Source organism: Urtica dioica, chromosome 2 (assembly GCF_054948205.1).
Source record: "Urtica dioica subsp. dioica isolate 48M chromosome 2, U.dioica_male_clone48M_v1_H2, whole genome shotgun sequence".
Lineage (NCBI taxonomy): Eukaryota > Viridiplantae > Streptophyta > Magnoliopsida > Rosales > Urticaceae > Urtica > Urtica dioica.
The window spans coordinates 47,623,777-47,694,020 of record NC_142757.1 but is presented as its reverse complement, the minus strand read 5'-3'; the positions used below and the strand labels follow the sequence as shown (position 1 = coordinate 47,694,020).

Genomic DNA, 70,244 nt, shown 5'->3' with positions numbered 1-70,244 from the left:
AGCAAGATTATTGTTTAAAGTTCATTAAGAATGGAATTCGTATTTCGTTTCCTGATAATTCTTTTGTCACTGATGCATGTATGAAGAATGCTCTTTTCTACATCTATCTCACTCAACCTTCTCTTTTAGACACCGAAATAGATAATGATCTAATTAGGGAGCCAAAGAGGATCAAACTTTCTGAATCCTCCGATCTAACAAAATCAACATACCTCTGGCACTTGAGACTTGGTCATATCAGTCTAGATAGGATTAAGAGACTTGTGAGGGACAGTCCACTCCAAGACTCGGCAATAGGTTCACTACCTACTTGTGAATCCTGCATAGAAGGAAAAATGACGAAGCGACCTTTCTCTGATAAGGGTCGAAGAGCCACTGAGTTGCTGGAACTAGTACATTCTGATGTATGTGGTCCGCTCAACCAACAGGCACGTGGAGGATACGAATACTTCGTTACCTTCACCGATGATTACTCGCGATATGGTTTTGTCTATTTTCTCAAACACAAATCCGAGACCTTTAACGTATTTAAGGTCTTTAGGGCTTTAGTGGAAAAGCAAACTGGCAAAGTGATCAAAACCCTTCGATCTGATCGAGGTGGTGAGTATATGTCTGGAGAGTTCGATGACTTTCTTAAAGAAGAAGGTATTGCTTCTCAGCTTACCGCACCTGGCACACCTCAACAAAACGGAGTGTCAGAGAGAAGAAACCGAACTCTTATGGAAATGGTTAGATCAATGATGAGTTACTCATCACTCCCTCTTTCCTTTTGGGGATATGCTCTCGAAACAGCCGCTTACATTCTGAACCAAGTTCCGTCTAAGACGGTTCTTGGTACTCCTTATGAAAGATGGACTGGCCGTAAAGTAAGTTTGGGCCACATCCGAATTTGGGGTTGCCCTGCACATGTGCTAAGGCAAAAGACTAGCAAGTTGGCTAGTAGGTCAGAATTGTGCCTGTTTGTGGGATATCCAAAGTAAACCAAGGGTTTCATCTTCTATAGTCCCGAGGACGATAAGACTTTCGTTAGCACGAATGCTCGTTTCCTTGAGGAGGACTTTATGAAGGATGCAAAACTTAGAAGCAAAATTGTGCTTGAAGAAAAGTTGGGTGAGGAAGCTTCTACCTCATCTATAAGAACTGTTCTTACCCCAACTGAAACACAACCTAACTCATCAAAATCTCGTCAAGTAGTACTTCGACGTAGTGGGAGGGCTACTCAAAAGCCTGACATGTACATGTCTTATGGGGACTCTCTTGTAGCCGTCTCTGACATGGATGATCCTGTTTCCTATAGCCAAGCGATGGCTTGTTCTGAATCAAACCTTTGGCTTGACGCCATGAAAGTTGAAATGCACTCGATGTATGTCAACAAAGTCTGGAAACTTGTAGACCTTCCTGAAGGGATTAAACCCGTAGGGTGTAAGTGGATATACAAGAAGAAAAAGGGTCCTGATGGGAACGTCGAGACGTTCAAAGCACGACTTGTGGCGAAGGGTCATACCCAACAAGAATGGATTGACTATGAAGAAACCTTTTCGCCAGTCGCGATGCTTAAATCCATCCGCGTACTCCTATCCATAGCTGCAGCTCTCGACTATGAGATCTGGCAAATGGATGTCAAGACAGCCTTTCTGAATGGCAATCTTGACGAGCGCATTTACATGGCTCAACCAGACGGTTTCATGGAAAAAGGTCATGAGACCAAGGTTTGTGAGTTGCTTAAGTCCATTTATGGATTAAAGCAAGCATCTAGGTCATGGAATATTAGATTCGATGAAACTGTAAAAAGCTTTGGCTTTGAACAGTCAATAGATGAGCCTTGTGTTTACAAGTTAATACACGAAGGCAAAGTTGTGTTTCTGGTACTATATGTCGATGATATACTACTCATTGGTAATGACGTGGGTAAGTTATCTGAGGTTAAGGTCTAGCTGGCAAAGCAATTCGATATGAAGGATCCAGGAGAAGCCGCGTATATTCTGGGGATCCAAATCTTTCGAGATAGGAAAAACCGGACCTTGTCGCTCTCTCAAGCATCTTATATTGATAAGGTGATGGATCGCTTCTCGATGCAAGACTCCAAGAAGGGTCAAACACCCTTTAGGCATGGAGTTTCACTCTCTAAGGACCAGTCTCCCAAGACTGCACACGAGATTGAAGACATGAGGAAAATTCCTTACGCCTCTGCCGTAGGAAGCCTCATGTATGCTATGCTTTGCCCTAGACCTGATATATGTTTCGCCGTTGGCGTAGTTAGCCGTTTCCAATCCAACCCTAGACCCGAGCACTGGATTGCTGTTAAGCATGTTCTTAAGTATCTTCGAAGAACTAGGAACTTGATGCTTACATACTCAGGTACTGACCTGACTATGACGGGATATACCGACTCCGATTTTCAAGCGGATAAGGATTCCAGGAAATCCACTTCGGGATCTGTGTTCATCCTTAATGGTGGAGCTGTTGTGTGGAGGAGTATTAAACAATCTTGCATTGCTGACTCCACAATGGAAGCAAAATATGTGGCTGCTTGTGAAGCATCCAAAGAGGCTGTATGGCCTAGAAAATTCCTTAAGTATTTGGAAGTTGTTCCAAACGTCGACGAGCCCATGACCCTTTATTGTGATAATAGTGGGGCTGTCGCTAACTCAAAGGAACCTAGAAGCCATAAGCGCTCTAAACATATTGAGAGGAAATACCATTTGATTCGAGAGATCGCGCAACGCGGAGACGTGGAGGTGAAGTAGATCTCTGGCAGATCCATTCACCAAGGCCCTAGCGAACATGGTCTTCGACCAACTTCGAGAGGGATTAGGCATGTAGGACTACTCACATCTTCTTTGAGTCAAGTAGGAGTTTGTTGTCAACGGTGCCCACAAGAAGATTAGTAGTGTCTATTTGTGTACATTTGATGTAATATAGTCTCATGAAGACTCTTGCTTGTAATTGCTTATTCATTAATAAAAAGTTGAAACGTTCATTCGATCTTCCTTGTCTGAAGCTTTATGATAAAACCTTAGTCTTTTAGTCCATAAACAAACTAAACAACTTACGAAGAGACAAATGTAGATTTGCATGAACAAACTCTTCGTAGTTTGCTTAAAACGATATATTCGCAATCTAAGGGTCAAAGGACTATTGACCTCAGTATGATTGTTAGAAGAATCTATGATGTCTGGTTATGAGGCATTGAGAGTTGGAGACTCTATAGTTCTTCTAGGTATCTTCCGAAGGTACTGAATTGACCAGTGCACTTCTAGAGACAAGATAAGAACAAACCATTTAACCTCTTATGTCTCGAAGTCACTATGTATGAATTGCATCATGCTTACCTTAATCCTGAAATGAGACATGCCATTTCACACCTTAGTATTCTCATTTGAGAAAGTCAAAGTTCGGACTCACTATGTGTCACGACCCGCGAGCGTCGTCACCTCGCCCGCAAGCCGCGACTCGACGGAACCAACATCACGTAGCGGGAGCATATCATATATGGATAATATAATGTAAACAAAACATTTAAAGTAAATACATAATTTACAAAACATATAATATACGAAATACGATATTATTAAAAGTGCGGAAACGTTTACAACAAAAGTGGTTATCGGAAATCTCGGGAAATTTTTCGTTTTTCTTTTAGAACTAGAAGTCGTATATCGACTCTTATACATACATATATATGTACATCGAAGCTCCCGACTTTACCTATATACACGGGATATTATTTAAGGAAGAGTCGATATTATTCAAAACATTATATATATAGAGGTCTACTTCCCGAGCCAGAACCCATAGCCCGTAGGTCAAGAGATACGCGTTCCGTCTCAGTTTCCTTCTCGGTCGTCTACATTGCCGCCTTGCCCTTATCTACATTACCAAGGGACATAAAACTATGAGTCGAATGACTCAGCAAGCGGGAGTCTAGCCTATGAAAGAAAAGTAGCTAATGCAAAGCATATGACGTGCGAACAAGCAAACAAGAATGCAGGATGCAGCTATCACCTAAAAGTGACTAATGAGCGCGCATCCTAGAATACTAGCCGTCCCGCAAGGTTATACACTCCTCACTGCTATAACCTCCGGTCCGACTAGAGACCAGTTTTCAACTTCGAGCAGCAGTCGTCAACTGATCTAAGTTTTAACACATGTCTGGGATCCACTAGTGGTACTTCCTTCATCATGACGTCAGCGCCACTGGTCTCTGGCATAGTGAGCTCGCGAACCGCGACCATCACCCACTACGCCCCGGTGTGCTCAAGGCAGCTTCCGGTGAGTCTTCCAGCAAGCAATGAGCTCGCGATGCGCGATCATCACCCATTGCTTCGAGTACTTGGCGCACGGACCGACATGGCCCGCCCAGCACAAGTCAGGGACTTGTGAGTACCACCGACACGAGTTTAAAGTTTGGGTACACTGCAGCTAGCAGCGTACACGTTAAACTTATATACGGAAGAGCGTGACGGGATAAACCCCGAAAGAAATTATTGTTTCCCTTTGAAGCTCGTTTAGTGTTTTAAGTTGAAAGCTCGAAATGTGACTTTCGAACTCTCTACTCTCGATTGAATTTGAGAGTCTATCGCTCTTCCGTCCTCTCGATTCTAACCTACTTCCTAGAGTTAGAAGAGAAGTCTAACCACACACAAAGCAAACAAGGCTGGTTCAAGTTAGCGTTTGAACCTAACGGGCGAACCCGAGCTAAGTTTTCAAGCAAGAGTGGCCAAAGCCTTAACTTTCGAGTTTATTCATTTTTAGGCTTTTACCTACTCTTGTTTACTAGTAAGCAAATGCACAATCAAGCAGGATTATACCCTTGGTAAGTAGTTGACTTATGTCTCCACACTTACCCGGAATTGTTCGACAGAAAGCTTGACGATTCCTGAAGATGTCTTGCTTCACACGTTCTTCGAGACACTTGGCACTTGTCGAACGTCGAGAGAACTAGCATCCGGAGTTGAACATCCGTTAGTTATTGGATTCGAGTTTACTTAAAGATAATAGGGTTCGTTGTCGGGATTAGAGTCGGTTCGGAATTCGAGAATTTAATTTATTATTCCCCGGTTTTTCGGAGGTTTATTCAAGACTCGCGTATCCTCATATCGAGAGTGATACGAGATAATGTTCAACGAGTAATCACGAGTCTTAAATAAATTAAATAATCCGAAATTAAAAAAAACCGAGAATTCCAAATGAATAATTAAATTAAATTCATAAACATTATTAAATAAATAATTCTAAATTATTTATTTAAATACTGAAAGTACATATATAAGAGTATTTAAACGCTGTAAGCGATTTAAAACTCACGAGTTAATCGAGCTTTATTTCGATAACTCTATCAACTTGAGATCTTCAGAGGCTAATCTCAACGCTCTCGACTCGTCTGGTTCCCGTCCGTCCGTCAATGTCTGTAAATCAAACCTGGAACCCAACGACGAGTTAACCTCTTAAAACCAAATTCCGATATCACATAACTCAAAACCCGAACCCATAACCCAATCAAGCGAACTCAACATAAATCCAACTGACCGGAAACGACCACAAAACTCAAACCGAGGCTCAGACTTTATCATCACAACTCAGTCAAAATAAATCACACAATCAAAATAGGTCACACGGCCATGAACAACCACACGGCCAAAGCAACAATGCAATCCAATTTTATCCTGATACTCATCATAGCCTCAACACAATCAGAACATCAACAATTCAAATCAGTCTTAAGAATTACACAGCCAAATTCCATTCTCACGGCCAAAAACTACTCACGGCCAAGCATCAAATCCAACCAAACAATCTCACGGTTAAGAAATCACTCAAACAAGTATTCAGAGTCTTAAATTCATCATCACAGCCTCAGATACTAACAACAAACAAATTCATATATCCAGAAATACCAATTAACTCGCAGAATCAAAAAGCCCCAATATCAAACCCTAGTTCATCATTTTCGGATAAATTAGGAAAAATCCGAATCAAAACTTCAAATTCAGGTTACAAACAACATCAATCGAGTTCAATGAACGATAAAAACCAATCAATTTAACCGAAATCAACTCGGATTCAGAAATCCCCAATTCAGAATTTCAAACCCTAATTTCTCAGAAAAATCAATTGGGTTTAGCTTGTTCTTACCGAAATTCTCACGAATTTGGTGTCCTCGTCGCTCGATTGTGTGTTCCCGGCGTCTACTTCCTCGGCGGCGGTCACGGCGAGCTCGCGGCGGCGGTGTGTCGCTCGGTCTTTGCGCGCGCGGTGGCTCAGCGGTCGGTGACGCGCGAAGGCGAGAGAGAGAGAGGAAGGCGAGTGAGAGGTGGCGGTGGCGACGTCGGGGCTCGGCGGTGCTGTGCTTCCTCGGGCCGGAGCGCGCGGTGGAGCTCGGTGCTGGGTGATGGCGCGCGAAGGAGAAGAAGAAGAAGAGAAGGAGAAGAACGAGGGTGATGGCGGTGATGATGGCTCGGTGACGAGCAGAGGAGCGGCCGAGAGTTTTTTTTTCCTTTCTTTTCTTTTTTCTCTGGTTCGCTCGTTTGGTGTGGGTTTCGGCCGATTGAAGCGTGAGGAAGAAGAAGAAGATAGAGAAGAGAGAGAGAATGGTGAGGTGGCAATGATTTGAGGAGGAAGTGGCCATGTGGCACCCTCACTCTTTGCCACGCGTGCATACGTGGACCAATCAGGACACACCACGTTTCTCTCAATTCAACCCTTGTTTCTCCTTTTCTTTCACTTTCGTCCTTCAGAATATTGCATATAAGTCCTTTCAAAATAAACTCTCACAATCCTGTCCTTAATTAATTAAAAATAATCTTGAAAAATAACCGAGAAAATTATTATTATTTCTCGTTATCTTGAATATATTTAAGGGATTCCGGAATTTATTTTTACTCTTGAGATTTTTAAATCTCCGAGTATGTTTCGAATAATAATATTGGATTACTCGAATATTCTCATTCCGAAATTTCATCGACCTTAAATATTATCATATTCCAAGATATTTAAAATTTAAGGACGTCTCATATGCAACAAGAATTTGAATTAAAACTCGTCCATTCATTCAAATTCACAAGTCGAGCGGTTACAAAAGTTTATACATTACACTATGTGATTCCGAACAGGGCCTATTGGTGAAGTACTAAGTTGTGAGTATGTCATGAGTAACTTTGTGAAGTTCTCATAGATATGGAATTCATGTACAAGATTGCTGAAATGCAATGTATGTCACCTCATGCTTTGTTCCTTGGAGTGTGAATAAATGAACTGGCCAGTGTCCAAATTGAGTCCTGACTCTTTTGGATGAAACAATGTGACTTGTTAGCTCCTCGTCAATACATTGTTTCTAACTTATTCACAAGCGACAAAGGAGTTGAGGAAAGAACAGCTAGAAGGGTAAAATGGTAATTTAGTAAATCCCGACTAGCTGATGACATTCATGAAGGGTAGCATAGATAATATTCAGTGGATCCGCTCATTATAATTAGGTGAATTCTTGAGTAGAAAATAAATTCATTTGAACCGAGAGATTTTCAGTGTCAACTCTTTAGTGGAGTCAGTTGGCATTAAGCTAAACTTGGAAAAGGTTTGTGAACTCTTGAGTCCAAGTGTTTAGCTCAAGCTTTGTTCATTTGGGTCCATGAGGTCACTGTCACGAATCACATCGAGTAGGAATAGTTAAACTGAAAGCTAAGTCAAAACAAGAACGATACAGTTTTACGAAAATTGTCAAAAGGGTATTTTTGTCTTTTTGGACATAGGACGAAAAGAATGTCAATAAATTTTTTTTGACATTGTCATATGATGACAAATGAAATAAATATTACTCAGCCATATTAGTGTAATTGGGCCTTGAGGATTAATTTCATTTCATAGAATTTTACTTGAAAATTCTTAGTGGGGTTTTCTTATGTTGTCATGAACAAATGAAGAAACATCTAGAAGGTCCTTCTAGAAGCCTTATTTTCGTCCAACCCAATGAAAAGAGAGGCTAAATTTCGTGCATGCCATGGTATGAAAGAGAGATTATTTTGTGCATTAATGTATGAAGATACTTGCCAAAAGAAAAAGAGGAAACAAATTTGCTTCTAGAAGCAAGTGTATTTTCGGCCAAGAGAGAGCAAATTAAATGAGGAAACAAGTCCAAGGCCTTAATTGGCTCATGTTGGACGTCCATATAGGTGAGAAAAGAGAAAAGGAAACTACCTTTTGAAGGTAATCCATCCCCTATAAATAGAGGCCTCATTCTCATTGTTTCATTCATCCCAAAGTTTTAGAGATTGAGAGCTTCTCTCTCTAGACTTGGCCGATCCTCTCTCTCTCTCTCTCTCTCTCTCTCTCTCTCTCTCTCTCTCTCTCTCTTCAATTTCGTTTTATTGTTTTGGCACCTAGGTCCTCATTTGACCTAGAGATTAGCTCTGCGACTTCAAGACTCGTTCTTAAGTCGTAGTGTTTAAAAGTGCCCACTCACTAATTCCTTTTCTCTCGAGTGATTTAGTGATAGAAACTTTCGTGGTTGCTCGAGGTGCCGAGGAAAGAAAGAGGGACGTGCTGCGAGGGGAGACGAGCGTTGCAACTTTCTAAGAGCTTCTCAAAGATCAAGCTTCAAGAAAGGTTAGTAAGCTTCTTAGCTTATAATAGTTTTTTAATTACGTGTACTTGCTCTTTTGTCTAGGTTAGTAAAAACTGGTTTTACTTGTAAAAGAAATTTTTTAAAATTCTGCCGCTTACCGAAGCGTTAATTATTTTCTCAAACCCTAGATCGATTCCAACACCCTTGGGGATCGACGTCTTCCGATCCGATATAACAACCAAGTTCTCGTGATCGCCGAACGCGTTCTTGATTTTTTCGAAGAACCAACGCCATGTAGCATCACTCTCCGTATCAACAAGTTCAAACGCTAATGGAAGGATATGGTTATCACCGTCCATCGCAGCCGCTAGCAATAACGTCCCTGCAAATTTCCCTTTCAAAAATGTTCCATCGACGGAGATCACGGGGCGAGTATGCTTCCAAGCTTCAATTGAAGCCCCGATCGCAATAAAAAAGTTCCTAAATTCATCGGAAGGTTCGATCTCAAAAGTATAATAAGTTCCTAATTCAAGAAAAATATGACACTGTCAGTCAGATTAACTTTAATCTAGCCTGGATTACAATTAATGACAGAAACCAAAAGAGGAAAAGAACACTACCTTGATTCTTTTCTGCTATCATCTCAGCAACAACCGGAAGAAGTGAGTACGAGGTTGCATGCGAGCCTAAAACTTCTTTCAACGCGAGATCCCGACCTTTCCACGCAGTAAAATAAGATATGTTGACTTTGTATTGCGTCCGCATATGATCCACAACATCGTTAGGAACCATATGGTCTGCACGACCATTGTAGAACTCTATCTTCACACACTCGCTAATAAGTGACGCCGATGCTTGTCGATGCTTTGCTGAAACTACTTCGACAATGCACGTGTGTTCTTTTTGGTACTTTCTAATCACTCATACACCCGTGTCTCCACACATGGACGCACTCAACTTCCAATCGCAAGGTTGTTTGTTGCAAACTATGAAATACCTGCTTTTGCTAGACCGGGAAACTTTGAACTCAAAGTTGTTATTGATTGATATCATCTTCAAAGAATTCACCAATAGAGTCTTTTCAAGAAAAACACTACCCTCCTTCACATCAAAATCAGACGGCATGTTGTTCAATTCCAGGTTGTCAACAAGATCAACCTCATCCAAATCTGAAACAGCTTGCAAATCATCATCAGAAAGGCCAACGTCGTCAACACATGCGAGAGCTTCGAACAAATCGACTACACAATGAAAAGGTATATTAACATTAAGAGAACCTTGATTAGTGTTAACGAAATCAAGGAATTCAGGATCATGAACAAAATTAACAAAATTAACGAACCACAATCAGAATGAAAGCATTACGAACACAAGATTAAAAATAGTGAAGGCAGGATTAAATTTAATCCGAACGAACTATAAAGACAACATGTAACCTTTATGAAGACGGGGTTAAATTTAATCGAGGCACGCTTAAATTTAATGAAAACCTGGAAATCCAGTTCATGAACACATAATACAAAACAAAAACAAAAAAAACTTGAAAAAATTCAATCTAAGAACGAAACTGACCTGTTTTAGCAAAATCTGGTAGAAAAATAGAACTCGTCACCAATGCCATTGAAAAACTCATGAATAACAGATTGAATACAACAAAAAAAATATAAAAATCCACAACAATATAGAAGATAAAAAAAATACAGAGAAAAGAAACGAACGCAAGGAAACTGACCTGCTGGATTAATGAAATCGCCGTCAAAATTCGTTGATGAATTCGCCGACGACTGAGAATCAACGCAAACTCGGAGACGGAACGCTGAAATCAGAGCAATTCGCCGAAGACGAAAAAAGATCGCCGAAACTGAAAGGACGATTTTGACGAAATGAAGAGAAGATTGAGTTCGAAATGATAAATTCGCGAATCGAAATGAAGATTTTGATTGAAATTGGAAGAGAAGGAAGAGTTTGAGCGGAAATTTGAAGGAAAAAATGGAGTGAGTTTGAGCGAAATTAGAAGGAAAAAGGGACGAAAATTTGAAACCGAAGCTTATATACCAAACTATAAAGGGTGTAATGGTATTTGTACTCTCAATTGACTATTTTGCCTAACCTAATGAAACTATGACTATTTTGCAAAAGTCATAGTTTGAATTGGCTAGTTCATGCCATTTTTTCTTAATTTAATTTACTTCGAAAAATAACTTACTAGATTGAAGTAAATTAATTAATTGATTTAGCTAATTTAATTTATCTCGAATTACTGAACTATTTTTTTTTAATAAAATGAAACTTTATCTAAAATATTAAAAAAAAAAAAAAAAAACTAGTGGATTTTGCAACAAATTTTTCTAAACTATTTCAGACTATTTTTTTCCTTCAATTTATCATTCAATTTCTCATAGTCTAAAGCTAACTCTAGTTCAACTCCACAATATGCAGAGTTCTCCATTGTTCTCTTCAAAGGCTCGTTCCATATCTTTGCTTGGTTCTTAGATTTCCGTATTCGTGACCTTTTTCCATTTGATTTTGTCGAGGTATACTAAGTTCTCCGCCCTAATCCTTCGAAAGTTTTACTTATTTTGACTTCATTTTTTTAATTTCGGACGAGAAATTGCTGTTTCAGAATCTTAAGATAACTATGGCTCTTGTATTCATTTCATATTTTGAAGTATTCAGGCTTAGAATTTTCGTTGTCAGTGTGATCGTTTACACTTATAGTACAAAATTTATTGACTTTGAGGTATATAGTGGTAACAATATCTCACTCCCTTTTCTCTGCTTGACTCGCTCGTTTAATCGGGAGTGCGAATCACTCCAATCTATACTTCAATTTTTTACGTATTTTGTTTCCTTATGAAGAAATGAAAATAGCCTTAATTTTTTATTTTTTAGAATAAGAATTATCTCCTCCAGTGTTTGAATCTGCAATTCATTCGTTCTCGTTCCGTTTTAAAATCTTGTAATCAGAGGCCAGAATGGTAAACTTGTTTTTATCCGAACCCGTTTGGAACGATGTCCGAGCCGACGACTCTTCCGAGCTGAGAAAGTCTCTGCTGGTCAAGTTAGGGATAGCGATTCAGTCGTTCTTGATGTCCGGTGCTCGCTCCGAGGCTCGGATGTGGCTTTGCGAATCCATGGCCGGCTTGACCTCCATAGCCCGCGAAGAGCAACGCGAGTTATTCGCGAGCTTTTTGAAGTCTAAGCCGGCGAAGAGGAACGGTCTGGCGTGTCAGCTCCTTCAAATGATGTTCGACAAGAGGCCCGAGAAAGCAGGCTCGGTCTTGTCCAAGAATAGCCACGTGCTCGAGAAATTCTTCGAAGGTAAGGTTTTGATCTTGGTATATATGAATACATATAGAGAGGCCTTTAAAAAAATTGTTAAAATATGAGCCTATTTTTTATTTTTTATTTTTTTTGCATATGCTGTGTAAATCCTACGCGTGCGTTTAGGGAATTTTTGCGCTAGTCCTTTGTTTGGCCTAGTTTCTTCATATGCTTTTGGAATCGTGCTCGAACTCGATATTCCTGGTTTTGATCGTAGTGAAATATCCAGCAACAAAGTGGACTCGGGTCTCACATCGAGAGTGAACCACTATAAATATCTGCGTAGAGACTTGACGCTGGAATTTTTCGGAAATTTACGCTGTTTCTTGTTTGCTCTGGTCTCTTTGGATGCTTTTTGGGTTGTGCTTGAACTCGATATTTCTGGTTTTGATTATAGTGAAATACGCAGCAACAAAGTGGACTTATCTATGATACATTGAGAGTGAACCACTATAAATCTCCGAGTTCTCTAATCTTAACAACGGTGCAGGAAATCCGACACGGATATTGCGGTGGTTCTCGAGCGTTGGAATCGAGCACGGAAAAGGCGCCAAGGCTCTGACCCAATTCGCGTTCGTGAACCGTGACGTCTGTTGGGAAGAGCTCGAGTGGAAAGGGAAACACGGGCAATCTCCGGCGGTGGTCGCCACGAAGCCGCACTACTTTCTCGACCTCGACGTCCGGCGAACGGTCGAGAACTTCCTCGACAACGTCCCGGAGTTCTGGTCCTCCGACGAGTTATCCGACTCGCTGAGAGACGGAGAGATCTTGTCCGTCGATCGGGAGTTCTTCCTCGGCTATTTCGCCGACTTGATGTACGAGGAGGACTCGAGAGACGCGTGGGAAGCCGTGGCCGAGTTCTTGTTCGAAGAGTCTTTCTCGTATCTGTGTCGCCACCTTCTAATCGCCCTCGATGAGCGAGACTTGCGGAGATTCCTGGGGTCGGTCTGTAAATTCCTTCACCCGAGGATCGACGTTACCGAGCCTAAGAATGCTTCGCTCATGTTTGAAGTTGTACTTTCCAAGTGCGGTGATTCTGGGTCTTTTGATCAGATATTCCTGTTAAATGCTTTTCTGACGAAAAAGCGAGAGCTTCTTCGGCTCCTACGCGAGGAAGGCGGAGATTCGGCCGAAGCGGAAACTAAAGATATCGTTATGGAGATTTGTTCTATCCCAGATTCTGGTGATTATTTGGCACCGCAGATCAAAGAGTGTTTTAAGCTGAAGAGCATAGAAGCGATCAATCTCCTCGCGATTCAGTCATGGGTTCTATACTATAGGATTTCGGAGGAGTGTCGGGGTTCGGAGTCCTGGGAAACGTTATTCGCGAAAAACGCAATCGCGTTCCGAAAATCTAATTCGTTTGCTTTGCTTGACGACTCGTTGTGCGAAGAATGCGATTCGGGATCGGATCGCGAACCAGCGAAAAGAGTCAAACATGGGAAAAAGAGTAGAAAGAAAAGGAAGAAAAAATATGAGCGAGGCAATGGTTTTGATGACGGGTTCTTTGATTTTGCTGGTACAGATGATGATTGGTCTGGTCCAAAAGTCAATAGCGAAAGTTGGTCGCTCTCTATCGACGGGTTTTCCTCGTCGTGGACCAATGTAAGTTCTCTCTTTTTTGTTTCTTTTCTTTTTTGGTTAAAAGCTTTTATTTTGACCTTTATAATACTATAATGGTTGATTGGTTTTAAACAGATATACTCATCTTATTTTGTGTCGGTATTTTAATATGCCATATCACTTGGGCAACTTATTCTTAATACATCCTTGAACGCCTTTCTCTATTTCTACGGTTACGCCTTTCTATGTGTTTATATAGTTCTTTAGGTAGCGCCATGGTATGCCTACTATTTATTCCAAAAGGAAAATAAAGGACATCTGTCATTGGCCTTATCCAAATAATAAAAAAAACCACAGAGAAACGTCAACGTACTTTCTGGTTCCAAATACCTATTTGCTTGTTTTCAATGCCATCGAAACCCCGAAACGTTCCCGACTTTTAAATACCCATGACCACTAATCTAATCATTTTATCCTTCAGGTTGATTTACCCGAATATCTTTCCCATCATTCTTTGTCAACATGGATGAGGTGGATTTTGGAGAAGCTGGTCAAGTAATCGGGAAAAAACACAGCAAAAAATGAGTCATTGGTACTTCTGCCGATAAATAGGAACGGTGGGAAGTGAAAAATCTGGACTTGTAATCCCTGACATAGGCTCTTTATCAAGTGCGGTATCGGTAAAAGAAGAAGAAAGAAATTTCTTACTTATACCCGATCGACAATCACGTTTTTGTGGAAGACAAGGCTCGTCATTTTCGAATCTCCCTCTTTACATATCGAACGCCGAGACTTAGAGGTTTCGTTCTTCTGGTGGTTGGGTATTTCTTTCTTTCTGGTTCAGTTGGTTGAAAGTTTGGTGGCTTTTGGACCGTTTGACTGATTTTGTGTAGCCTTGTATTCGTTTTGCAGAGACCAGGGTAGTTGTAACGTGTACACACATGAAGGTGTTAGACTTTTGTTGGCAGTTTTGTCGTTGACTTGCGTTGCAAGAAATACACAAATGAACTTTACCCTCATTAGTTAACGGTAATTCAAGAAAGTTGTATAATTTTTACAGAATTAGGTCGTCACATATTTGTACGAAGATCAATATGGCCATCCATAGTTTTAACTACTTTACCTCTTTCTACTGGAAGAAATTCCTCCAAATTTGAAGTTTTAAATCAACACATGATACACATTTAATATACCAAAGTTTTTTTTATTTTTCAGCCATATATTTAAAATTAAAAACTTGATGGCATTTATTGATTAACTGGATCATAAGAAATTTGGAGATAAGAAGCTAGATAGATGTTCGTTACTCCTATGTTTCAACAAAGCTTGAAAATTGTTCAAACGTTTAAAAAAAAAAAAAAAAAAAACTTGCACCGAGTACAGCAGTTTTTGGTCGGTATTTTCCCACGACGGCGACGACGCACATTGTCTCACAACAGTACTTTAGAGAAAATGGATTGATTCATAAACAATGACTAACATTACAACAATTTAAAACTCTTGGACTATAAATGGTAGTACACTTTTTTTTTTGTTCTTCTTCTTTCCCTTCTATCTTTTAATGCAATCTTGATATATGATTATATTCCTTAGAATAGAACTGCCGACTTATCGAACACTTTCTAGTGTGTTAAAAAAAGAATAAAAAGTGCAAAGAATATTTTGGATAATAATAATAATAATAAACAAACGTACACTTGAAAAAATTCTTCAAATCTGGCACCGATTATTGCTTGTTGCGTTGTAATGGTATAAAGTGGGTTACAAGTTGGTATAGCCCAAATAATAGTACTTCTTTTCCACTTTGTTCTTTCCTACTCTTAAAGCAAAAACCGTTTTATTTTCTTACATTTTACTCTTCTTCTCTAAAAAAAAAACAAAAAAATGGTAATATCTACAAGGGTCGATAGATACGAAACCACGTATCACTGTACGGATGAACTCGACTCAACTAAACTAAACTAAAGTATCGGGGTTATATCAATTTAATTTTTATATGTGATGAGGTATTATCTCGGAACATTCCGCAGATATTTTAAAATGAAGAAGATAATTCTGTGTATACTTTAAATACTTGGAATATTTCATAAATAGTTTCTTTTAATATTTAATAAATAGTTTATTTTTTCGTAATTTTAAATGAAACTGTAAACAAGTAAACAAAATTAAATAAAACTCCAAGTAAATAAAAGAAATTCAAGTAAACAAAAATAAAAGAAATTCAAGTAAACAACAAGTGAAAACTATAAAAATGAGTTATTCTCGGAAAAAAAAATTACATTGCATGGCTTGGGTAACTTTCACTATTATCATTAAAAATGAAAGTAAAAATCAATACACAGCATGTAATTTCCCTCTGATTCGCTAACGCATCGTTGTATTTTCAATTCAAATAAAGTGACAAAACATAATGAATTTAGACTATTTAGCACTCACATGCATTAATTTATAATATAAAAACAAGCAATATAAATGAGTCCTTTATATAACTCGAGTCCCTGAGTGCATTTTATACATATAAATATATCGTTTTCGAATATGAATTTGACGAGTTCTATAATGCATTTGAGGTTATTTGATATTTTCATAGTGAATTTTAGATTTTGGGTGCTTAGTTGAGCTTCTGGATGCCGTAGGAGTCATTTAGAAGAAAATGAGAGTCGAAAAGAGCTAAAACGAAGAGTTACGAAATAGTCAAAGTTGGTCAACAGACCAGCGTGCCGGCCTTCGGAACGCCGCAATGAAATCCAAGAACAGAGCGCGGCAAATTACGTTATGCATCGCGGCGTGGTGAAGCTTGAGCGCGGCGTGATGGCCCCAGCGCGGCGCGGTGATGACGAATTTTGAAGAATTTATTTCCCATTTTTAGCGAAGTTGAGCTATTGGATCTTATTTAAAGGCACAAATAACTCCGAAAATAACCCTTAATCCTATATATACTACTCTTGTAACTTAAAAACAGACTTTTACTTTTATTTTAGTTTTTCTTGGGTTGTTTGGTTTGTTGGGCGAGAAAAGGCAACCAGAGAAAAAGATCACTGCTCGTTGCGATTGACAACCGCGATTCAGTGTTTTTCCTTCTATTTTTATTTTTTTGGAACTTCTTTTTATTTATGCTTTATTTTGATATGTTTTTTTTTATAACGTTTGTTTATTTATTTTATGTTTTTGTTACTCTCGACGTCATGAACTGAACCCCCTAAAGGTGATGACTAAGTTTTTCTCAGTTCTGGTTGTAGATTAATATTTATTGATTGAAGTATTTTTCGTGTTCTTCTTCTCTATCGCTTGAATTAAATATGTGCTTAATACTTGTATGAGATTAGCTATCTCGTTCATGAATTCTAGGATTGTTTAGTTTCTTGGGAGAGAATTAGATAATCGTGCATAAGAATTAGTTCACTGTAGTACAATCATAAGCTAGAGATAGTTAGACTACTATGGAGTCATGAAAACGCTCTTGTTTGTAATACTTGTTGTATTTTTAGGGTTTGAGATCGAGAAATAAAAATCCGGTATTGCCATGGGTTGTTAGATGCTTGAGATAAATTTAACAATAATTACGTGAGTGTGATCAGTGAAGAGAGAAAACCGAATAATAGTGCGTAATTCTAGGAATCTCGACCATAGGAGAGTTTAGTGAAGCCGTTGTCCTTGCCTTCCTCATAATTGTTCGTCCATCGTTTAATTTGTGTTTTTATTTATTTTCTGCAAATTAGTTCATAATCAATTCTGCGTAGTCTTGAATTCAATTCGTTGCTAATTAGTTAAGTTCGGTTAAGTAAAATTCTCGTGGGATCGATTCTTTCTTACAATTTAATTACTTGAGCGACTACGTGTACTTGCGTAAGAAATATGGCAACAATTATACCTCCAAAATGCATATTTTCGGGAGATATTGTCAATTAGACATAATACATAATTTAATCTAATAAGAAGAATAAAACTCAGTTTAGTTTAGTTATGCATGAAATATTGTATCGGATATTGATCAAAATTCTTTGTTGTTTTTATTATAAAATAGATTATTTGTTTAATGTTACTTCAATTAATAGGACCATCTTTAATATTGACACCTACATGCCTCGTGGCAAACCCTCAGACCGATTTGGTCCAGCTCAGCATCCACAGTATATGCTTCTATAAGTCTGCACAGACATAAATAAATATCATTTGTATATTGTAATATGTAAATATAAATAAATCAAAGTAAGGGAGGTGAAGATAAGATAGAATATTTTGCCTCCCTGTACTACTTAATAATGGAGAGGGGTTTTTTTTTTCTTCCTTTCTTTTCCGTGTTTTTGGGTGGCAATGTGGAGAGTATTTTTTCGATAATATTCATTTTTAACGATTAAAATTAATGAATCTATTGGGATAAATTGGAAAACGACAATGAAGGCCATTGGCTATCCAATCTGACGTATGCATGCCATTAATGGGTTTACAATACCCCCACTACTTGGATATTTCAGAATAATTAAATTATTGTATTATATATATATATATATATATATATGTTAATTAGAGCGTTTTTAGTTTGAGGTAATGTAATATAATCAATACTTTCGAAAATCTCATTAAAGTAATTCCATTGTCAAATGTATAAGATTATAACGTTTAGTGGTAAGATATAATATTTTGAATAAATTTATAAAAATATTATAGTATTATGCTTGATTTTACAAGATAATGTACGTCAAATTAACATTAATTGCTTTGGACAATTAAAGCTCAATTGTGTTTGGGCTTGTTAAAGAAATAATAAATAAATGAATAAATAAGCTCAAGTTGAAGCTTTTTCCCACATAATAAGCACAAAAATAGCAAATAATAAGAATTTGTGCCACAAGAATAACATCATGACCAACACACCACAACGAAACATAAAAAAAATAGTGCACAAAACAACTGTTTTGAAAAGGAGTCATTATAGTGAGGGAAAAAAATTATTACGAATACTTGACGCATAGAGGTTAAAGGTCGATAAAAAAAATTAAAAAAAAATTAAAAAAAAAAAAAAAAAAACTAGCCTTGGAGTTGCAACCTATTTTTATTTTATGGTGAACTATGTAGAGGATTTGCAAGTGTGTGATCATAATTATGTTTATAGTTTTTTAATGTGCAAAAGTAGAGAAATTTTTTATGACAACCTATTTTAACTTTTTCAAAACATTATAATTGAGTTAGAATATGAAAATCCAATTTTTTAATGGTATTATTATTACCTTACTTTAAGGTTATCTAATTAATTAGGTAATCACATTCTCGAGAATATTTTTTTTTAACATTAACTCATATAAATCAAGATAATATAAAGATACCAAATATTATGATTAACAATATCCCGTAGCAAATGTTATAGCATTGTCTTTCCACAAAAGAAAAATAACACTTACAAGCAAAAAAAATGATGTGCCCTATCCATAAAAATATTATGTACAGTGAAACTTGAGCTTAGGAATTATAGGGCTACCTAATTGTCACTATTAGTTACATGTTTGTAACTAAACACTCATAGATCTGTCTTTAAAAAAAAAAATAGGAATGTGGAATAAATCACCTATTTACTCCTAATTGTGTATAATTCTCGGCTTCTATTTGCCACAATGTCCAACCTTCTCCTCAGCGCGAGGGTCGGGCCTCTCGTCAAAGCTTTTCTATGATGCAATAATCAACTCTCCCTTTGCCACAAGAATTGTCCACGAGGATTGGCCCTTCTCTCGGTGCAAGAACCAGCCACAAAGACTGGTCCTCCTCTCCGCGCAAGGGTCGGGCCTCTCTCCCAGGCCTTTCTATGATGCAAGAGTCAGCTCTCCCATTGTCACGATAACTGGCCACGAGGATTGACCCTTCTCTCAATGCAAGAATCGGCCACAAAGTCTAGCCCTCCTCTCGGCACAAAAACCAACCTCAAGGGCCGAACTTCCCTTCAAGCAGGGGTCGTTCATATGGTCCGACCCTCTTTTTTCAAGCAGGGACTGGCCCTCATCTTCTTTGAAGGACTGACCCACCATCTCGCATTGAGCAGGTCAATTTTCCGAATGGAACCAACTATCTTTAATACTCACAAGGCACTCGTACAAATAAATCATTTCAAACAAATTTGAGATAAATTATCTGAAACTCGTGAAAAATATGGATATCTCTCACTACATTTTTTTTTTCTCACTAGAAGTATTTTCCTCTCCACATCTAGCGATAAGATGAGACCTTCTCCGACACGCTCTTACTTCTATTCGCATATTTGTTTGAAAACTTTACTCTATGTACTGTTAGTTTCCGTTAGCAAATCCGAAACATATAGTTATTAAGGTTTTCCTATATGGCTGGATATTGGTCCACTAATTCCATTTTTCAGCATTATTATGTACTCCCTTCTTATTATTCGGAAAAGGAAAAAAATGTACACCATCAATTGACCTTTTTTTCTTGTCATTTCTTGCTAGAAAAATATGTTGTGTTATTGACTTATTACATCCCAATAATTTATATCTCTTAAATCATCTCTCTCCTCTCCCATCCACATCCTACCAAATTTTATTTGGTTCAACCAACGCGTGGGAAAAAAAAAGGCTATTCCTTTTTGGTTTTCTTTTTTATTCGGGAACAAAACTCGCTTTTACAAAATCCAAAATTAATTTTTTATTTTTAAAACAAAATTGGAAATTAAAATTAGGTGGAAAGAGACGGTCATATCCTCATAAGGGTTATGCATGTTTTTTTTTAACAAAATATTCCTTGTCTCACATAAACAAAATCCACATCACATTGTGACCGTCCGATGCGAAACAACGCGGTCACAGAAGCTAATAACAACCGTCCGTTTGACACAATGGGAAAATCCGCTCCGAGACATAAATATAAATAAAATAATTCGTAGCACAGAATTAAGAATCATCACACTTATTATTAGAATTTAGGTATTTCCATCTCTCTCTCTCTCTCTCTCTCTCGGGATCAGAATTTGGTCTGTTCTTGACGGAAAAACAAAGAATAAGAACAGCGAAAAAGGCTCTTAATTTGCGATTTTCGAATTCTCAGCGGATAAGCTCTGGATTCTATTTCTCTCCGTCCTCGGCGACGGTGGCTATGCCGCTTGGCTTTCAGGTATATTTCTCTTAATTTTTTTTTTTTTTTTGGGATTCAGATCTGTGGTGTGGTTTTGGATTTTTAGGTTTTTGTGTTACTCTTTCGAGGTTGAGATTTTAGGGCGAGTGTTTCGTCGTATGTGGTTCTGTTTAATTTGATTTTTGTAGTTGATAAATTGGCGTATTAGGTTGAATAAATTCAGAATCCTGTTTTGTGATCTAGGGTTAAGGTTCGGTCTATTGGAATTTTTACAATTTTACTCTTCATATTCTACTGTGTTTTCAATTGCTATGTTTTTAGAACTTGCAATTTACTTATTTATTACTGTTTGGGTATGTTCAGTTTCGTTGTCATTAAGTTGCCGAGGTTAAATCTGGATTATGGGTTTTTGAGTTGGGTATTTCCTTTACTAAAAGTAAAATCAGATCAGACATGTAATTCATATGACGTATTACGTATAGTTGATTCCATAAATTTATGGGATCTGGGACCTAATTTGATTATCTTTTTTAAATATTGGTTTTGTAGATGAAATTTAGTCATGATGCCTTATGAGATTATAGACGCATTGTCTGCAAACACAATTGATGGCTGTATTTAATGGATTTCTGTTGTAGTTGAGCGTTGACATGGCATGCCTGTGTGATAGATTATGTGATCATCGCTGACATGGTCTTTTGAATATGTAAACAGGTGTTTCCAGGCTTAGACTCAAAGCAATTTGTTTCAGTCTTTGAGACATGGAGAAAGCTTGCTTTTGGTCAAATTGCTTCCAGCGTTCAGTTGTATCATTCCAAGAGGTGCTCGACTGGAGATTTCTCGTTGTTGGAGATTTTCTTCTGCTTTCGTTCGTTAATTGCACTTAGTGGTCAGTTTTTCTTAATGATCAAGAAAGGAGGCGTTATGCTAGTTACTTCTGAAACAGGTGTTGGGACTTTAGCGCACTTGTACCCGTAAGTAATTCTAATCTTTTCCTGTCATTTGTTTTTGTTTTTTTATTTTTTATTTTCGGGATGTTATTACTTGCAAACGTTTTTTACTAGTGTATTACGGTGTACACCTGTACGGTGTAAACACAATGATGCAGGATATGATTAGAAATCGTTTTACAAATCAATTAGTCTGTTTAATCATTTTTCTGTTATGATTAGGTTTCCTGATTGTATACTAGGTTCTTAGTTCCACCATGATGCCTCTTTTTTACTCTTATCAGGTTTCCTGTTATATAAATACGTCTTTGCTGCTATAAATTGGTTTTGTGGTCTTACCATATTTTGTACTTTTTCTTCGTCTATTCATGTCAATAATTTAATATATATATATATATTTTCTTGTAATAGGCTCGACGTCTGATCTGCTCTTGAAGACGCTGCATTCAGTAGGAGATTTCTACTTTGGAATCTCTGGATACTGTGTAGTTTCTAGTTATTATTCCATTGTTGCTTCTGCGGGGTACGGTCTAGCGTGACGAGATAGCAGTGAACTGAAGATTCTGCACCATTTTATTCATAGATATTGATGACATTGCTGGTAAGGAGGATTTTATCGAAGCGTTGGGCAACGGTGGTTTGAGCTCAGAGATCTACCTCGTTGCCTGGATCGAGCTTTTGTGATTCTTCTTCGTCTTCTTCAAAATATCAATATGTTCAGCAGTTTTTGCCTAGACTCACAGTCAATGCCATCTCTTTATATTCTAGCCGTTGGTTTCGTTATAAATAAGGCTGTGCAGCCCGTCCATCAGAAAATCTCTGGTTTAGTGCTCATGCATTTTGCCTCGGAAAATTAATGGTGGATTCAGCTATCCCAGCAAGGCGGTTGTGTATATTTTATCTGAGCGTTTGAAGGACCATCCATTGAAGATAAATGCCATTCATCTCTACTGAGTTATATACTTCTCTTGAATAAACAAAGAGCTGCTCTGTATTCTCGAAAAATGGAGAGGTGAGTTGGAAACTTGCAGTAGTCTGTGATTTGGAATAAAGAGCTTTTTATTTTTATTTTTTATTTTCGTCACTTACCATTTTTTCCTCTAACTCTTAGGTACAAGTTAATAAAGGAGGTGGGTGATGGTACATTTGGAAGTGTTTGGAGAGCTATCAACAAGAAAACCGGTGAAGTGGTAGGTGTTTAAATGTACTTCCGATTTCAAAGGGGTTTTATCTGTTTTATTGCATAGCAATTGAAGTAGATAACTGCTGGCCAAAATATTTTTTACTTGCCGATGTTCACTTAATGTCTGGTCAAGAAAAAATAGTTTGATTCAGTCTGGTTACTCATTGGTTCAAGGACGAAAGAAATTTAGGGGGACAGCTTTATGTAGTTCAATAGAATTTGGGTACTTTTGTTTGGAAACTTTGTTTGCTTTTTCTAAGTATTTCATGCCTCGTTTTCAGGTTGCCATTAAAAAAATGAAGAAGAAGTACTTCTCTTGGGAAGAGTGCGTGAATTTGAGAGAGGTCAAGGTAACGTAATATTAATAATTGACTGATTACTTTTTGCCTGTCGTTGGTACATGATAAATAAACTCGGTTTTTTCTCTGTTTTATTTTTCTTGAATGACAGTCATTGCGTAAAATGAATCACCCAAATATTGTCAAGCTTAAGGAAGTCATCAGAGAAAATGATATATTATTCTTTGTGTTTGAGTACATGGTGAGTGGCTCCTTACTCAATTATTAAGTTGCTGGTATTAGTTCAATTTAATTGAATCCCTGTTATGATGCCGTACAAATTTCAGGAGTTCAATCTTTACCAGCTCATGAAAGACAGGCCAAAACTTTTCTTAGAATCTGAAGTCAGAAATTGGTGTTTTCAAGTTTTTCAAGGACTTGCATACATGCACCAGTCTGGATATTTTCATCGGGATCTAAAGCCTGGTAATTTTATCTCACAAATGATTGGAGCTATATTTCTGGTTGAAATAAACTTTTGATTGGAACTTATGGGGCATTCTAAAGTATGATGAGAAATTCTGTGCCAATGTGTCTTTTTCTTCCAAATATTAAAACTATTTGGTACAAATTTTGACCTCTATACTGGTTTATTTCTCGCAGAAAATTTGTTGGTTACAAAAGATCTGATCAAAATTGCTGATTTTGGCCTGGCTCGCGAAGTTAATTCTTCGCCGCCGTACACGGAGTATGTCTCAACACGGTGGTAAGTGATATGTTTAGTATCTCTAGTTTGATTGGTTGCTTGTTTGTGTTTGGGTCATAACACATGTTACTGCGTTTATCTTCCAGGTATCGAGCCCCTGAAGTGCTACTTCAATCATGCCTGTATAGTTCTAAAGTTGGTGAGCACAGATGATATTTACACTGCCTTGAATAAGAATGTTCTTTTTCCCCTTCAGATGATTTGTTTCTTAAGATAAATATCTAATTTTACATGAATCACCTGTTTCTCTTTCAGACATGTGGGCAATGGGAGCTATCATGGCCGAGTTGTTTACTCTTCGTCCTCTATTTCCTGGTGCTAGGTAACGTCAGATATACAATTTTACTTATATATTATCAGCGCAATTGTTGGTCTGTATTCTACGAACTTCTATTCTCGTAAATATTTTATGGTTTGAACTTGATAAATAATTGATATAGTGGCAGGGTATTCGAAAATTCCTTTTTGTAACTTTATGCAATGGTTATGTTTGCAGTGAAGCAGACCAGATCTACAAAATCTGCAGTGTTATAGGCAGTCCAACTGTCGGTTCATGGGCTGATGGGCTTCAACTTGCAAGTGATATTCACTACCAGTTCCCTCAGGTTAGCCTAACTTTCAAGTTGTTTTGTGTCCAAGAATTGTTTTGCTTCATTTGAATATGGAAACTGACTTTTTTGGTGTTTCTTACATAATAGTTTCCAGGGGTCAAACTATCTGCGCTGATTCCATCAGCTAGCAATGACGCAGTTAGTCTTATTGCGGTATGTACATTTTTTTTAATGATGAAATTGTTTTTTATTTTGTTAAAACTCTCAAGGATGATTCTCTTTATCATCTTATTTTTCCTTGGAATGGTGTAGGGACTTTGTTCGTGGGATCCGTCAAAGAGGCCATCGGCTCTTGAGGTTCTTCAGCATCCTTTTTTCAAGGCAAGTGTTTCTCATACCATTTCCGTTGAGAGAGTGATTATATTTGTTTTTGTTTCCACCGAAACCCCATTAACATGGAATCTCCTCGAATGTGACAGAGTTGCTATTACATTCCACCGTCCCTTCGCTACAGACCAGCTGTTGCCACTACTCCTCCCTCAGGTTTGTTTATAACATATACCCCTGAATTAAAACTCCTTGTTGAGAAGCTACAATACACAATAAAACCGAGTTCTTCTCATTTCGTCTCGCAGCTAGAACAGCTAGGGTTGCTGAGCAACAAGGCGCCAAGAAATATCCCGGGAGCTTATCCAACTCCAAGATCGCAAGTAGTTTTCCTTCCCTTAAATCACACGCTTCTGTCGACACTGGTACCTATTTTCCCCGACTTTCGGTTTTTCTGTAGAATGTTCTGGTTTACATTCTGTAAAATATTTTGTTTTTCCGAGCACGATGTTTTGGGATATTATCATCGATCCACATTTCCCCCTTAATAAATTCTCGTAATCATTGCAGGTGTGCAGCGGAAACTGGAGTTGGCTAGCCAGGTGAGAAGATCACACTCGATTTTTTTTTTTTTGTTATTTAATAACAATAATAATAAATCACAAGTCTTTCGTTCTATGCTATCTCATTCACGGTCTGCTTTGTTAAACTATCCAATAGGACGTGAGAAAAATTGACAAGGTCTACAAGTCTCCCTCGGCAACAACTCAACAACGATATCGGCCTCCTCCGGCGAAGACCAATCCAAGTGAGTGCTCTCTTACTCGCTCTCCTCTGCAATCGCACGGAAACCGCCCCGCCGTAACTAACCTGCGCCACTCTGTTGATTGGCCGATAGTCCCGCCACCGAACAGGTCATCTGTGAGACCGGCTCGGGAAACCTCTGACATGGCCGAGAAGCTCCAAAACATGTCGATCGGGCCTCGAAAGCCGCCGGCGACGAAGCTCCGGCCGGCGGCTCCGATGAAAGCGGGAGGGCAGTGGATTGGGGAGACCGGCACCTATCTGAGGCCGCTCGCCGGCCGAGCACTGAGCCGTAAAGTCGCTGGCTAAGCTGTTTTTTTTTACCAAGAACTTCTCTCTCTCTCTCTCTCTCTCTCTCTCTCTCTCTCCTTTGTGAGGTTATGCACTTATGCATGTCAGAATACCTGTGCAGGATTGTCTCTGTTTTTTTTTTAACCTTTCTTTTGTTTACATAAAGAATAAAGAAGACTACCTTAACAATGTTTCTTGTCATTTATTTGTGTTTGGGATTGTTTATATTTTAAATAATGATATGATGACATCTTTGCCTTGCTTTGTTGGGGACGTGTCAACTTTTTAGGCAACTATTTGTAATAAGATGATAAAATGTTCGAAGCTTGTGTGCTTATTCAAGATGGAAACTGGAAATTTGAGAACTTGAAGGACAATGGAAATTAATTGAAAGTTTTAGAAAAACTGAACTTGTGATTGGGAAAACGAATGAAAAGGAATAAATCAACATTTTTTTTTACGAACAGGAATAAATCAATTATAGCTATATTTCTTTTTTTATCGACTATTTTCTCCAGGGTTTTTTTTTACCCCTGTAATTCAAATGCACATGTACGAAAAATTCTAGTCAAGTGCTCCAACGGTGGTAATAAAATTCTCTCTCGGTAATTGTTCACTTTATTAAGGGATAAAGCGATGACTCTTGCAAGCACTTTGATTTGAAGAAAATAAGTTTTGGAAGTAGCTTCAATGTATAACTGAATTTTGTGACCTTTATTTTACTATAGCTCTTTGAGGTTTACATAATGGCTAAATACATTGTTGTGGAGTCTACACTTTGAGAAAATAATATTGTCTAGGTAGTTGATCCGCGTATTTTCCATCTCAATAATGAAGGATAAGATCGACCAGAAGAAGAATTTCGAGCTCTACGACCCGAAGAGGAACGAATGGTTCCCTGTGCCTGATCACGCCTCGTATGCGTATTGTAAATTCGACTGACCCGGCCCGAGATATGACCATCGTTTCTCTTCGGAAACGGGGGCATTATAGTAAATTAAGGGACTGCATTGTCCGAGAGGGGGTGCGTACGGGATTGAAGAAAAGGATGAAATACTCTATGCTTTTATTTGGTTGAAGTTGATTCCTCTAATGTCCCTGCCATCCGTTCGCGGTGCTTTTTCTTGGACGACGCTCTGCTCGGGTACAAATTCTGTCTTGAAATGTTTTCTCTACCAAATGACTTTATAATGTATTGATTAATCCGTGTCTGTGTCTACTTTATATTTCTCTTCCGGATCACATTATAGAGAGTAGAGTTTTTCGGATGCTTCGAGTCTAGTAAATACTTGATCCTTTTTGGAAGGGTAAATCTGATTCTTTAGAGTTGCAACTCATATCTCCTATTTCCAACCTCAAAATATAACTCGTTCTCAAGTTTTTTATTTGTTTTTTATTTTTTATTTTTTTTTATGGTTTCTCGGAGTTTTATCATATGGTAATTTTCAGCTTTCGGGCTAAAATTACCATGTTTGAATCATTCGATGACTATTTATTTTTCTTTACAACCATGTTTGCAAGGTTTTTTTAATTAAAAAAAAATGTGTAGTTTCCATCTGTAAAAGCAGAATCATTACGTATTTCCATAGTTGTTTTTCGTCCACTGACGGAAGAAAAAGAAAGTAATGTTACAACAGCATAGATAAAAATGCTTCATGTTTGTCATTCCAAACCATAGTCTTATATCCTTTTAGGGGCTGATCCATTTGCTAAAAAGGCAATGGAGGAAAAAGAATTTCAGTAATTTTTTTAAAACTACGTAGTAATATATCGAATGAGGTTATCAATTAAAACAAAAACAGGACACAAGAAGGCCCTATAGAAAAGGGAAAAAAAAATAAAAAATTGAACTCATAGGCCATCATCTCATTCTCACATAATGACTAACCAAAAAAAAAAAAAAAAAAAAAAACCCTGACTTGTGTTGTTAGATGGAATTTCACTTCACCGTAGCTCCGATTCTTCTTCATTAATATCCTCAACAAGTCTTGGCTTTGTGATATGAAAATCAAATTAAATAAAAAATAAAAATAAAAAAATTTAAAGGTATTGAGCTTGTATTCTTTCCCTGTTGGCTTCCCACCACAACTTGGCGTGAACTTCCCCGAACTTTTCCCGGCTGTTGCAGAGAAACAAAACACAGTCAAGTCAAGCACACTGATAATAATAAGCCATCAAAATGAATTCACTAGATTTCTTTCTTTTTTCAAAAAATTAGCCAAATAAGTGTAACAATTGCTAGATAACCAACCTTTTATAAGTTTTTTGAAAATAACCACCGCTTATTTTGGGTTTTTTTTTTTTGTCTTGTTGACTACCGTAAATAAATTGAGGTGGCTATTTACAAAAATTTTACAAAAAATTGACTATTATACAAAAAGCTATAAGTCAAATCTACATAACTAAAAAAGACCCTTTTTTTTCGTACCTGAAACGAACACGCCTGAGCTCTCGGGTCCCGTCGGCGAGCTGTCTGATGGTGATATACACCCCCGGCTCGTCCTGTTCCACCCACTCCGACTCCAAGTCGCTGGCGTTGCTCACCGACACCGACACCGACGCGTCGTCTCGCGACGAGGTCGTCGTCCGCGACGCCTCGAGAGACGACGTCTCGCCCCTGTGGGCCCCACCGCTGGGCCCTGCAGCGCCGCCGTTGTAGCTATGGTGGTTGTGGTTGTTGGCTCCGCCGTGGTGGTCGAAAGGGTCCGGCGGGAAATGCTGTCTGTTGTTGAAGGAGGAGGAGGGTTTGTAATGGCTTCTCGGCGTCCAACCCATCGGGCTCTCCATCGACGATCCCATCTTCGAGTACGTCGAGTCTCGATGCTGCCAAATGGATTTCGCGTAACAACATTTACATATATCACTTCCTCACAATGAGAAGAAAAAAAAAACACCTAGAGACACCAGGGTGTGAATTTTTATTTTACATTGTTAGGCTCTATTATCAGATTATAAAAGAAAGACAAAGTGAACTATCACTTCGCTTGGAAAATTCAGAGTATTAGAGTCCACAAAGCTAAAATCACAAGACTCGGTCAGAGACCACAAAAGCTGGTTAATAAGACTCTGTCTCCAACATTGTTGATTCTTTTTTTATTTATTATTTTTTTTCCAAACCTTATGATACAGACATGATTACAGCTAATTGTGGTTATGACATAAACTAAGGCATTGAGATTTTTTATTTATTTATATAAATATGATTATTACCTCATCCTCAGACCTGGAAGGAGTCTGGAGAGCCTGCCTGTTGAATCTCTGAACGTTATAGAGCTCCATGATCCGGTCGTAATTCTCACCCCACCATCTCTGAGCTTGCCATTTGTCAAACATCTCACGGCTTCGAAAACACCAAAAAAAAAAAAAACACCGTACAATATATATCAGACGTGCCACACGTATAAACAAACCTGAGGAAAAAAAAAACAAAAAACAAAAATACATACCTGAAGCGAATTCGTTTGAGATCATTTCCACCGTTGGGGAGGGAGACGAAAGTGATGTGGACCCCGGGCTCGACCTGAGCCATCCACTCCTTGGGCTCGTCGTCGTCGTCCAAGACCACGTCGCACGACACTCCCCTCGGAGTCTGGTCTCCGGCGGCGGCGAACCTGGTGGGCCCCGGGTTGCGGCGGCTCGAGCTCGTGAAGTCCCAGGCCGGGGTGGAGCTCGAGCTCCCGATGTAAGGGTACGGAGCTCCTTCCGAGGCCGTGTCGAAGTCCGGGTACGGCCTCTGCCCCTTTCGGTAGCTCGTCGAGCTCGTGCATGGCTTGCACTGCTTGTAAGCACCAGACACTTTCATTGCCATGTCCTTAATCTGCAATGCATTTCATTACAAAACCAAAAACAATGTTACACTATATACTTGTCATCCTTTATTGTTCAAATCAAATACTAGTAGTATATACATATGTACTACTACTTGTAAGCACCAGAGACTTTTAATGTCAATGTCCTTAATTTGCAATGCATTTCTTAAGCCACTTACTGCGACGGTTCAAGACCCCAAATTTTTTATGGAAAAAAGTTCCAGAAAAAGACATCAAATTTTTATTTTTTATTTTTTTTTAAATAAGCTATTATACGTAATTTCTTTTCTGATATATGTTTAAAAAAGCTTTTTTTTTTTTTATTTTGTCTTGAACCGGCCTTGAGCGTAACAAGTATATGCATGTGATGTGACCATGCTTTACTACAACACCAAATACAATGTCACACGTGTGGTGCAATTCCTTTATAGTTAAAAACTTTAAATTTTTGGCAACCATATTCAAAACAAACAAAAAAATTACTAGTATATATATGTACAAAATATATGGGACATAGTGTCCACTAAGTCCTACTACTTGCATGGTTAAATCATGCGCATGTTGTATCTTGTCTAATTAAAGGACTCAAGTAACACACTAACATGGACAATCACATGCATGTTGCGCTATAACAGGTATTGTATTATTTATTGATTGTCGAGTGTTCAATTGTTTTCAGCTATGAATGAATCACGGTCAAAACTTTCCCACACCCGTATTATGAAATGTGTGTTCGTGTGTGAAATTGAATAGGCTATTGAGAGAAAGTGTTAATTTTGTATTATTATTTTTTTAACTGATGATGAGAAACAGGGAAAATAAAAGGTTTTCAAGCGAGGTTCAGCGATGCTACAGAAAAAAAAAAACACCAGAGGAGACGGACTTGTCTTGCTCAAAGGAAGCAAAAGTCTGAGAAGATTTTTGGTTGGGCTAAAAAGAAAGAAACAAAAACGACAAGTAAAAGCTGAGAATCTAACAAGATGATTAAAAAATCGAAAATAAAGCAGCGGCTGAATATTTGTCCTGTTTTTACGTTACACAGTTCAGAGATATATTCCTCAAGAACTAAATAAAGAAAAAAAAAATATGGGTTCTCTAACTCTTAACCATACTTTTATTAGTAGCCTGTCAACAATGTAATTTATAGACGATAAAATAAGGGAAAGGACAAGAATTCAATGGTGGGTCGCACAAAAGGACATATATTTACTTACACGGCTGTCTTCTTTTTCTAGTAAAACGACTTGTCTTTTTTTTCAAGTCCCACACAGCACTACTACACTAATCGTGCAAAAGTATGTTCAGGCCATGTCATCCACAACTATGACACTATATGTATACCGACCGTATGTTTATTTTCATATTCCACAATTTATACGTATATGTCTGAGAAATATTGAAAGCTTGAATTTGGAGTTTCTTCTTCCAAATTACGGTGAAGAATAATCACAAATAAGAAATAACGCAAATTTAGGAGAACTAATTTCAAAGGACTAAAAAGAAACATTTAATACACAAGAAAGTCTACAGATCATAGCACTACTAGGTCAAATATCACGCGTATGAAAATTTTGATTGTATTTATTTATGTGTACCTGAGAAGTAATTGCTACTTTATTTTTTCAAGCTGAAATTATTGCTAAATAGTAGTTGGGTTTTGATTTTGAAGCACAACCGGCACGCCAGTTTCCTAGCGTAGTAGGGCCTCATTCCCTTCATTATTTCGATAAATCAAATTTTAATTTATTATTCCCAAGTGGATTTTATTTCTTTTGCTCTCTCATTGACGGGTAATATTCAAGGACACCTATATATATAGAGGCTAAACCTAATCTAGTACAGTAAATTATACACATTTTTCGGCGTTCTAGCCTTTTACTACCTGTATATGGCACACTAAAGACGGGTCCCTAATTAATTACAACATTTAATTCAGCCAGAAATATATATATATATATATATACATATATATATATAGAGAGAGAGAGATTTAAACTTAATACATTTATGGAAAACAAAAAAGGCAGACAATAAGCAAAATAAAAGAAAAAAGCCTGACAAAGACTTCACATTGACATGGTCATCGCTAATATTTTTTCAGACAATAAAAATTGATTTTATTTTTCAATTTCTAAATTCTAATAAGGAGTTATAAAGGCCAACTTGTGTGCTATAATTAATCATATTTTTCTTTCATAGGGTCGATGCTAGTTTCGATACTACCCAGACTCCAGTGGGAGCAAATAAATTACCTCTTTTATGCCAAGACAAGGACATTTAAAAAAAAAAGTTTATCAAATCAATGATTATATCTTTCTCAATGCTATATTTTTTAAAAAAATATATGTATACATTAATACATACATTTTTAAAGACTATCTTAAAATATTAAAACAATAGGAGGAATGATCGTAGTGGAATTAGAATGTCACATCACATGCAAATATTGCCAATATGCTAAAACAGGAATGGATACAAATTACATAGCTTCAGAGTTCAGGCCGTCGCAAGTAACATGAATTATTTAAGATTTCCGTTAAAAAAAAATTATATAAGATTAAAAAGTTATTTTTATTCCTCAAAATATATATTATGATTTTTTTTAGTACTGTACGTAAAAGATGCGAAAGTTGGCCCCCACAAAATCAGACCCCGTAATCGACCTGTGATCTTGTTTGGTTTTGAGTTTTGACAGAAAAAAATAAAACAAAAAGAAGAACCGATAATATTATAAATAAAAAAGCAAAGCGTTGTGGCCTGCGGGCGAAGCAAAGAGGACAGAGAGACAAAGCTAGAGAGAAAGAGTGAGGGTGTAGGATTACAAACCTGCGCCGTCAGGCTTTTGACGGCTTCTTTTGTACTTGGCGTTCCACTGCCACGCGCTCCGCCTTCATTTTCATCATCGTCTCCTTGTTTCGTACATGCTATGCATGTAAACATTTTCACTGCACCTTCTCTTTTACGTTTATACCCCTGCACTTTCCACGTCATCCCACTCAATCAATTTAAGATGTGTGTGAAAACATAATTATACATATTTATTATTACTATTATTATTAAAATAGCTTGTTTATCAAAATACTATTTCACTATTTTGAGATAACTTGGGTCGGAATTAAATGTAATAAAGCATAAAGAAAAGGTTTTAGAATGGACTAAAAGTTTTATATGTTGAATATATCATGATTTTTAGTTATTATTTATTATTATTATTATAGATACATAATCAAACAGCATCAAGGATATTTGATGAGATTATAAAATTAGATTTTAGTGGGGCTTGGGGCGATGCTGTACAATTTTTATCTTTCCGAGAAAGCAATATTTGTCCAAGATGGAATTTCTGAAAAGACTAAAATAACCATTTGAGGAGGGAATCTCGTGGGAGATAATTTTGGACCATTTTGGAATGAGAATTTGGAACATTCTCCGGATACTATGGTGTTTCATGGGACAAGCACTTCACCAATATTAAAATGAATAAAATAGCAAATTTTGTAACCAAATCTAATGATGAAGGAACGACAAAATATAAACACAAAATAATTATTTAGTCATTTGGTTAGGGCTAATGGAATTAATAGAATGCGTTTGTTGAGAGTGAGAACTAGAGGGAGACAAAAAGCAACACGAGTTTAGGGAATTTTAAAAAGAAAGAAAAAAATTATTTATTTCATTCTTTGGTTCTTATTATTCCATCTCCTTTCATTGTCCATCGAAACAAATGGGTCCATAGAGAAAAAACAGAAAAGAAAAGAAAAGCGAGCTCGGGATCAGAGTAAGACTGAAGAAAGAAAATAGAAAAATAATGAGTCAATTATTGATCAACGAAGCAACAAAACCCAAAGCCAACGTGGTCGCTATATTTAAAAGTTGGTCTTAAATTTTCATGGAGCAACTCATATGAGTTATATATCTCCACTTTAATGCAAATATGTACACAAATATATGTATAATGTGTGGAAAAAGGCATTTAAAGAAAAATTAAAATCCTGTACGAGCCGAAGATTCTGACATACACATTGAAAAAACCAACCAATTACCTCTTTAGCTTCTTTTGCTTTCTTTGTTTTCAATCCCCAAAATAAATAAAAGTTAAAAAAAATATAAACAAATCATATAATAATCCGGGTTCATATTTTGGGATAGCAAGAAGGAACACGAATTATATATAAAAAATAATAATAATAATAATGAAAACATGCAATTGATGATGAAATTTAATTGGAACATTATGATTTGAAAACGACTTACCCAAATCCAACTGTGAAATTGATAATTCTTTTCCAATATTTCCCGTTCTGCCCTCGGCGAACGAACCACCCACGCTCAGTGACAAAACTGCCTCTTCTACTATTATCACTCTCTCCGATTTTGTTTCTTTGCTCTAAGCTTTACTCTGCAAATACACACACACATCCATACATAAAATTCATTTTCAGAAAAAACAAAAACAAAAAAAGGACTATCAAACTGTGTAATATACTTTCAAAGTATTAGAAATGTTTCTAAAATAGAGTATGGTAAACAACTCAAATCCATTCACCGGAAACGCAAACGAAATAAACAAACAAACAAAAAGGAGTGAAAGCTTAGGCTCTGTTTGGTTGCGAATATAGTGAAGAAGAAGAAGAAAAAAAAAAAAAAAAAAAGACTCTCGACCTAAACTGATTACCTTAGGCAGAGATTTTTTTCCAGCATGTATATAAATATATATACGTAGCTAGGCGATTGATCAACAAAAATGACAAGCTCAATCAATCCGCGCAATGAATTCCATGAAATTGAACGAAACCTTCGCGCTCTATGGAATTCTTGTTTCGGCCCAATCAGAAACCCAAAATCTCCACTACAAAAATGGAGTTCCTTAGATTTCGCATCAATCGAGCGAAAGTCAAATCCGAAACATCAACGATTGATACATAGCATAAATGTGTATGTATATTAATATATATGAGAGAGAGAGAGTTTCGAATTCGAAGCTGAGGGTTTGATTCGAATGACGTTGTGAAGCCAAAGAAGACAAATAAAGGAATTGAGGAAAGAAAAAGGGAAAGAAATGAATTCGAGAGAGAAGACAGAGAGAGTGAAGAGGGAAGGTATTTATATAACAAAGATAAAGGTCCGTTTGACGGCGTTAGATTTGTGGCGTTATATTTGACGGAGAAGAGGAAGCGAGAGAGTTTGGTCATGAGCAGAGAGGACATGCGGGTCCACATTGTCTAGGTGATGTAGTTTAATGGGATCTCTTACGTGTGTGGGAAGTTGCGTACGTGGCGTGGTTTGATTCGTCGTGATAAATAAACACGACTTTTAAAAAAAAAAAAAATTAAAATTTAGACACATGCACGAGATGTTGAGTTTGGAATGTTGTGTGGTTCTTTATTTTGTTATTTTGGGCAGATATGCAACATTATGTTGTGAGTGAGATAGTCCCTTCATATTTGTCTAAAATTGTTGCTAATATACATGTGTAAAATTACTCTATACTTCTTCAAGTTAGATTATAAAATCATCCAAATCAACGTGAGAGCGTGATATGCATTTGCATTTGTGTATTTTACAGAAGTAAATAAAACTATCCTACCCTCTATGACTTAATATTTGTGAGAAGAATTCTTCTATATATATATATATATATTTATATATATATATATACACACACACTTAAAAATACCTTTGTTTGAGTGATTTGTTGAGAGAGGGCGAAGATTCAATCACCACAAATATTATCAAAATCTTTGTTTATCGAGCTCTCTTTCAATGGAGCAAAAATATCATCAAAATATGTGTGAAATTAGTGAGAAGTAAGTGCTCAAATTTAGAATCATGTGTGGAACCTCTCGTCGTGGAAGAAGGGATGATGTTGCTTCAGGCACTAAACGCGAAGATTTAAGCTATCGATGGGAGTTTAAAGTTCCACGGGTTAAGTACTCCGTATTGAGTTCAAATGAAGTTGCTGCTCGATACACAACACAATAAGTGTTTTGTATTTATTTTGACAGTTTCGTTTTAAGTACATCATTTGTGATCTAGCTATAAGTTATTTATATATGGTACTTTAAATTATTCAAGTGCGATACTTAACTAAAATTATAACCCCAAGTATAGAAATTTAAAAAAATATAGCGCAATGTTTCCCGATGAACTTTTATAAGTAAATTGAATCAAACATTATATTACAAATATTATGGTCTTTGGAGACTCAAATAAAAACTAACAATGATTAGAAACAAAAGAGTTAATTATGAAAAATCATAAATATAAAATGACAATCGTTTTTCATTTAAGCTCTAACGGTGTTATGATCATAGAATTTCACTAAAACGTCGCATTATCTAAAAATTTAATTTTAAGTCATATTCAAATAATGTCTTGCCATCAATTTCATTTGAAATTTTTATAAATTTCATATATAAATAATTTATATTAATATTTTATTTTTAGATAATTAGTGATGTTTCCTGAAAAATTAATCTAAATTTAAAATTTTAGAAACTTTAATTTTTTTATGCATTATTTTTTTATACATATCTTGGACAAAGTGTAGTAGCTCCAGTGGTAAGTGAGTACATCTACTCATATAATTTAGAGCTCTAAGTTAAAGTCAACGGTTACGAAGTTTCTTAAAAATAAAATCTTTAATTTTTATTTTGTAGCAAGTGTATTTCTAAAAATTAAGGTATGTATTTGTTTTTCCATATCTTAGATTCACTTCAATTCAGGATACTCTTAAAAAGATGAATATATATAAATAAACAAATAAAACAGACAACCAAAATATCACACCTAACAAATTTATTTTGATTATTTCAAAAGGAGGCGGGAGAAAATAGATCACGGTAATTAATAGGTATTAATTTCCTCTTTTGCTTTCTTTGTGCTAGAATTAAATGGATACTTTCTTTTGCTACCCAATTAAATGATCACTCTGGCTGTAGATGCCCTTTATTCTAGGTATATGATTACATACGGGTATTATTAATTTAGGGCTTTTGATGCATGTGTAAATACAAAATACATTTTAGATATTGAGAACAATCCAGCATTGAGAACAAAATAAATGAACCCATGACATTTTAGGCACCTACTATATACTAGGTCCCAATTAATAATCACTTTGATTAGTCCTACTTTTTTAATTTGTAAACATCAATATTATATATATATATATATATATATATATATATATATATATATATATATAATATTGATATGTATAGTTTATATTTGATGTAGATTTGAGTTTGCTTGGGCTTTCAAATACTTTCTCTTCCTAGCTGTTAATACTCTCCCAAAGAATTTTAAAAATTGATTTATGTTTACTAGAAGAAAATATGGTGTGAGACTATTACCTTCCTTAGACGGGTCTTTGCATCGATACCGCCTGTTTGTTAGAAATGCATACTGGTCTATAAGTTTTGAGACGTTATTTTTGTCGAGGAGGAGAAGCGGTGAATGTTGTAATAAGTTGGAAAATTGAATAGATTTGTGCCAACAATAAGTAATTTAATAGCGAGAGAGATAGGGAGCATCGCGACAACTAATGTTTATGGGGGCTTTATACTACAATGCGCGGGAAAGGGCTCCTAGAATCCGTGCCCATAGGTCCAGTGACGGATCCAGGATTTCAATCAAGGGGGGGCAAATTTGAGACATATTTTTTAGGAGGGGCATTATTGAAAAAAAACTTACAAATTTGGGTCAAAAACATAATTATTAATAAAATTTAGGGGTAAAATTATAAAAAATATAAAAATTTGGGGTTAAAAAAATAATTTTCAAAAATTGAGAGGGGGCATTGGCCCACCCTGGCCCCCACCTAGATCCGTCGCTGCATAGGTCTGAAGGTCAATGGATTCCCCTTATTCGCGTCACACTAGCGTTGGTTACAACAAGTGTATACGAATTTGGGTGATCTTTTTCGGCCTTCTTCTTTACTTCATTCCTCGGAAAGTTGGAGGTTCCCGGTAAAATTTATTGATTCATATTTAAGTTTTTGTTGTCTTGTTTGTTTTGATATACGGCTTAGCTATATATGTAAACTGTTACGTGATGCCACTAATAATATTATTGACAAGTTTAGTGATAATATAAAACATACAAACTAGATGCACAATTGTAACTGCGGAAAAGCATATAACAAATTCAAGTTACACAATTGTAAGAGCAGAAAACTAAATAATACAACAATTTTTGCAACCCTTCGGCACAAACACAACCTATTCTGAAGTGATTTTCATTTCAGTAGAAAGAAATTTCATTCGTAAATGCCAGAAGAAGTACACAAGAGTATTAGCTTGATGATCAACTCTTGAGCACTTTTTTCTTAAATCTATCCGTAAATTTCAACTAAGACTCCTCATGCATTCATTAAGTGCTTGATTAACGTTTATAATAAATTCAACCTCTATCGCTCACAAATAAGTGCAGAGCACAAGAGAGAGCTTAACACACACACATAAATAAACAAGCTTTCGCTCGCAACTCACAATGCGTAAAAAGGCTCATAAGAGCAAATTATATTTTTTATAGGAGCCAAATCCTAGACACTATGTCTTGCTAGGGCTTCGGAGAAAGATCATCACTAATTGATTTAGTTTAAGATAAAATCGAAATAAAATCTCTTAAAAAATAAAAGTTGCGCAAAATAATCGTGAATCAAATTTGGCACAATTCCTTCTCATCTTAAATTATAAGTGTAAATGGTTTGACAATCAGGCCAACATGCTATTCAAGATGCAAGGGTACTAGATGCGTTTTAGAATAGTTTACTAAACAAACTAACCAATAATCACGTAATATATATATATATATATATATATATATATATATATATGTATGTGTATATATATATATATATGTATATATGTATATATATATATATATATATATATATATATCATTAAAGGCTTTACTTCGTGTCCTTTTAAATAATTTTGTGTTGATGTTTTGGTATTAACAACCTCCAAAAAGAAAGCATGGCATAAAGGAATCCATACATATTTGAATGTATATATGCTTTAAATGATGATTAATTTTCTTTAAAGAGAATTGAATAATTTGTGTTGAACTTTTAGCAATCAAGAAGGGGCACGATATCTTCCTAAGACAAGAAAGATAAGGAGATAAAAACTCTTGATCGTTACATACAAACGAGCGATATGGAAAATTTGAAACTATACAAGCAGTTTTTTTCTTTTTTAATCAGACTATAAGCAGTTTTTAACAAACATACAAGTCAAATTGGTCTATACAAATATTCATACAATATACACATTCAAAATAGAGAATATTGATGAGGTGATTTGCAGATTAATGTATACTTTTTAATCAATACCCTCTCTCTCTCTCTCTCTCTCTCTCTCTCTCTCTCTCTCTCTCTCTCTCTCTCTCTCTCTCTCTCTCTCTCTCTCTCTCTCTCTCTCTCTATATATATATATATATATATATATACAGTGACGGAGCCAGTATAGGCCCAGCAGGGGCTTAAGCCCCCCCTCAAAAATTTTTTTTTTGCACTTTTTGCCCATTTAAAAAAAAATTACATTTTTTTCCCTTGAAAATTTATACTCTTGGCCCAATTTTTATAAATTTTTTACAATCAAGCCCCCCCTGATTTTTTTTTTCAAATTAGCCCTCCCTGATGGACTTTTCTGGCTCCGTCAATGTATATATATATATATATATATATACGAAAGTAGTATGTCCCGCGTTTTGCTGCGAAATAATTAATATATTTTAGTCTGGAGGAAGAAATATATAGAAAAATGTCCAAAAATATGTAAGTTTGAAAAACAATGTATTTAAAGTTCTTTGGAAAATATATTAAGTATTGAGTATAACTATTTTTTTATACTATTTTATTTTTTTAAAGGAATATATATTATATTGAGTATAACTTGAGAGGTTTCTATATTGCAATTTTTTCTTCGCATGGGCATAATAATAATCTCGCTTTAATATGTATGAAATGCCTAATTATTAGTGTAACCCTTTAAGAAAAGTACGAATTAGCATACTTGCGTGATGTGGAGCCAGAGAAGCTCACCAGAGGGGGCTAATTTGAAAAAAAAAATTCAAAAGGGGTTAATTCATAAATTTTAAGATAATAAATATAAATATTTTTTTAAAATGGGCTAAAAGTGTAAATTTTAAGGATAAAAAACATAAATTTTTTTAAAAATAGGTAAAAAGTGTAAAAAAAAATTTGAAGAGGGTTGTAGCTCCGGATTATATTAAAGGTTTATTCTCTTCTCTCTTTTTTTCTTTCAGGAAAGAAACTACCTAGCCGTAGGTACTACCTGAGAATAAAAACAAAAATTTGTAGCTTCTCTTTTTAATCAAATAACTAATTAATTAACACGTTTTTAAAAAAACTAATTAATTAACTATATGTAAAGGTATATACAAGTGTACGTAATAGCTAAGCAAACTAATATGAAACCCCTTTCGATGTCTCACTCTCAACTAGTACTTATCAAAACTCATTTTCATGACCTAACATTATGTTCTTTAACCTTTTTCAGGTAGCCAATAACGGGCTAGGAATAATAATAATAGTTATAATAATAAAATAACACCGTTTACAAATATATGTTGCGTTTGGGTTATTAGGATTATTTGTTTATTAAAATCTTCAAGCAAACAAAACGTCTAAGGATATATATATATATATATATATATATATATATATATCGTGTGACGAGAAAGAGAGGGAATGGAGGGAATATATATGTGTATAGCTAATAATTGCATGCAAAATATACCGATATAATAAATGTTAATAAAATTATTGCATGTGCAATGTAGTAGGTAGTTATAGGCAAGGTACCTTAAAGAGGACAGGTATAAATCAAAACTGGCTTGATGATGCAATGATTCTCAGATTTTACGATTTCATGAACTTTTGGCGTTTGCTTTTTTTGAGGGAAAAAACATAAAGTATTTCATTTTCGTAACACCTAGAGATTCTCTCACATTTCAAAACCAATTTTTATATTCAAGTACTTTAGCTTTGTAGGCCATTTGGATCCGAACTCTCTCTAGATATACTGGTTACTTAGTAGCAAAATATCGTCTATTGATATTTATTTTTTCTTGTCTTAAGTAGTTACATAGGTACTACAATCAACAATGAATCGAAAGCATTTAATCAAATGGTTATTAATTGTTCAAACTTCACAAAAAAAAAAAAAAAAAAAAAAATTATGAATTTTTTTTTTTTTTTTTTTTTTTTTTTTTTTTTTTTTCTGAAATTCATACCGGAAGTAACTTTTAGTTTTTAAAAATATTAAAGGATTATTGAATAGATATATATTTCTTTAATATTTAATGAACTTTGTTTCAACAATAATTTATTTATAAAATAAAAAGAATATATGAAGTTGTAGGAAGGTTCGAACAAAGTCCTTTCTCCACTAGATTATAGTAAACATTTTATTTTTGAGGAAACGTGGATGAGACTACGGAAAGATATATTAAATCTCTCACGTAAATGACGAAGAAATATCGTAGTTACAAGCACGGGCTAATATCACGTTGGTCGGAGACCACCTTTGTTTAAGAACACGGAGGAACGATTCCCAATCAACGGGCGTCCGGAGCATGAGAAAGAGCATAGCGAGCCATATTATGAGCGGTTTTATTACAATTACGAGTATGAAAAAGAAAATTCAAACCAGGAAAATTAGAAGAAAGAATCTTGATATCACTAATAATCGTGCCCAACTCCGTAATCAGTGCGGTGTCCTTCTGAATAGCCAAGACTACTTCCAAACAATCCGATTGAATAACAATGTTTTTCCAACCCATCTCACAAGCAAAAAACATACCTTGTAGTATCGCTGTGCCTTCCGCGTGAGAGGGGGGAAGGCTCTGATGTTTAGCCACAATCTCCGAGGCAAGAACGGCCCCCCTCGAGCCCCGAGCAATACACCCAAAGCCCACCAAGCCTCGTCCACGTTTATGGCCGCATTGACCGATATCGCAATGACACCCTCCGGCGGTGGCTTCCAAATCCGGGCCAAATCAACGTTCTTTGCCGGAGCGTTGTCACCGAAAGCGCATCGGTACTCATCGACGAAGGCGCTAGTCCATTCCACCAAGTCGCAAGGCTGCTACATACTTTTTCCGGCACAAATGTTGTTCCTATGGTTCCATAATTCTCACACCAAAGCAATAAAGAGTTCAAGATCGCATACCTTGAGGGTCTCCATAGCTTCCAAGAAGAGATAGATCGCATCCGTGCCACGATAGCTCTTAACCAGCTCGTCAAAGCCCACGGCTTTCCAGACTTTCCGGACCCAAGTACAACTCCATCGATTCGGTGCCGACATGGCAGACCGGGTAGTGAGAGTCCCTCGTGATGTAGCGGCGCTTGATCAATGTACGCACCGGAATCCAACCTCGACACACCTTCCACGTAAAGAGTTTTACTTTTGGTGGAAGTTTAAGGTCTTAAAGTTTCTTTCTCCATGCAATATTCCTGGAAGGCGAGGAAGGGCCCACCGAGACCTCCGAGGACATCGCCACTCTATACCCGCTCTTAACCGAGTATTATCCATCTTTTGTATTATGCCACCATAGCAAATCCGGACCTCAGGAGCGGCTAACCGGGATCCCAAGAATGGCCCTCGCGTCGTCTATTGAAAACATGGCATAAATGAGCGAAGTATTCCACTCTCCACTCGTGGTTTTGAGTTCTGAGACTCTCATCTCCGTAGGAATCGGAGGAGGATCCAAAAGGCCGAAACTCGGGGGCCTTGGAATCCACTTATCATTCACCATGGAAACAAGCTCCCCATCTCCAATTTTTCACCCAGAGTCCTTCAGGATGATTTCTTTTCCCCAACAAAGACTCCGCCAAACCCAAGAACCATTAGGCCCGCACGTAGCATGGAGCGCATCTCCGTCCGGAAAATAACTCTCACGGAAAACACGACAAGCAAGGTTACCCGGTCTCCGAAGAAGTCCCCACATACTCTTAGCAAGAAGGGCTTGGTTATACTTACCAATATCTCGGAAGCCAAGGCCACCCTCCGATTTGTGAACGCCGAGTTCCTTCCATTTCCACCAATGTATCTTCCTATCCTCACCCATGTCACCCCACCAAAAACTCGCCACCGCCTTATGGATGCCATCGATAAGGTGTCGGGGAAGGCGGAAACAACTAACCACATAGCTTGGAATGACTTGGAGCACCGCTTTAATTAGGATCTCTTTCCCGGCTTGGGAAAACCAAAGTCCCCTCAATGACTTTAATTTTTCTCATACCTTCTCGCGAACGAAAGCAAACACGTCGATCTTTCTTCTCCCCGTGTAGGTAGGCAGTCCCAAATATCACTGAATGCAAAGGGTAACGGATACTCCAAGGAGGCGCGCCAAGTCGGCCCCGAACGCCTCGTCGACATCGGACCCAAAGCATACATCTGATTTCGAGTAGTTTATCATTTGTCCCGAGGCAGTTCGAGTACGCCGAAAGACACCGAGCCACAACTTCAATTCCTCTTCATTAGCATCGAAGAAGACAATACTATCGTCCGCAAAGAACAAGTGGGACACATAGAAACCCTTATACCCAAAGTCGACTCCTCGGATACTACGTTAAATCTCGCACGCATGAAAGAGACTCGAAATGCATTCTGAGCAAAAGAGGAAGAGGTATGGAGAAAGCGGGTCACCTTGCCGGAGGCCTTGCTCAGGAACTACGTGACCATGGATCGATCCGTTGATGTTGAAGGAATAGCTTACCAATGTAACACACCACATATTGTAAACATATTCTTAGTCATCCACATTTTATCAATAAACAATTATGCAAAAATATTTATTTACTTTCATTTGTGCTTAAAAATTCAATACGATTTTATTATAAATCATATGTAACGGAAGAATGAATTATTCAGGTAAAAATAGAACTAACTGTAAAAATAAAAAATTAAAACCTACTTAATTTAAAAAAAAAAAAAAAAACATAAAAGATAGAATAATTCAAACGCATCCTGCGCATGAAACAAATACCAAAAACGTTACTATTATTATTATTAATTAATCTCAATAGAAATAATCCTTAAAAATGAGAAAGTAAATAGTTCTTTTCCTAAAACTACGTAGTAGCAACTGTTATCTTAATCTTACTTAAAGCAATCTTCAGGCTACGAGACATATAGCCGAATCGCCTGACATTTATATACACCAATCAATATATATATATATATATATATATATATATATATATATAATATACATAACAGTATATATTGAAGTTGAGCGTTGATATGATGTTTTGTTTGTGCCTGGTGGTCAAAAGAATGTTTTGGCTAAGCAAAAAACCATACAAGAACAAACAAACACCCAAAAGTCTAATGTTTTGGAATGTAATCCCAAAAAGGCAAGAAAAAAAAAAAAGATGACGTGTGTAAATCAGCCGTAGTAAGGGGTGAATCCACGATGTCAGGATTAGAAAACAAAATACTTTTTTTTTTTTTTTTTTTTTTTTTTTTTTTTTTTTTTTTTTTTTTTTTTTTTTTTTTCTAAGAAAAACCTAGACTCTATTGACCAACCACCGAATATTGATTATACATGTTACTTATATAATTTACATAATCCGAGCAAAAAACTCGGATGCATCGAGAACTGCATATATCTAGAATTGAGTCCGAGTAAACTAAACTCTAAAGACAAATGAAACAAAAAATCATCCTTTCATAAGGTAAGAAACGCTACTGAGCAAAACTTCGAAGATGATAGATTGTAATAAGTTAAAGACTAATCAAATAATAAAACATGTGGCCATAAAATAAAACTTTGTAAACGCACACATTTACAGTTACTTTGAGCAAACGAGGTAATAACCACTACTACACGTGATTGGATGCGGTTGTACAAAAGCCGCCACAACGTAGGTCTGGTCAACCTACGTACTCGGCTTCAAACACTATAAATACATGAGAAAACAACAAAGACAAGGACAATTCATTTTTTACACTCAAACTCGACCAAAAGGCTTCACCTATTGTTCAGCACTCTCAATTACATTATCTATTTTAGTAGATTCGTCTGTATTTAGAGACAATTCTACCTAGAAATTTTTAGTGCTCCGTGCTTTTTATTTTTCGCGAGACAATTGTTGTAACATTTTTGTCTGTTAATAATATAATATTAAAATAATGCACAAACCCTAAAGAGATAATATTTTATTGTGAAATTGAAAAAAAAAATGTTCCTTTCAAATTAAGTGTCTAGTTCTCTCTAAAGAAATAATTCTCTAGTAAAATAATAAATATTGACTAATTTTAAATTAATATAGTAAATTAATTGTTATTTGGTACTTTACTTAATCATAAATAATGATTTAGACTACCATTTTTTTTTTACAAACTTGATAATGCTATACACTTGATACTCTCCCTTTTTAATCTAAAATATAATTATATATAATGAGTCTAACCATAATTTTTCCAAATGTGCTGAATACTTGAAACTCTCGACCAGATGATTATTTTGACACTGCATATGAAGAACCTTCTTCTCCAGCCGGAATGGATCGTATAAATTTTGGTTCATAATGCCTATAGACGGTGATAATCATATAAGATTATTTTTATTTATGCAGTTTAGTTTATAAAATTGTGGTGATATATTAGCTGATATATAAGATATAAACATACTACATATAATTAACAAGTTCAACCATCATGTTTAGTCTATAAGATACAAACATATGAAATACAATTGACAAGTTCAACCATCAAGTTTAGTCTATAAGATATAAACATATTAAATACAATTTACAAGTACGTTCAACCATGAATTTTATACGCCAAATTAAATAAATAAGTTACCATCATGTTCCTGTGCAATATATGAATTAAGATGCTTGAGAAATTACCTTTACTAAATACACATCACATCCAACAAGGAAGTCGTGAGTTCATAGTTGTCCTTCAAAAAACAAATACATAAAAGAAAGTCTTTAATCCATATGTAATAAATTTTAGAAAAAATAGTTTGTGTCGATTTTTTTTTTTTTTAAATGTGTGTACATGTGTTTGGGTTTTTTTTATTATTATTAAAACATAAAGAGTTATTGTTATATTTATTGTTGAAGTTCAAGTAAGCTCGGCATTGGGAACGAATGGGTGTCCTAAAGCCAAAATCAAAATTGGAATGTTGAAAAAGATCGTCGATCTTGTCAACCAAACACTAACAAAAAAGATTCCCAATTCCCATACAACATTACCGATATCATTTCTATACCTTCTTCACTTATCAATTGATCCTTCTCACTTCTTACAAATTTGGTACTAAGTGCGAACACAAATTGCTCCTTATATATGCGTGACGTGGCAAATGATATGTCATACATATAAATAAGTTTGATTAGTTTCAACAAATAAATAATTAAGTTTAATTATATACTTGCAGTTATATATGCGTATTTATAATCACCACTTATATGGTTAAATCCATAACACATACATCATTTGATATAACACTCTAGACTCCAAACAATGCATCAAGATTTTTTTTTTTTTTTCTGTATCTTGGGTAAGAACATGAAAATGCGAATCGTAAAATGGTGCGCACACCATAGATGATAATGCGCAAATCAATGAAAGATTCGGAGAGATGTAGTTTTATTAGATTAATATTACTCTAGGAGAGGAAAAATGTTCAATTATGTTGGGTTGATATGAGTAAAACGATTTTTCAGGGACGGGGCAAAATATTAAAAATTAATTTTCTTAAGGCAAATGTTATAAATTAAATTAATAGATGGCTAAAAATTAAACCAAATAATAGTTTTTAATTCTAATGTAATTTGTTTTAAGTATAACTTATAAGAGATAATTTTGTTACATACTAAAATCATTAAATGAAATTTATTAAAAAAAAAATTAAACATTATACAAAAGATAAATTGAAATGACCAAAAGATAAAAAATAATTATCGGGGGCCAAGATCCCCCCTTCACTAAACATAGTTTGGTCTTGATTGTTAAACGAGGTTACAGAGCCCGACTGAGGGACGGACCTAGACTCTTTAATGTTGAAATTCAATATCTATGTGGTCGACGTTTAAATTTATCTTGGGCAACTTCTAATGATTGAAAATTCCGGTGCTTAACAGAAGGAAGGCTTCCGGACATTAAAAATCAAAATTTCCACCAAACCGGAACGGAAGCTTCCTTTTGGTGATATCCGTTATTGTTCTCAAAATAAAAAAATAAAAAAATTTCTTTAAACACATAAAATATATCGTATTGTCTAAATAAATAAAATGGGAAATAGTGACAAAAATACTCATTGTTTAAACAAAACACTACTTATATATTCATTTTTTTTTCTTGGGCAAAAATACTCAAAGTTTCAAATTTAGTTACACGTAAATATTTTTTCGTTAAAATTTTTGTTTGAACTCAACAGTCCGAGTAGTAACGGACCAACTGTAAGATAACATGTGGTATTTTTGCCAAAGAAAAAAAACTTTGAGTATTTAAGTAATATTTTGACCAAACATTGAGTATTATTACCACAATTTCCCCTAAATAAAATATTCGATGAACTGTACCAGAAAGAGAAATTTCATTTTCTAGACCTAGTAGTTATGAAAATATCTTAATTAGACCCACTAGTTTAAAAATATCAAAAATTGGACTTTTGTACCAATTTCGGACGAAAATACCATTGCAAGACCATGTAGCCCCTTTTGACAAAAGTTCATTCATTACTTATTTTCAAATCTCTCATTCTCTCTCATGTTCTCATCATTTCGAGTATCTACTTGGTTGAATTCCGTAAAAAAAAACTATTTATTAGCTTATTTATCATAAACACACACCAAATTATCTTAAATTAAAAAAAAATCATTCTTCAAGAGCAAGTCGGATTTGGTCCAATTTTATCAAGGAGGTCGGAAATTGTCGGATTTGGTCGGAGACCATCGGAATTGATCGGATTGGGTCGGAACCCATTGGAAATTTTTGATGAATATCATCGGATTCCATCGGATTCGGTCGGATCCGACATCCGATGGAATCCGATGATACTCATAAAAAATTTCCAGAATTTTTAAGAAAGAGAGAGAAAGTGAGAGAGTGAAAGTGGGTCGGATTTTGATGGAGAAGGTCGGATTTTGATGGAGAAAGATAGAGAAAGTGAGAGTGAAAGAGATGAAGTGTGAGAGAGAGGGTGGCTATATTTGAACTGAGAGTATTTTTGTCCGAAATTGGTACAAAAGTCCAATTTTGGATATTTCTTAATTAGTTGGTCTAATTGAGATATTTTCATTACTTTAGGGTCTAGAAAATGAAATTTCTCACCAGAAAGGAGTCATAAATTCTAATTTTGTTAACAATTGGAAAATAATTTCTGATTCCGACGAACAGTGCGAAATGAAATAAATTTTCGTCCTCTTCCGGTTTCAATGCCCATTATTAGTTGGAACTGGGCTTTTTTTTCCCTATAAAAAACGCTGGACTTGTTCCACTTTCTTGTTTTTTTATCCTATTTTTCTCTCTCAACAAAGTTATAACTTATAAGTTATAACACATGCATTATAATTGTAATAAACTAATTTTCCGTGCATGATTTTGTAATATTCTTTAAATTTCAGGGCATAAGCATAATGATTTTATACTTTATAAAAAAATTATTAAAAAAACGCAAAATAAATGCGGAGGCAGAGCTTGTGTTTAGTACATCATCAGGCGTGAGTGACAGCTAATTACTACTGCCAAAGAGAGACAAGAGTTTCTTAAGCATCAAATTCAAAACTACACTTGATGTGAGTTTTCATGGCCTAAAGATTACGCTGCTATCGCAATTCACAACAAACTAATCAATGCTTGCATTTCAATCTTCCTCTAATCAAGTACACGTGGCAGATTAACAATTCTCTCCTTTCTAATCTGTAGACTCACACTCACAACATATGAGAACAATACAAAATCCAAGAGATGGAATGGAAGGGTCAGAGGAAAATAGTACGAAAGGAAGACAGTTTTTGGCACGAACAAGAACAACCGGCTGTGACCGGTGACTACTCGGCCTCTCGGGCAGAGAGTGCTTTAATTCCCTGACCATCATAGGGGCTTATTACTGGCTATTGTCGGTTCTGTCAGTACACGTTTTTTTTTTTTTTTTAATTCTTTTTTTTTAAAGAAAAGCGCCATTGGTTTCTTCTTTGTAATATTTTATTTCTTTTATCTAAAAAAAATATAGATTTCGAAAAACAAAATTACATATAGAAATTCTAATTTTAATATTTCTTGATATATATAAAAAAAAGGAACAATTTCTTTTTCATATATTTTAATTTTTTTAAATTTATTAGCCGGATTTCGACTTATTTTTCAGGGTAATTTTAGCTTTGGTAGAAATAACTCAGTTAAAAAAAGGTCAAAAGTTCGCATTGTTCAAAATGTGGTCATTTATTTATTTATAACTGTACACTTACATTTAAAACTTTATAAAATCAAATCAACATTTTGATCATTTTCTGACCGGTTAAGATTTCAACTATTTTTTTCATGTAATAATTTATGATTAAAGTTAGTCAAACGATTAGATATAAGTAAAAAGCTAATTTATTTTAAAATGATAGATTATAGGAAAAATAATTTTTTTTGTGGCTAACTTCCGTTAAACACAACTTTAAATTTAAAACTTGAGGTCAAACATTTACCAAAAAAAAAAAAAAATCCAACTAAAGTTGACCGAAGCTAACTATTTTGATGGTCTAGCAAATTAGCTAGATTGAAACATTAAATTTCAATTGTGTAAACACTTTGGAAATTTTAGTTAATTAGCCATCACTTGTTATTAACTACTAGCTAGAACGAGATTATCTCTTAAGCGTTGCCGCCCTTTTGCATGTTTATATCTTAGAAAAAAAAATTACCATCCCCAAGTCCTCTCTCCGTCGACAATAAACCAGAAAAACAAAAACTGAAATCGAGAAGAAACCCAAGAAAAATAAGAAGATAAAGACGCCAACCAATAAATAATTATGAATACAACCCAAAAAATCATAAATAAAAAACTTAATTAACAATACTTACTGATTATTAAGTACGCAATTTTGTATATAAAATAGCAGAAAACCATAAACACCAAAAAACTTATTAATAGTTATTACTAATGTAAAGTGATAATGAATATTGAAAATACTCATACTACTCGGACTATATTTGTGGAGTAGCATAGTTTGTCAATGCAAAAAAAAAAAAAAAGTACAAAACCATTGATGAATTCATAGTTCAATGAAGATAGACTTTCGTTCATTTGTTTGGTAAAATGTTTAGACTCAGAGACAGGGCCGGCCCAAACTGATCGGGGGCTCTAGGCGATTCAATATTTTGGGGCCCTATAATACTAATAAAAATTTAAATTTTCAGGGTAAAAAATGTAAATTTTTTAGAAAATGAGCTAAAAGTGTAAATTTTTAGGATAAAAAATATAAATTTTCTTAAAAATAGCAAAAAGTGTAAAATAATTTTTTTGTTGGACCCAACCTAATTGGGGGCCCAAGGCACAAGCCTTGCCCACCTTAGGTCAGGGCCGGCCTTGCTCAGAGAGAGAGAGAGAGAGAGATGAAAATCAAAATCATAATATTAATGAATTAATTCCTATTATATTATGATTATTGATCAATTAATAATTTAGAATATTTAATTTAAATTTATTTATTAACCGCAAACACAAAAATAGAAATGACATAATCTATTTTTAATCTTGCCTAATCGCTTTTCACGCCAGCCAAATGACTAGTTGAACCATTGAGGAATTCATAGTTCAATGAAGATTGACTTTCGTTCATTTGTTTGTGTAAAATTTTCAGACTCAAAATGAGAGAGAGAGAGAGAGAGAGATGAAAATCAAAATCATGATATTAATGAGCTAATTCCTATTATATTATGATCATAGATAAATTAATAATTTATAAAATTTCATTTGAATTTATTTATTAACCGCAAGCACAACAATAAAAATGACATAATCTATTTTTAATCCTGTTTCGCTTTCCACGCCAATCAAATGACCAGTTGACTAAAAAAATATGAAATATTGGTTAAATGTAAAATTCAAACTTTTCAAGTGGCTTAGTTAATATGATTTCTCTAACTATTTTTCCCACTCATTTTTATATGTATTTTAAGTGTTCAATAGAGGTGATTTAATAGATTTCCAAATGAAGAAGCACTTTGATGAGATTCAATTTGGCAACCCCATACAACTCAAGGGATAACTGCAAATAAATAAATAAAAACCGGTGGGTTATTGTGCAATGTGAGCAAGTAAGTGATATAGTTTGTGTTTGTATTTGGTTTGCTTTAACTTTAACTTGCATTTTTACTGGAATTGTCCTTAGCTTTATTCCTTTGGCTAACCTCTCTTTAAGCAAAGAATGGCTTGGAACAGAGGGACAACATAAACCAATGACAAATATTCACACACACTCACACTCACAATCACACTCACACGCGTAAATAAATACCATATATTCCATTTATGAATTTTTTTTCTTTCTTTCTTCTACTCATTCTCACTCTCTATTGTCTAAACAGAAACAAGCAAGCAAAAGAGCAAACAGACTTTTCTTCTTTTTTGAAAGCCTAATAATATGAGAGTACATATGGGAATTCAGTTTTTTTTTTTTTTTTTTTTTTAGGTTTTTTTTTCATTATTGGCTTTCATTAATGATATGAAGTGAAAATACAAATGTTGGATTTAATTCATAGAGCAAAAGCTTTAACTAAAGAATGGGTTCCCACAAGATCTTATTCAGCAAGAAAAGCATAGTCAAGGTCCCAAAGCAACCTCATTACTCTGCCCATATCTCTATCTCTCTCATCATGTTTATGTGTCACTTGCTTGGGCTTAGAAACCAAATTCAAACATAACCCAAAAGTTTAGTGTCGACAATATATTTTTTATTTATTTATAATTGTTCATATTCTTTATCGGCTATCTAGGTAAGGTAATAAGAAAGAATAAAATGACATGGAAAGAATTCGGGTTACATTAACAGATAGTACTTAAGCTATAGGAAAAATATTACTTGATTTAGGTAGAAACACAACTAAACATAGATGTGTCACAACGCAAAGAATGATGACTAAATATTTCATATGTAACTGTAGCATTTAAAGATTTTTTTTTTTCTATTTTTCATTTTATTTTTTTTAACCTCTTTCCATGCACTTTTTTTTTTGTGCATGGGAAAATAGTAAAAAGAAAGTTGAGGAGAGGCATATGTAATATGGTCCTTTGAATCTTGATTCGACCACTTTTTTAACGTTAACTATGTAATGCATTTTCAAAAATTAAATTATATATAGTTTGTAAGTTTGAAAAGTGATTAGAAACTAAAAAAAGCCATTCAGTGATCTTCTCCAAAGTAGATCTCCGTCTAAAATACACCCTGACTCTTTCTCTATTTCCGATGTTTGATTACACACTTTGTTTTTATTTTTATGTCTTTTGATTTTATGTTCCACATAGCAAAGAACACATTTTATGCTTATATATACTCTCTTGTTAAAAGAAGAGATCCAGATATGTTTTGTTTTTCTTTTTTGTGTAAAAAAAAGGGAAATTCTATGGATCCTAACCTGTTCATTTACAATACTGTTCATATATAGGGCCTATATATATATATATATATAGTAATCTTATAGCTTTTTTTTTTCTTTACTTGCTAAATATGTTTTTTCGATTGTAACTTTTTTTCTTCTTCTCAATTTTACTGTTTATCCGAAAAATGATTGTTTCCTAGAATTTCTCTCTAAAACTAAAAGTATTATTGACTAGTCATATAATTCTTTTTGTCCGAATTAAATGAGCTTTTTTTTAATACTGATCGGCATGGGCATATTATTGCTTTCCTTCAAACATTAAATAAAATTCAATGAATTTAAATTTTTTTATGGAATGGCAACCGTCTTCTTCACCACCGACTGTGATGCTAATTCAATGTATTCTTTCATCTTTAATGTATATATATGCTTTAGTATCATGTTAGAACTTAGTAAAAAAAATAAAAATTTAAAGGTCCATACATATAGTACATCAATAAAGTTTAATCGTATATAAGTGTCCAATTTTGTCTCTTTATACCTTTAAATGATAAAATTTTACTTTTTAAAGTAAAGAATACATGTTTCTTTTCTGGAAATAAAATACATATCTATAATATAATACACATATTTAAAATTTACTAACAAATACATATATACGTACGCATGCATATTTATTTGTGAAACATGTTTAATCCAAGATAGGATTTAGGCCCACAATCAGAAAATTGGACCAGATCATGAGTTTAAGGGCTCACCATTTTTGCATTTTCCAAGCTCCGCATGATAATATGTATATAGAAGTTAAAAAATAATAAAAATTATATATAGAGCTTTTTTATTTTTTTATTTATTTTTTTTATAGAAATAAAGCCACTTATCTATAGAAATGGTCCTATGGGTTTCAGAAAAACAATAACACAAATTAATATGGTCCATGGACATTGAGCACGGTGAAATACGTGCTTTTCTTTTTTCAAATTATCTTGTGGTTCTTCTTCTTGAATTGATCATTGAAATGATTGTCATATCTAAATATGCCAAAATGATTTTATTTTCTCGTGAAAAAAATGATCATTTAATTGTCATATCTAGTTTGGTCTAATGACAATTTTACATTACCTAAAAAATGGAAAGTATGGGTTCATTATCCACAAAAGCAATAAACTATTTACAAAGTTTGAGGAAATTGAAGCTTCATAACACTATTTTGCATAAAAGCCAAAAATGTGTATTTTTTTTAAAAATCTAATCAAAAAATTTATTCGTCCGTATTAGGATTCCATATTGCATATCGTCAAACAAAATAAATATTCATAATACATAATTTTTTTGTGCAGATGAAAAAAAAATTCTATAATTTACACATTTTTAGTGGTAATTGCTTATGACATCTGTTTTTTTTTTTTTTTTTTTATTTTTTTTTTTTCAAGAATAACGAAAGGAACTTAATTTTTTTTTTACTGTGAAAGTAACATTTTTTTTAAAAAATTTTAAGTTGTAAATAGTCATTTGTCTTGATGTTCATAGTCTATATTTTATTAAAAAAAAATACGTTTTGTTGTCCTGCGCTCTATTTAACTATATTTACTGTTTACAATTGGGACAATTTCAACGATAAGAAAAATAATTGTCTAGCAATTGGGACAATTTAACCACTATTTTAGAAATATTACACTTGAAAAAAATTATTTTAGTACTATTCCCTTTATTAAAATATTCTGCCCTCAAAATACTACTCGTGCCCAATTCCAACTTTTAATCACAAGCGAAACACAGGATTTTCCTTTTAAGAGCCAGCAATTCTGTTAAGCCAATAACTATGCTTGGTGTGTTATCTCCCAAAATAGAGGATAGAATTATAAATTAAATACCATGATAAAATGTGTTTTCTGTTTTAATACAATTTACCTTCGTCGAGGAACCAAACTCCAGCAACATTTGAATTACATCGGACTTCCAATTTCGCATCGCTTTCAAACTCAGAAGCTCCAATGAATAAAAATAATGTGGTAACACAGAAGAGAGTCCTCTATTTCAAAAATAGAAGAGAGTATTATATATCTTGAGCAAGACAATCAAGCGAAAACAAACCCTAAATGCTACAAGAAACCTCAATCGCAAAAACATGTGATCGTCGCAGTTGATTTTTCTGCCCGGGTACACAAAAATATAACGTTCATGATCAGCCATGATCCGAGAGCTATAGAAAGCGACAACTTTTTTACATTTGAAGAGCTAGAATATGTGTTAGAAAAGGCTAACTCATATTTCTCCTTATAAAGACTTCGAACAATGCTAATCTGTAGGACCTGCAAATTCGGAACATAATTTTTATCATTGGAGTCAATTCACAAGTATGTTCTAAGCAGTTAAGATTTCCAAATGTTAGAAACAAAAACTACAAACATCTCAGAGAAAATCCACTACTCAACTCATAATTTTGGGAGAGTTACACAAATACCTCATTTGAAGAGAGAGATTAATATCTATTATTTTCAAACCTTCCATAAACGCCTCATTTTTTTTCTTCTTCTTAATTTTCAGATCCCGAATGAAATTATAAACATGAAAAACAAACAAAATAAAAACGTAATCAGTAAGAAACAAAGTAAAATAAAACTAAAAAGAACAAGGAGAACTGTTAATGAGATATGTGGGGGATTAAATTTGAAAATAATGTACGGTAGGTAATATCTTCCATAATTTTCGGTCCATTCACAGGACAATCTACTTGAACCCCAATCTACCATTACTTGATCAATGAGCCTAGTCCTTAACAGTCACAAATCAACAATCTATGTTCCAAAAATAATCTTGGCGTACCATTATTATCGCCTCTGAAGACTCGTTTTCGAAAATCTCCTAAACTCGTGCAGAGAGAGTTACTACTATGCCCGAGAAGAGCGCTCATCGAGTCAAACGGAATATGAAGCCCTTCTCCGAGGACCGACTTTTGCTTGAAGCTGTCTAATCTCGCACTAGCCTCTCCTTCAATGCTCTTCGACAAATGGAAACCAACCGACCGGGCTGCCATAAGAGCTGGAAAAAAAAAAAAGTTACAACTTTCACCAAATGTTTCTAACCATACACAAAACAAACAAAAACCGCAAATTTAATGAAAGAGTACACCAATTTGTTTCCGATTTCTGTTTTTATTCATAAAATAAACATAAAAAATTGAAAGGTGGAGACGCGTTCTATGCAACGTTTCAAAAACCGCAAACTTTCTGTGATATAACATTGAAAATCCAGTGAACGAAATTGCTGCAAATTCAAAATTCCAACGACAACATTCAGCGTTTTTTTATAATAAAAATTATTTCACTCGAAAACCCGACAAAGAGAATTCCAACAGAGTTTTCAAATTGGCATTATAAAATAAAATTTCCACCGGCATTTTTCTCGTCGAAACGGCATCTTTGTAAAACGAAATCATCAGCTCATCTTCGGCAACCAGCGTTATAATTTATAAACAACAAAACGGTTAATAATCACATTCACATGAGTGTTTTTTTTTTCTTTCTTGGTACCGTTAAACGGGGCAGCAAAGAGGTAATTTGCCGGGAGACCGATACCGAAGCCAGCAACGGTGAATCCGACGCTGAAGCCGACACCACATCCGGCTCCGACGAAGCCGACCACTTCGGGGCCGAAACCCGGGCCCCACCCGACTCCGCAGCCGAGCCCTATTCCCATTCCCCAAAATGCCCCCGAAGTCGGATGCACCGGGTTCCACCTTTCGTACCTATGAAATATCCCTTTTATGATCATCCTCTCTTCCTGCCCACACCAATCTCATCAAATCCCGGCCCAAAATTAGTAATGCAATCGAAATTACGGATCATTCAGCGCAAAAAAGCAAAGGTTTTTTTTAAACGAATCTGATTCCAAACCGACTAACTAAAACGGTTAATGTGATCCATGAATGCTGTAAATGCTCAGTTTCTATTATTTTTATTTATACTTCTAGCCCAAATTATATGAGTTTTTTTTTTTCTTCATAAAAATCATTCTTACACAGCCCCTGATTTTTTTTTTTTTTTTTTTTTGGTATATTTCTTTATCAGATACACCCATTCTGGTTCCTCCACTGGTGATATACAACAAAATTGTTTCATAGCATCAAGGGAATTCAGTTCGTAATAGAGTTGCTGAAACCTTATCCTAAAGATTCAATAAATTTTATTTTTACCACAGCCCGTCAAATGAATCAAACCCTTGGGAAGAAAGTTTTCATAGCAAAAACTGAAAATGGGCAACACCGACAAAGGAAGCTTAATCGAACAGTGGATATACAATCGGACAAGAGTACAGCGAAACGGGTTTTCAAGCGAGAGAAACCGAATTGGAAAAAACGCTACCAAGAATGACATTAGAGCAAACAATAAAAAGGCGTTGTGTGAGTACCGTGAAATCTTTGCCTCAGTTCGTATCAGACTGTAGTTTTGTTATGGAAATGCAGAGAGCTGAGGAAAAAAAAAATTCAGGTAATGGGCATAAGTGACAACTATGAGATAAGTATCATATATAGGAGCGAAGTGTGTATATTTCATTACATATTGGAGCGCGTGACTGAAGAAACATATGTGGCTTACAAACTACAAAGGAAAGGGATGGGAAGTCTATTCATTACCCATTACATAGGAAGTTTTGTTTATTGGAAAAACATTCTTATCCCACATTCAATATAGGATGTAGTTACATAGTATGATATACCTCAAAAAAAAAAAAAAAAAAAAAAAAAAAAAAAAAGACTATGGATTACTTTTTTCAGGACAGTCAGCGTTTTTTTAATAACAAAAATTTCACCGTGGGATATAGTTAGTGATATACCTCAAAAAAAAAAAAAAAAAAATACTACGGACTTACATTTTTCAAGAAAAAAAATCCTAAGGTGATAAAAGAATTTCGGCCAATAAGCCTATGCAACGTTCTATATAAAGTCATCTTGCACTGCCTTGGAACGACTCAAGAGGGCGATGCCTTTGATTATCTCTTCGAATCAGAACGCCTTCGTCCAGGGGCGCCAAATCAGCGATAATATCGTGGTGGACTTCAAAGGTATAAACGCCATGAAGAGGAACAAGAATGGGAATGGATATCACGTCGAGTCGGATGGCAAATGCATACGATCGAGTCAAATGGCACTTCTTGGAAGCTGTGATGAGTAAATTTGGTTGGCAGAATAATGAATATTAAAGATTATGAAGTGTATCCCCTCGGTTGACTTCTCTTTTAATCTGAACGTTCAAATCGTCGAGTCCGTGAAACCACAACAGGGTCTCTGACAAGGGGATCCATTGTCACCCTTCCTCTTTCTCTTATGTTTAGAGGGTCTCTTTGGCCTTCTAAGCAAAGCTGAGGAGGAAGGGGAGCTGGAGGAGATCAGATTCGGTGACACAAGGTTACAAGTCTCAAACCTACTTTTCACCGATCATAGTAAGTTGTTTTTCAGAGCCGACGAGAGGAATGCTGCTACTATTAAGAATTATCCCGTTGTCTACGAGGAAGCTTCAGGTCAATTGGTGAACTTTGAGAAATCGAACATTACCTTTGGCTTAAATGTTTCAAAAGAATTACAACAACATGTGGCAGAGCTGCTCGGAGTTCAGAAAATTGACAACCTCAACCACTATCTTGGATTGCCCACCTTCTCTGGCAGAAATAAAAATGCTCTGTTCACGTTTGTCCTCAATCGGGCCTGGAATAAAATTCAGAGTTGGAAAAGTGGACTATTTTTTCAAGCGGGGTAAAAATTTATTCTCAAAGCCATCGTTCAATTAATTCACAGCCACACCATGAGTTGCTTCCGTCTACCAAGGCCCTGATTGAGAAGATACACAAGATGATGAACGCGTTTTAGTGGAAAAGTACGAAGGATAAGAAGAAGATGCATTGGTGTACTTGGGAGAGGCTATGCAAGGACAAGTCAAAGGGTGGGCTAGGCTTCCAAAATCTTGAGGATTTTATCAAGCTTTCCTCGCCAAAAAAGCATGGAACATTACTCGACAACCGGATAGCCACGTAAACCAGGTTTTAATAGCTTGTTACCTCCTTCATTCCTATTTTTAGATAGAAGGGTGTAGCTAAAAGCTCCCAAATCTTGAAAGGGGATTTTATGGGGCAACGAGTTTATTAAGAGAGGGGCGCGGTGTACACTGACGGAGCCAGCTAAGGCCCAGGGTGGGCTCCAGCCCCCCTCAAATTTTTTATTACATTTTTTGCCCATTCTTAAAATATTTTACATTTTTTACCATAAAAAATTACACTTTTGACCCATTTTTTAAAAAAATTTGCATTTTTACCATGAATTTTTTTTAATTAGCCCCCTCTATTTTTTTTTTCAAATAAGCCCCCCCTATTGAGTTTTTCTAGCTCCGTCCCTGGCGGTGTAGGATTGGAGACAATAAACGAGTGAAAATCCTTGCCAATAAAAATAATCCATGACGATCGTTGCTCTAGATGTGATCAGGTTATTGAGACGTGCTTTCATACCCTTTGGGAAACGCGCATGTGTGAGTAATGCTTTGAGAAAGGAAGAGGTTTCCGATATTCTTGGAGGCTTTGCGAGGCGATCACAGAGTTTAAAAAAGGAAGATATGGAGTGGTACCTAACCCTCACATGGCAGGCGTGAAATGTACCAAATGACTAGATAATGTGGCGTAGAAGCAGACCAGTACACAAAATAGTGGAATGGACGGTGAACTTTTGGAATAAGCAAGAGATAATGAAGTCCTGAATGCTCAGGACAAGCAGGAACATGTTCGACCAGCTGTCTGGACTCCGTCGAGTTCAAACGTGGTGGCAGTAATAGTTGACGCAGCGGTGGATGATGAGAAGATGAGAACGGGGGCTGGATGTGTGTTGTAGGATTGCTACGACTCTCTTCTTGCGGCGGCTATATCCCTTTTACAGCAATAGATCAAACTGTCAACGAGTGATCTTCATCATTGAGCAATCACAGAATTTAGCTACAAAACTTGAGCTGTTGGTAAAAGAAATAAAGAGCTACAAGAAAAAAATTTGATAATGTTTATTTTTCTTTGATTTCTCTCTCGTAGCTGTAATATCCATGCTCATAAGTTGGTCAAATATTCCTTAAAGTTTGATTGCTCTATAATATGGGTTTCTAATGCCCCCATGGCTTTATGATGATTTACAGGCAGATTTGCCTTCTTAATGAAAATCCTATTGTTACTTAAAAAAAAATTAGCCGTTTCTATGCTTGATTGGTGGCGAGTCCATTTGGTTTCAATTCATTGAAATTGACATGTCAACACTCCATGTGCATTTTCAAACGTCACTATTAATGTAATTTGGAGACGGGATTAATGTCTCTATTAGTCTTTCACTTAATTTTTTTTTTTTAATAAATTTCTTTAAAAAAAAAAAAATAGCCATTGCCATTGGGGTTCCAGATGTTAATTTCTTTCAGTTGTGTGGCATTACAGTATAATATTAAGAAAGTTAATGGGTCAAAATAGTAGTATGGGTCAACGAATCTAAGGGGAAAGAAAAAGTTCTATGATTTCAGCCCCAAAGAGAAATACCGGCAAACACAATCGTCACAAACTCTAAGGCAAATCGGTCCAAACCCTCTCTTCTTACTACAGCCATGAGTCTCTTCGGCTTGGGCAGGTACGCCAAATCAACCTTTTTATTTATATATTTATTTATTTATGTATTTACGTTTCACATTTCTAAGCATCATATATCTGTAACTGAAATTCTTGACCCGCGTTCGTTTTCGTGTCTAATTTCAGTGATCTATATGTTTTTCGACAACGAATAATGATCAAATCACGTTTTTTTTTTTTTTTTTTTTTTTGGTTAGGATTCGTTTAAATCAACGAGCTCACTGAATTTCGAGATCCTTTTGCTTTTTTTTTTTTTTGGCTTTATTGATCTTATATACGACTCCGTTGCTTTTGTCCGTCGTTTTGGGTTTGGATATCAATACTTTGTTGAATAACAAGCTTCATTTGAAACCTGATTGCGTAGAAATTGTATATTCGACACTGATCCTTGAATCTTGAGGGAAATTTCTGCAAATGGGATTGAATCTAACTGAAGTCTCGCGAAAAAAATGGTCATTTATACAATCAGGAATCGCAAAATCGGGAACTTTCTTTCATTCCATTTAATTAGATTGAAACGAGGTCAAACAAAGCCTTTTTTTTTTTTTTTTGCAATTCTTAGAAGTTCCATTTTTTCAATTTTCTCTCTGAAGAAGGGAAGTTGTAGATCAATATTTTTGGAATTTCTTGTTTTGCAGAAACCAAAGGACGTTTCGCCCTAAAAAGAGCGCTCCTTCTGGGAGTAAGGTAAAAAAGTTTCAAATCAATTCTTCCCACTTCATCGTTGAATTAGAAACACGATTTAACAGTGATGTTTTTTTTTCTTTTCAATATCGAATAAATTGAAGCGTTGAGTCTGGTTTGCTGATATAAATTATATATAGCCTTGTTCCTTTTGCTGATAGTAATACTATATATATATATATTGTTCTTCAGGGAGCTCAGCTCAGAAAGCACATCGATGCCACATTGGGCAGCGGAAATCTTCGGGAAGCAGTAAAACTCCCCACTGGCGAGGACTTAAATGAGTGGCTCGCTGTTAACAGTACATCTCTGCCTATATATGTGTGTGTGTGTGTGTGTGTATAATGGTGTATTTATTTGACTTGAGTTATATTTATCTTTTTCTGATTTTCAGCTGTAGATTTTTTCAATCAAGTGAATTTGCTCTACGGCACTCTCACGGAGTTCTGTACTGCTGAGAATTGTCCTACAATGACCGCCGGCCCCAAGTAATTAAGGCCGTTTTAGTTTAAGTCGCACTTTCATTACGTCATAGATATTAAATATTCTAAATTTGTTTGTTTGTTTTTTTTTTTTTTTTTTGTTAATTTTATTTTAATAGGTATGAGTATAGATGGGCGGACGGTGTACAAATAAAGAAGCCCATTGAGGTTTCGGCGCCAAAATATGTTGAATATTTAATGGACTGGATCGAATCTCAACTTGACGATGAATCCATATTTCCTCAAAGACTCGGTAAAGAAATACTAGTGTATTCTTGGTTGTAGAATAATACTTTGAGAAATTGTTGACGTACCCAATTGGAATCGGAAAGTTCGATCTGAAAGACAGTAATTAATTAATTATATAAAACCTATAAACTATTGCATTACTCTTTTTTTTTCAACTGATTTCATGAGATTTTTTTGATAAACTTTTGTAGGTGCACCATTTCCCCAAAACTTCAGGGAAGTTGTGAAGACTATATTTAAAAGGCTCTTCCGTGTGTACGCTCACATATATCACTCTCACTTTCAAAAGATTGTGTCTCTGAAGGAAGAGGCACATCTAAACACTTGCTTCAAGCATTTCATACTTTTTACCTGTGTAAGTACTCTCATTTATTACCCGAGTTCTCGTGATCGCATTCAGTGACGGATCTAGGTGGGGGCCAGGGTGGGCCAATGCCCCCTCTCAATTTTTGAAAATTATTTTTTTAACCCCAAATTTTTATACTTTTTTATAATTTTACCCCTAAATTTTACTAATAATTATGTTTTTGACCCAAATTTGTAAGTTTTTTTTCAATAATGCCCCTCCTAAAAAATATTTCTCAAATTTGCCCCTTGATTGAAATCCTGGCTCCGTCACTGATCGCATTTATGAGAAACTTTGCAGTATAGCTAAATTTGATAGGCCCTAAAATTGTCCATGAAAAATTTGCCCGAGTTGAAGTTACATCCAAAGACTGAAACTTTTGTGTTTAATCATCAGCAAAAATGATTTATTACTTCGCTAATAAATATTTTGTACAGGAATTCGGGCTGATAGACAAGAAAGAGCTGGCTCCGCTTCAGGAGCTTATCGAGTCCATCATTGTTCCTTACTAAACAATCGCGGGTCTTGCGTGTTCCTTTGAACGGAGATTTGATTTTGAGGGACACGTAAATAAATGCTATATTAAAATAAACGCCGATGAAAGCATCGACGTTTGTCTTTCCGTGTTTGTGTAGCTTTTAATGTTGTACCAAGTTGTTTGACTGATGTGCATATGATGTGCTCTTCTGTTTGCTCTCTCTCTCTCTCTCTCTCTCTCTCTCTCTCTCTCTCTCAGCATTGGGTGCTCTGGGTAATATAGGTTACTGAAAAGGGTATCTATGTAACTTCAAGATTGTTTGATATGGTCTTGCAGGGCCTCATAATATTGTTTTTCTTGCGTGAATCAAATTTGGTTTTAAAAGCATTTGAGCAAAGCTCAGTTGTTATAACTGCTTTTGTTCCATCTCTCTCTGTCTGTCTGAAAGCACTTGCAAAGATTCTTTATTTTTATTTCTTATTTTTATGATCTAGTTCTTGATTCTAATGTGACATTTTACTCTGGATTTAATTTTCTTTATTCTCATATGTATGTCTTAAAAAACTACATTCTTATATCACTGGTTCTATCTCAGAGTGACCGATTCACAATCAAAAGGGTTAGTAAAAAAAAAAAAAAAAAATTAGTTCCCTTATTTTTTTATTTTTAGAGGAATATGGTGGTTCTTTAACCATTGACTCATAATCTTGAGCCGAATTCTGAAGAAGAATTGTATTGGAGATATATGTCCGGACTTGTTAAGCTTGGCTTTAACACTAAGTATCATCTTGTTCTATCTCAAATTCAATTAACTAATTAACTGCTAGATGAGTTTAGCAGAAGACCTACAAGGTTAGAGCATTTACAAAATGAAAATATTTTGGGGGAAAAGCTCATGTGTTAGCTTGGACTTTTTTATTTTATTATTCGGTACTCATTTTTAGTGACACTCGACATCCATGAAAAAAGCACCACTCTACGGTACAAAGATTTATAAGCCACCCATTTGAAACAGGACACGCAGACCACTTGCAGAATTATTTATAACAGCAGGTTTCACAGGGATATAGGAAAATGACATTTACGTTGTTTATTACCTTTTCTACAGATTTTCTACAGAATATATATATATATATATATATATATATATATATATATATATATACCTTTTCTACAGATTTTCTACAGAATATATATATATATATATATATATATATATATATATATATATAAAATAGAGCTACAGAAAAGTCTCTACAAGATCTCCTCATCATTCCTTACCATATCAGCAATTTAGCACAACAAACTACTTACTTTGTGTATTGTATTGCCATACGTGCAAATGCAATAATTACATTTGGCAAAAGTATCAACCCTTTATAATGATGTTAAACTCTTCAATGGAATCTAAGTTAAAACTTATTTTAAAAGAGCCTATAGTTTGTGGACTAATAAAATATAATCTAACCCAGGAATTGGAATGCCAGCAGTTTCTTACAGAATGCAATCATTTGTGAAAATTAGTTGAGCTACATCATTTTAAAATCTTTTTCAGAGAATACCTTATGGCCAGTTTTACATATGAATATACTATTTTATAATTTTTTCTTAATTGTTACTAGTTTTATTAAAAATCGGGAAAAAAAATCTAAACATAAAAAATAAAAATAGTTGAGCTATCACAGAGCATCTCCAACACACTCCATTATGGAGTGAAAAGTGACAAAATGAGATTGGATTTGCTCCAACCCAACCTCTTTTCTCACTCTATTATGGAATGGAGTGGATGAATATGAAAACTTCATTTATTTATTTAAATTTAAGTAGTTTTGCTTCGAGTGAGGATTGAACCAATGACCTCTACTTTGGAAGTGGTGTGGAATTACCAACTAAATTATGCTACGAACCACTAGAGTTTCTCTATTCATTCCACTCTATTTTGGAGTAAAATTTTAATAATATTTAAATAGTTTAATTAATTACAAAACAACCCCAAAATTTAATGTCTTTTTATATTTTACATGTAGTTATATTAATTTATCATACAATTATTTTATATTACTCTAATTTAGTATGAACATTGAAAAAAATTCATTAAAGTACATAGCATATTAAAACTTTAAAAAATACATTATGTTATTACAAAGTCAAGTGCAAATTATAAAATGATAGACATAAACAACATCTAGTATTTAAATGTTATAGGTAAGGTGTGTTTTTTTTTTTTTTTTATATATTACTTTGTATTTATTGGAGGGTCACATAATTATTTTAAATTTATATAATATGTATAAAATTGTATATAGCATGATTGGATACAAAAGATACAAGTTAAATATATATGGACTATAATATAATAATTAGGAAGTTAAAATTACTAAAATATTAGAGAAAATATAAATTATGATGTTTTGGCGTAAAAAATAGATTATTGAGTTGAAGATGAAATAATTTGAAGTGACATAAACTGTATTTCGGAGGGGAAGAAACTGCATTTACGAAGTTTTGTGATCTTTGTGAAATTTCTGCAACCAATTTTTTGTTTTTCAAATGGTACCGGCCTCTGATACAGAAAGACTAAAACTGATACAAAAATCAATAATAAAATGATAAATTTGCTTATTAAATTAATTTAAGAACCAAAATACACTTAAAATTATAGCTCAGACTATTTCACCCTAAAAAAAATGTCTTCTAAATATGGGACCAAAAAAAAAAAAGTATGATATCAATGCCTTTCATAATTAAAAAAAAAAAAAAAAAAAAAAAAAAAAACCCCTAATCCATATCCTGATAACCAATTCCATTTTGTTGCCCTTTATGCAAGTTATCATCATCAGAAGAAGAGAGGGCGTATCGAGAGCCAACGAAAGCATATGCAACGACAACCGAGAAAAACACCGCGAAGACCATGGAAAAGAGCTGGAAGTTGGCGAGGAGCTCTCCGCGGAGCTCGCTGTCCGCGGAGCGACACATGACCATCCCGTCCCTGAGCCGACACCCCTCGGGCATCATGGGGCCGTAGAGAGTGAGGGCGGTCTGGTAAAACCACATGCCCTGGAGGGTGATCGCTACGCCGCTGCTGAGGTCCACCGGGAAGCTCGTCGGGAACAACGACCCCGCCACGCTGGACAGGATGCACAGCCCCACCAGTACGACGAGAAGCAGGTGATAATAGCCCTCCAACCCTTTGTGCGTCGTCGAGTGGAAGTAGAACAAGAGGCACTCCGCGGAAAAAGCTGTGGCTGCGACCAAGCACAGCGATCCTTCGGGCAATGGAAGGAATCTGCGAGAGAGAGAGAGCCGAGAAAAGTCAAAGCCCCGGGAATAATTTTAGGGGATCGAACGGACAAGTAAGGATTGATTTTCTTCAAAGAAAAAGTAGTTTTTGAGAAGCGGATTCATGAATCACGGCTTGAACACAAAAATTAAGGGTGTGCAAAAAAAAAAAAAATCGTAAACCAGACCAGACCAGACCACTTGTTTTTTAGACCGCCGGTCCGGTTTGAAACAGTTTATTCTTATTCCAGTTAAGTTATATCACTGGTCCCAAACGGAATGGAATCTGCGAGAGCCGATAGTAAAACAAAGGTGAAAAAGTCAAAGCCCCGGGCAACGGAATCAGTAATCGAATACCAAAAAAAAAAAAAAAATCGTCAATCTAGACTGCTAGTTTTTTTAGATTGCGAGTCGGATAATTTAAACTGGCCTTAAACGGTCTGATCTGGTTTCAAAATTCAAATACTGAGCTTCGGATTATATATATTTTTTTAAAATATAAAAAATTAGGGGTACTTAAACTTGAGAGCACATTACGTTTCAGCCGAAAATATTAATTATTTTAGCTATATTTTCTAGTTAATTTTGAAAAATTGTTAAAAACCTTACTAGTCTAAAGCAATTCGGTTCAATTCGGTTTATTATCGCATTCGATCCGGGCTGATCTCAACACTTCCAAACCGTTTAAAACAGTTCGATCTTGAACCACCATTTTAAAGAGACTTCACCAAGTACAATTTTTTTTTTTGCCTCGTGAAAATGAAGCGATTTCCCTCAGTTTTTTTTTTTTGCACAAGCTCATAGCAAGGTTAATAAGCAAAAGTAAACAAACCCGGTGGTTTCGGAGAGAAGCGCAACGAGGCCGAACACGAAGAACATGAAGAGCATAGCCGAGTGCTCGAAGTCGTTCATGTGAGAAGGGTTCAACACTCCGTCCACGAAAAATTTCAGATGCGTCGAGTACAGAAGCTCGATACACATGTCAACGAAAGCTCCGACGGCTATCACGTAAAGCTCCAAGTGCTTAACCCATCCGACCGGGCCCGGGACCGGGTTCCAGACCCGGACCCGGAACCCCTTCGGGTTCGCCACGTGGCGGGCTATGGAGCTCCAGATGTGCCACAGCCCAATGCCCAGGAACAGCGTTCCCGGCAGAACGTGACCCTTGAAAGAACCCATCTTTTTTTCTCTCTTAACAACCCTTTAAATCTCAATGATACAAAAAATAAAAAATAAACCCAAAAGCCTATGTACTTGTGTGTTGAGGCATAAAATCCCTTTTTGGGTCTCTCTGTGAAATTTCCCTCTCTATCTTCTTAGATTTGTTTCTCTGCACTGTTTATCAAGTAAAAAACAATATTAATGAATAGAAAAAAAAAATAAAAAGAGATTTGTGTTTTGTTTCTTGAACTGTTCGTTTGATCGTTCTGTTTGGTAATGAGAACAAATAAGAACCATGATGGGGATTGGTTTCTGGTTGGCCATGAAGTCAAATGGTCCAACGAGATGTCACTCAAAAAGAAAACCCAGCGATTAATGCTTGTCTTTATTGAGTATATACAGATCCAGAGACGTTTGAGAACGTCTGTATAATTATGGTGTAAAACGTTTGTATTATTTTTATTTATTGACTTGAAAATAATCCAGCTTTCTTCTACACCACCGCTACTACAAATAAAAAAAAAATTAAAAAAAAATCGTTTTTTTTTTCTTTTTGGATCAAAAGACTATTAGGCAATCATGGCAATAGAAATCATCAGAGAAAGAGAAAAATATACTTACAAATACAATGATGTGGTTGTACATATGATTGAACTGAGAGTTCAAAGCTCAAAGCTTTTTCCTTGTTGATTGATCGTTATTTAGAGATCCAGAAAAACAAAAAAGAAGAAGAACAGAGATTGGAAATGATGAAGGTGATGATGGGATGGGATCAGAACTGGTCGCCATAAAAAAGAGACCAAAAAAAAAATGATTAATAAGGTAAGATATATAAAATTATTTCTACGATATCATTGTATTTAATTATACATGTGTTATTTTGTGGGGGAGATATTGTAAAAATTAAAAGTGCGTGGATATTATGGGTTTGACCGAACCTATATTTATATATATGCTTTTGCTTTCGCAGCCCTTTGCTAATATTCCTCACCGTTTGTCTTCTGTCAAGGTTGGGCTGCAGATTTATTTTTACACCATTTAGATTTAAGAAATCGCACAAGTAAATAAAAAAGACAGTAATTTGTGATAAAACAATCTTTAATCCACTATATAATCAAATGAATTAAACAAAATAGAGTTAAATTATCTGTAATTCAATTTTATTTCTCATTCTATTTATAGTTTGTGAATACTAAAACTCGGAGTTCTACTATTTACCAACTCTATTATTCACATCGATCTACTCTTTCAACATAAATTGCGAGATTGTTAAAAACGTTGTTCCGCAACGAGGCTTGAGACACAGCTGTTTTCTTTCCCCATACATATTCCTAATATGTGCGGAAGGCCTATCGGCTCTACTTAGCAAGGCTGCTCGGGAGGGGGAATTCTTGGAGCTTGCGTGCATTCGAAGAAGTCCGAGAGTTAGCCACCTCTTCTTTGCGGACAATTCATTACTCTTTTGCCGAGCTAAACCGGGTGACATCCCATCGATTGGAAATGTACTAGATCCATATTCATTGTCTTCGGGCCAATTAATTAATTTTAAAAAATCAACGATGTGCTTTAGCCCGAACGTCCCTGAGCAGATCAGATCTCCGCTCCGGGCGATCCTCAGCATCTCAGATCACAAATCCTTCAGGAACTACCTGGAGCTGCCTCATTGGATAGGCCGAAAGAAAATATCGTTGTTCCAATACCTTCGGAACAAAGTGTGGTCTCGACTTTCAAGGCTGTTGCTCTCGCGATGCCTACATATGCGATGAATTTATTTAAGCTCCCGTTGTCATTTTGTCAAGAAATGAAAAGTCTGATGGCTAGGTTCTAGTGGGGCAGAGATCCGAGTATGAAAAAGTTGCATTGACATGCGTGGTCAAAGCTGTGCAAGAACAAAAAGTTTGGCTGACTTGGTTTTAAAGATCGCGGTCTTTTTAACCAAGCCTTGTTGGTCAAACAAGGGTGTCGACTCATTCAAAATCCGTACTCTCTAGCGGCTCAAGTTCTTTGTGCGAAATACTACCCCCACGACACTTTCATGACGGCTATAGTGTAAGGCCATGCGTCCTACTTGTGGCGATCGATTGTCTAGGGGAGATATGTGATAGCTCGGGGGGCCAGATGGAAATTTGGGGATGAAAATTCCATTCGTGTCTTTAAAGAACCTTGGTTAGATCGGGCCCCCACCTTTAAGAAAATCACTGCAGCTTTGTCGTCAAGCCCGAATATCACCGTCTCCGAGCTCATCAACAGCCACACTCGTCAATGGGATATCGACACCATCGAGATATTCTCAAGATCCCACTCAGCCATTCTCCTTCGGATAAGCTCTTTTGGCACTACACAATCAATGGCTTCTATATGGTAAAATTGAGGTACTCGGTTATGGCTGCAAAGGAACATTGCAACAACTCTGGTGCTCCAATGCTACATCTTTGGAGGACCATATGGAATCTAAACACACCACCCAAAGTTCGGATCTTTACGTGGAGGCTCGCGCATTCCCACCATGACTGCTCTCGCAAGAAAAGGTATTAAGTACTCCCCCGGTTGCCCGATGTGCGGAGCTCAAGAAACCACTGCCCATACTTTCTTCAGTTGTCGAAATGTTAAACATATGTAGAAGCACTCCTTTTTCCACGACCGATTGTTGTTTGACTCAAGCGATAGGATGAAAGATATACTAGATCATCTATGGAAGACTTTTAATAAAGAGGAAATAGATGTTTTTAGTACTATATGCTTCCTGATATGGAAATGGAGAAATAACAAACTTCATAACACGGTCTCGATGACTCCCGATAAAATTCTCAAGGCAACGAGTGCCTGGCTTGCTGTATTTCAGAAAGTGCGCAGAGGAGACCGTGACAGATCCAATCCATGCGAGAAGGCAACAAGGAAACGGAAGAGTTATACGAGACCACCGAGGAGCTGTAATTGGTGCTTTTTTCAAACTTGGGCTTTTGATCACTATGGTGGAGACGGACTGCCAGCTTGTGATCCGAGCTAGCGCTGACAAAATTCCTCATGTTGCGGTGAGCTCCATCATTTTAGATATCAAGTCCCTTCTCCACGAGTCAAGTGATGACCCTTGCCGCTATGTTCTCCGCGAGGGAAATATGGTGGCCCATACGCTTGCTCAATTTTCTTTTAATATGTTTACCAATGTGTTTTGGCTCCAGGAGACCCCTTCTTTGTATCTCTGATGTATCTGTAGCTGATTTGGCCAATATCCATTAATGAAGAGGTTCGCTTAAAAAAAACACTATAAATTATAATAGAGTTTTGAAGATAACTAAATTGATGAAAAATAAACCAAAAAATAAAGAAAATAATTATATTATATACTAATTTTTTTTTATCTATAGATCATATACTAATTAGAGTCTTAGCTCGGTATTTTAGCCCTTAAATTTTAAATATACACACAACGCTTGAAATCTAGTTAGCACATTTTGACTTTTTTTTTCCATATAGCTTTTTTTTTAGAAAACATTACCCTTGTTAAGGATTTAATAAAATTGGATAGGGTTTTAATTGGTCGAATAATCATTGAATATTGGGTAAATCAATTTTTAGTTTTAAACTAAATGGGTCCGATTTCAATATTAATGAAAATTTGAATTTGATTATTAGAAAAATGGCCATATATATATATATATATATATATACACACACATACAAATGAAAGAAAATAAAAGAAGTGACGTGATTATATAAATATTTGAGATTAATAATTGATAATATTAAATATAATCATCATCGTAACACTACGCGAAATAATATATTTGAAATAATGCCCTCCTTAAAAAAAAAAAAGAAGATATGCGATATAGTTATATTGCATATTGACATGTAAATTGTATA

General features: G+C 35.5%; 6 protein-coding genes and 1 long non-coding RNA gene across 13 annotated transcripts; 3 read left to right on the top strand and 4 right to left on the bottom strand.

Annotated features, from left to right (window-relative positions):
- Positions 1–3,720: 3,720 nt before the first annotated feature.
- On the bottom strand, positions 3,721–6,438 carry LOC149405127 (uncharacterized). 2 transcript variants are annotated; one of them, XR_016295494.1, is made up of 4 exons: positions 6,136–6,438; positions 5,308–5,421; positions 4,848–4,941; positions 3,721–3,870 (listed from the first exon to the last, which is right to left on the bottom strand). It is a non-coding gene; the product is annotated as an uncharacterized LOC149405127 (long non-coding RNA). The 2 variants fall into 2 exon arrangements; XR_016295493.1 differs by lacking the exon at positions 4,848–4,941.
- Positions 6,439–10,952: 4,514 nt separating this feature from the next.
- Positions 10,953–14,650, top strand: LOC149405126 (uncharacterized). 2 transcript variants are annotated; one of them, XR_016295585.1, is made up of 5 exons: positions 10,953–11,094; positions 11,528–11,881; positions 12,375–13,489; positions 13,929–14,246; positions 14,360–14,650. XR_016295585.1 is itself a non-coding variant. In XM_089608038.1 (4 exons), exons 2-4 carry the CDS (start codon positions 11,536–11,538, stop codon positions 14,004–14,006), a joined length of 1,539 nt encoding a protein of 512 aa, XP_089464164.1. In that variant the 5' UTR covers positions 10,953–11,094; positions 11,528–11,535; the 3' UTR covers positions 14,007–14,649. The 2 variants fall into 2 exon arrangements, 1 of the variants encoding a protein (XP_089464164.1); XM_089608038.1 differs by having other exon boundaries at positions 13,929–14,649.
- Positions 14,651–21,893: 7,243 nt separating this feature from the next.
- On the top strand, positions 21,894–25,933 carry LOC149405125 (cyclin-dependent kinase F-4-like). Of its 2 annotated transcripts, XM_089606859.1 has the most exons (16): positions 21,894–22,480; positions 22,580–22,658; positions 22,933–23,001; positions 23,102–23,191; positions 23,277–23,415; positions 23,593–23,695; positions 23,782–23,834; positions 23,951–24,017; positions 24,192–24,300; positions 24,394–24,459; positions 24,559–24,627; positions 24,726–24,789; positions 24,882–24,998; positions 25,144–25,175; positions 25,294–25,381; positions 25,472–25,933. In XM_089606859.1, the coding sequence occupies exons 1-16, from the start codon at positions 22,473–22,475 to the stop codon at positions 25,684–25,686; spliced, it is 1,368 nt and encodes a 455-aa protein (XP_089462985.1). In that variant the 5' UTR covers positions 21,894–22,472; the 3' UTR covers positions 25,687–25,933. The 2 variants fall into 2 exon arrangements, with proteins under 2 accessions (XP_089462985.1, XP_089462984.1); XM_089606858.1 differs by having other exon boundaries at positions 25,294–25,933.
- A 1,343-nt stretch (positions 25,934–27,276) lies between these two features.
- Positions 27,277–34,548, bottom strand: BRX (DZC (Disease resistance/zinc finger/chromosome condensation-like region) domain containing protein). The gene is made up of 7 exons (XM_089606857.1): positions 34,153–34,548; positions 33,732–33,876; positions 32,304–32,450; positions 29,115–29,485; positions 28,879–29,008; positions 28,097–28,491; positions 27,277–27,787 (listed from the first exon to the last, which is right to left on the bottom strand). Exons 3-7 carry the CDS (start codon positions 32,415–32,417, stop codon positions 27,709–27,711), a joined length of 1,089 nt encoding a protein of 362 aa, XP_089462983.1. The 5' UTR covers positions 32,418–32,450; positions 33,732–33,876; positions 34,153–34,548; the 3' UTR covers positions 27,277–27,708.
- Positions 34,549–54,017: 19,469 nt separating this feature from the next.
- On the bottom strand, positions 54,018–56,714 carry LOC149405123 (Putative membrane lipoprotein). Of its 3 annotated transcripts, XR_016293866.1 has the most exons (6): positions 56,620–56,714; positions 56,471–56,529; positions 55,594–55,843; positions 54,887–55,102; positions 54,525–54,595; positions 54,018–54,372 (listed from the first exon to the last, which is right to left on the bottom strand). XR_016293866.1 is itself a non-coding variant. In XM_089601745.1 (4 exons), exons 2-4 carry the CDS (start codon positions 55,832–55,834, stop codon positions 54,359–54,361), a joined length of 471 nt encoding a protein of 156 aa, XP_089457871.1. In that variant the 5' UTR covers positions 55,835–55,843; positions 56,471–56,613; the 3' UTR covers positions 54,018–54,358. The 3 variants fall into 3 exon arrangements, 1 of the variants encoding a protein (XP_089457871.1); XR_016293867.1 differs by lacking the exon at positions 56,620–56,714 and having other exon boundaries at positions 54,525–54,592; positions 56,471–56,613; XM_089601745.1 differs by lacking the exons at positions 54,525–54,595; positions 56,620–56,714 and having other exon boundaries at positions 56,471–56,613.
- Positions 56,715–59,500: 2,786 nt separating this feature from the next.
- Positions 59,501–62,352, top strand: LOC149405122 (MOB kinase activator-like 1A). Of its 2 annotated transcripts, XM_089606854.1 has the most exons (7): positions 59,501–59,702; positions 60,340–60,388; positions 60,578–60,686; positions 60,780–60,873; positions 60,987–61,120; positions 61,308–61,471; positions 61,900–62,352. In XM_089606854.1, the coding sequence occupies exons 1-7, from the start codon at positions 59,680–59,682 to the stop codon at positions 61,972–61,974; spliced, it is 648 nt and encodes a 215-aa protein (XP_089462980.1). In that variant the 5' UTR covers positions 59,501–59,679; the 3' UTR covers positions 61,975–62,352. The 2 variants fall into 2 exon arrangements, with proteins under 2 accessions (XP_089462980.1, XP_089462981.1); XM_089606855.1 differs by lacking the exons at positions 59,501–59,702; positions 60,340–60,388 and having other exon boundaries at positions 60,585–60,706.
- Positions 62,353–64,535: 2,183 nt separating this feature from the next.
- On the bottom strand, positions 64,536–67,284 carry LOC149405121 (plant viral-response family protein). The gene is made up of 3 exons (XM_089601941.1): positions 67,002–67,284; positions 66,052–66,554; positions 64,536–65,226 (listed from the first exon to the last, which is right to left on the bottom strand). The coding sequence occupies exons 2-3, from the start codon at positions 66,396–66,398 to the stop codon at positions 64,719–64,721; spliced, it is 855 nt and encodes a 284-aa protein (XP_089458067.1). The 5' UTR covers positions 66,399–66,554; positions 67,002–67,284; the 3' UTR covers positions 64,536–64,718.
- Between the last annotated feature and the right edge of the window lie 2,960 nt (positions 67,285–70,244).

What these genes read in the sequence shown, in the direction of transcription:
- BRX (XM_089606857.1), bottom strand. Translation starts at nt 32,417, where the DNA reads ATGTTTACATGCATAGCATGTACGAAACAAGGAGACGATGATGAAAAT. An exon ending in TCAAAAGCCTGACGGCGCAG is followed by an intron (nt 29,486 to 32,303) that starts GTTTGTAATCCT and finishes AATGCATTGCAG; the next exon opens with ATTAAGGACATGGCAATGAA. An exon ending in CTCAAACGAATTCGCTTCAG is followed by an intron (nt 29,009 to 29,114) that starts GTATGTATTTTT and finishes GTGTTTTCGAAG; the next exon opens with CCGTGAGATGTTTGACAAAT.
- LOC149405123 (XM_089601745.1), bottom strand. Translation starts at nt 55,834, where the DNA reads ATGATCATAAAAGGGATATTTCATAGGTACGAAAGGTGGAACCCGGTG. An exon ending in CTTTGCTGCCCCGTTTAACG is followed by an intron (nt 55,103 to 55,593) that starts GTACCAAGAAAG and finishes TTTTTTTTCCAG; the next exon opens with CTCTTATGGCAGCCCGGTCG.
- LOC149405126 (XM_089608038.1), top strand. Translation starts at nt 11,536, where the DNA reads ATGGTAAACTTGTTTTTATCCGAACCCGTTTGGAACGATGTCCGAGCC. An exon ending in GCTCGAGAAATTCTTCGAAG is followed by an intron (nt 11,882 to 12,374) that starts GTAAGGTTTTGA and finishes ACAACGGTGCAG; the next exon opens with GAAATCCGACACGGATATTG. An exon ending in TTTCCTCGTCGTGGACCAAT is followed by an intron (nt 13,490 to 13,928) that starts GTAAGTTCTCTC and finishes TTTATCCTTCAG; the next exon opens with GTTGATTTACCCGAATATCT.
- LOC149405121 (XM_089601941.1), bottom strand. Translation starts at nt 66,398, where the DNA reads ATGGGTTCTTTCAAGGGTCACGTTCTGCCGGGAACGCTGTTCCTGGGC. An exon ending in CTTCTCTCCGAAACCACCGG is followed by an intron (nt 65,227 to 66,051) that starts GTTTGTTTACTT and finishes TCTCTCTCGCAG; the next exon opens with ATTCCTTCCATTGCCCGAAG.
- LOC149405125 (XM_089606858.1), top strand. An exon ending in TCATCGGGATCTAAAGCCTG is followed by an intron (nt 23,416 to 23,592) that starts GTAATTTTATCT and finishes TATTTCTCGCAG; the next exon opens with AAAATTTGTTGGTTACAAAA. An exon ending in CCTGTATAGTTCTAAAGTTG is followed by an intron (nt 23,835 to 23,950) that starts GTGAGCACAGAT and finishes TTTCTCTTTCAG; the next exon opens with ACATGTGGGCAATGGGAGCT.
- LOC149405122 (XM_089606854.1), top strand. Translation starts at nt 59,680, where the DNA reads ATGAGTCTCTTCGGCTTGGGCAG. An exon ending in ACAATGACCGCCGGCCCCAA is followed by an intron (nt 60,874 to 60,986) that starts GTAATTAAGGCC and finishes TTATTTTAATAG; the next exon opens with GTATGAGTATAGATGGGCGG. An exon ending in CATATTTCCTCAAAGACTCG is followed by an intron (nt 61,121 to 61,307) that starts GTAAAGAAATAC and finishes AAACTTTTGTAG; the next exon opens with GTGCACCATTTCCCCAAAAC.